The 66,802-nt window shown below is 41.5% G+C and overlaps 1 long non-coding RNA gene across 2 annotated transcripts; it reads right to left on the minus strand.

Annotated features, from left to right (window-relative positions):
* Nucleotides 1-30,090: 30,090 nt before the first annotated feature.
* On the minus strand, nt 30,091-54,872 carry LOC113922822. 2 transcript variants are annotated; one of them, XR_003520078.2, is made up of 4 exons: nt 54,713-54,872; nt 49,959-50,102; nt 31,949-32,170; nt 30,091-30,560 (listed from the first exon to the last, which is right to left on the minus strand). It is a non-coding gene; the product is annotated as an uncharacterized LOC113922822 (long non-coding RNA). The 2 variants fall into 2 exon arrangements; XR_003520079.2 differs by lacking the exons at nt 49,959-50,102; nt 54,713-54,872 and adding an exon at nt 40,484-40,646.
* Between the last annotated feature and the right edge of the window lie 11,930 nt (nt 54,873-66,802).

The raw sequence follows: 66,802 nt of genomic DNA on the forward strand, positions 1-66,802 counted from the left end.
AGGTGAAAAAAATAAGTTGTTCCTTGTTCCAGATAATCTGTAAGGTCTTATCAACTTTTAAAGAGTTACAACCTGCTCCTACAAATTGTTTCCATCTATCCTGTTTCTATGTACTCTTTTCCATGATGATCGCACCTTTTCATATGGTTTCAATGAATGTCCTCTGTATGGTAGATAACTGTCAAATATGGCGCTCTAGCTCTGAAATCCCTTCCTAGCTCCAGGACCTACATTTACAAATGCCCAATCAACATGTTTATGTGGGCATCCCAATGACTTCCAATTCAAACTATCTAATCCAAGTAAATAATTGTTTGTTCTTTCCAAGGAAACAAACAAAATAACCAAAAACTTTTCCTGAAAGTGCCAGTCACTTTTAAGGGCACCACTGTTCTCCTAGGTGCACAAATTGACTCATCTTTTGAGCATCAAGGATGATGCCCAGGCGAAAACCTGATTTAAGAAACTAGATGGTTGGGATTTTAATTCACTGAGAGAAGGAAGAGTGGAAGATAAAATGGATTGTGATGGTGAGGGCAGGTGGAAAAGGAGTAGAGCACACGTGATGAGGTTAGTTTGGGATATACTACATTTAAAGTGTGATGATAATGTTCAAGAGAGGGTGTCTGGGAGACAATTATTCTTGTTGGTCTAGTATGGAGAAGAGAGATCTGGGCTGCAGAGAAAGATGAACTTGGTGATGTTGACGTGGTTGAGCACACCCAGGGGAGCCAGCAGAATGAAAGAAGAAGAAAGGCTAGGCTGGACCATTGAGTGTGGCACTGAAGGGAAGGCAGGGAGAAAAAAATCCCGAAAAGTCAAAAACTAATGATGTAATGTATGGTGATTAACATGACATAAAAAAAAAAAAAGTCAACTGAAAAGAAACAGAGAGGTCTGAAGAAAGCCAGGAAAATGGGATGTTATTGAAGTCAAGAGAAGAGAATGCTCAAGGCAAAGTTGTGGTCTAGAGAGTCAAATCCTGCTGAAATCTGACACAGGATAAGAACTGAGAAGTGTTCTCTGGATTAGTAATGAAGAGCTTGTAGGAGAGCTTCCACACAGCATTTTCAGGAGGTTCGTTGGGTGCAGCAGCCAGAACGTGGTGAGTGGGAAGTGAGGATGTGCATGACTCTTCGAGAAATGGCGTCCAAAAAAGTGACAACCTTTTGGGAAGAAGAATCAACAAATGCTCACTAGGTATCTATTACACGGCCCGACTGTGAAATAAAAACAAACAAGAAATAAGTTCAAGTGCTTGCCCGCAGGGAAAATGTGAGAGAAGGATGCATTTGAAACGCAGCCTGAAGTTCACTGGCATTCTCAGGGGTAGACGTGTGAAGGGAATATCTAAAAGACCGGGAAGGGCACGAAGAGTGGCATAACCACAGCAGATTAGGGGACATCTGAGGAGCTGGAGGAGAGAGTCCAGTGTGCTTTGAGCTGAATTTTAGAAAAATTAGCTGAAATTAACCACAGCAGAGCAAAGAGCGGGAAACCTGGAGTTAGGAACTTTGGTTAGGAAGATCCTTTCCACTGGCCCTTGCTGTTGCAACATCTTCAAGCCCAACCTGTTTGAAAAGCAACCACCACCACCGCAACCATTACCATAAAAACCCCTGCCTTGCAACTGCACATTTTTCTCTAGCTCTAGCCCTATCCCTTTCCTCTTCACAAGAAAACGTTTCCAAATGCTTTCTGCCCACGCATGCTGATCTCCTTAGAGTACGAGTCAGAATTTCAAGGTTCTACTATTTACCTCAAGCCACCGTTTAAGTTTTGTCTCCAGGCTCTTGTCCATGGAGGGAAGAAGGGGTGGATGTGTGCCAGGCAGGCCTCTGTGTTGCTAGTAAGCCGCGCAATTCTCTTCACTCTCCTTGGCTTCTGCAGCTACACTCCACAGCCTTCCTCCCCCTGGTTTATGTGTCACTGGCCTTCCAGCCTCTGTCAATCTTCCAGATATATTTTGGAACTTTTGTTTAATGCTTGTCTACTTTCTGTTCTCTTTGCTGTTATAAATTTATTCCTTTACTATGGGGTCTTGGGAGGACTCAATTTTATTCTTGAAAATAGTCTAAAAGAAGAGATAGAAGAAAAAGACATTTTCCCACCAGATTCCTATTGGCCCAGCTTAAAATGAATTTAATTACAAAGAGAAAATTCATCAAGTTATGAGTTACAGCATGCTAAGCTATCCCCTCCCTAAGGCCTTTGCCTCACCCCTCCCTCTAATTGAAAGCTCTGACCCTCCCTTGCCTTATTCCTTCTTCTTATTCAGGACTCTCCTCATAGGTCACATCTTCAGAGAGCCCTTCCTTAATGATCAGCCTACCTCTGCCCAGTCATTCTTCCATCACCTGTGTTTGTTGTCTTCAAAACCATTGCCACTGGGTGAAGTGATCTTTCAGGGATCTTGCCTCTCTTGGTCATGGTGAAATCCCAGGAGCTTTAGAGTGGTGCCTGACCCCCAGTAAATGTGTAAGAAATCTTATCTCCATAATTTATTTACCAATGAGGTACATTCGCAACGGTTGTAGCTTTTATATCTGAAACAAACACTATCCTTTCCCTCCTTTCTGAAAAAGTAGCATAAAATGTCATTTAAATGGTTAATTTTAGGTCCTAATTATGGTATATAAGGTTTTTGAAAGCTTCTATCATCATGCCACCCTTCAATTCAAGGAATATTTAGTAATCCCCTATTAAGGGTAGGTGTGGTAGAAGACACAGAGAGGTGAGTGACCATCACGGAGTCCTGCTGACCATCTAACATGGTTCTATGTGCCATATAGCATCTGGGTGGAATGTTCTAATTACCTCCAAGAGCCTCCACCCTTCCTCTCTATAACTTGACCACATAGTGCTCTTCTTCAGTCGAGCTCATAAGTCAGCCATGTCTTTGCCTCCGTTGTTTCCATTACAGAATATTCCCTTTCTCCACAATCACATCCTGGCTGTCTTTCCAGCCCCAACTCAAAATTCCTTTCTCCATGTGCCTTTCCCCAGATCCCGTCTCTGTTGTTCTTCATCATCGCCTTTGAATAGAGTATCCAGTCTGTCACAGAGTTTAACCTTTTATTGTGCACTCTTTCCTGTTGTAAATCCTGACTCCTGGCTGGATTATAAACTCCAAGAGGCGCTTATAACGTGTGCTCCCTAAATACTGATTATCTGAGCACCACCTGACTAAGTGCCCTGGAACAGATTTGAAGTTCAGAATCATTTTTTTTTTTTTTGAATCATATTCACACAACAGAATGGAAAGAGATCCTGAGAACTCTTCTAGAAAATCCTATTCTATTCTCCACCTAAGCTAACAAACACTCTTTGCCATAGTCAAAAATATCTCCTACACTATTAGAAACAAACATGTTACGTTTGGGATGATCTGGTGGCTCCATGTGTTCCCCAACTCTCTCCTCTCCCCACCCTCCAACATCCTGGTCTGTAACACCAAGATGATAACCTTTAGAAGGATTAAAGTGACAAGGTGGAGGAAGGGTGAGAAAAAAATGGGATGGATGCGTATTTTTTTAAATTTAAATTCAATTAATTAACATATAGTGTATTATTATTTTCAGAGGTAAAGTTCAGTGTTTCATCAGTCTTATATAATACCCAGTGATCATTACATCATGTGCCCTCCTTAATGCCCATCACCCAGTTACCCCATCCCTCTGCCCCCCTCTCCCCTCCAGCAACCTTCAGTCTGTTTCCTATGATTAAGAGTCTCTTAAGGTTTGCCTCCCTCTCTGATTTCATCTTGTTTTATTTTTCCCTCCGTTCCCCTATGATCCTGTTTTGTTTCTTAAATTCCACATAGGGGTGAGATCATATGATAATTGTCTTTCTCTGATTGACTTATTTTGCTTAGCATAATACCCTCTAGTTTGGATGAATATTTTTTTTATGCAGAGAAATGTGGAAGTGTATTAACTTATCTGCTCTGTGCCTAACTTCTGAAAAAGATTTCAGTGGGAAAAGAAACAGGATTGCAGTACCTCTTGTCTTTCACACTTCAAGCAATGAACTGTGTGTGTGTGTGTGTGTGTGTGTGTGTGTGTGTGTGTGTGTGTTTAGTGGTGGAAAAAAAAGGATTCCAAAGCTGTTGGTGTCATGATGCCAAAATATCCAGATGAAGAATTCAATCAATTGTGCAGATGTTACAAATACATAATGCCAAATATCCCAATCTGTGGAAACATCAAATGATGATTTTTTTTCATTAAAAAAATATTTTGGTGGGGTACAGTTGCAGCCTGATTTGCCAAGCTTAAGAGCCAAAATCACAACATTTTCTATCCAAAGTTATCAGGTTGATACTCTGGAAAGGGTTTTTAGTGTCCCAAAGATTTATCTTTTCTTCTTTAGGGTACTCTTCAAGCAGGAATTATTTTTCTGACTTTTATTACTCATTTAATTTAATCAGAAGGGGAGCATAAAAGATAAACAAAAATAGACAAATCCTCAGAAATTGCTACAGAAATAAACATTGTATTTTTTAAGTGGTATACATCAGGACAAAATTTTTTAAAAGATTTAAACAGTCCTGGGGCGCCTGGGTGGCTCAGTCGCTAAGTGTCTGCCTTCAGCTGAGGTCATGATCCCAGGGTCCTGGGATCGAGCCCCACATCGGGCTCCCTGCTCAGCAGGAAGCCTGCTTCTCCCTCTTCCACTCCCCCTGCTTGTGTTCCCTCTCTCTCTGTCTCTCTCTCTCTCTCTGTCAAATAAGTAAATAAATAAATCTTTAAAAAAAAAAGATTTAAACAGTCCTAAGGAAAAAAATGTACAGGATATCATGAATTAAGTTTTCCTATATAAACATGTTAAGTCTTTGTAACACAACCTCTGTAAACTCTGATCTGGTGCAGGAATGCTCTAATCTGGCCCCAGCTATCCAGGTCCTCAAATATCTGACTCCATGATTCCATAGTCCACCCTTGCTCTCCTACTGAGCGACCTAACACTGGAGTTCCATTTAGAATTTTACATTTAGTTAATTACACCCAGCTCCACACCCCTGCCATGCTGGGTCACTGCCCAGACTACAAGACTTGTGGTCATCTGTCTTCTTCCTTACTCCACCCCAAACTGCTCTTGGTTTTCTCTCTCCCTACCCAACCTCCCCACAGTCTCCTCCTACCTGAATCCGTGATTATTTGGGAAGAGGGGAGGCAAGGAACAAAGGTCCTTCACTTTCACTTTTTAAAAAGTTAAGATCTTCTTCCATCATGCTACCATCTATGTTTATTTTTTATCTAAACTATGTTATATCACTATGACTAAATCGACAATCAAGTGTTATTACTAAGTCACCCGTTACTATCTTAACCACGTTGCCAATTTACTGACATTTTTTAAAATGTTTGTCTTACAAAAATTCAATCCTAGATATTAAAAAAAAATCCTCAAGCTATTTTTCATATCTAAAACTATCTTTAAGATCATCCAGATGGCCTCTGAAAAATTATGAATATTGGTTCTTTCAGCTTAGAAAAAGAGAGGCTCTGGAAACAACTAGGTCTGCTTGAGGAGTTGCATGGGAAGAGTTGTCAAATCAGGAGAGACACTCATTTCCACATTAACTTTGTATAGGGAAAATTTTATTAATATAAATTTATGAGAAATTGCATGCTTTATGGGAAACCCATGGTGATTTTTCAGTATCTTCACCGTCCACAATATATTTCAACCTCCAGGGATAACGCTGATCAAAACTCTAAAAAATAGTTGTGTTGGGTTTTCCTGTATTTTTCAGTCTGACTATTGTTCCTCCTGAATACCTGATGATGCTTGGCAACCACAGTGTTATCAGTCATAATTCTACTTATTGTTTCAAATTTTACTTGGTTGTAACCTTACTCCTTTAATTTGAATGCAGCACCTTCTGGATCAATTGCTCTCATTGGGGATCTGCATCAGACTTAGGTATGGAGTTTTATAACAATATAGCTGTCTATACCTTACTCCAGACTCACTGAATCTCTTTTCTTGGCATCCTTGGTACATTATGAGTCAGGATTATTATATATTATATCTCGAGATTTCCCCGCTTCGTAAAAATTATGTTCATTTGCGTAAATTGATGTGACATTTATTGACTTCATTGAAAATGGGCTTAGTTATTATATTTAAATATTTTATGGGACAAAAAATCTTAATAACTTGATTACCTTTGCCATGTAAGGTCACATAATCGCGGAAGTGAGATCCATCCTTCTCGCAGGTCCTGGCCACGCTCAGGGAGAGGGGATCGTATACGGCATGTACACAATGAGCAGGAATCTTGGGGGCCAACTTGGAATTCCGCCTACTCCATCACTCAATCCATCCTCATCAACATTTAAGTAAGTAACAGAAATTCTTCTTTAGTCCTTACAGTACAACTGGGAGTTTGAATTATTTAGTTGGTGTTTACTTCTTTTGGTAACTTCTTGTAATCAGAAATTGGGAGAGGAATAAAAGTGAGGTCAGGCTTGTCCTCTTTGTCTCCTAGAGTACAGACACTCTCCGCTCTCTGTTGCTCCATCTCAGGCTCATTCACAGGCTCTGCTTTCCATCCTTAAAGTGGATGTGCTCTGGGGTTCCATCTCTACTCTCTTCTCCCTGGATTTACTTTAACAGAATGATTTCATTGGGTGTTACACACAACTGATAAATTATTGAACGCTACATCTGAAACTAATGATGTTCCAAATGTTGCCTATGTTGAATTTAAATAATTTTTTTTAAAAAAGAATGATTTCATCTATTCCCATGGCTTCAACCTCTGTTGAAGTTTTTCTCTCTCCCTACCCAACCTCCCCACAGTCTCCTCCTACCTGAATCCTTGATTATTTGGGAAGAGGGGAGGCAAGGAACAAAGGTCCTCCACTTTTGCTTTTTAAAAAGTTAAGATCCTCTCCCGTCATGCTACCATCTATGTTTATTTTTTTTAAACTATGTTATATCACTATGACTAAATAGTGATATATAAATACTTGTAAATACAGTGAAGTAAATATGTTAGCATGTGATGGACCCACATGCTAACACTGCTTACAATTTACATCACTAGCCCAATTATTTCTCCTGTTTTAAACATAATTATTCTCATTTTCCTTAATTTAAGCCAAATTGGTTACCATGTGTGCATGTCAGAGATAAGAATCTGTACTTTTCCCGACATTTATAAATCTTCGTTTATTTTAAAACCTATTTTATGTTACTATTGATTTTATTAATGAAACTTTACAAAGTTTTAATATGTGTTAACTCAGGAACTGGTAAGTGGGATAATTATCAGCTGAAAGCCGTATTGCTAATTCAATGAGATCCTCACCAATATTTACAAGTATTTATAAGTGGCAGTCAGGAAAGTCCTAATGGTTAGGATAGTTAAGTGCCATTTGCACAGGAAATATTTCATTCCTGGGAGTCTCTGTGCCCTTCTCAATATGGTATGGCAGGTGTTACCTATCGTTAATCAAAAGGTCTGAAATAAAAGGTATTTTACAGCAATTTACTATCAACCATCATTATAACTACCTCGTACACAAGTGCGATACATAAGAAACCATTTCTTCTGTTTTGAGAGAGGAGGTAGATGGGGGAAGAGAGGAGGCAAGAATGGAGGGAAAGAAGTAGAGAAGTGAGGTAGGGCGTTCCAGGCCGCCAGGGGAAGGGGATGCAGGTTCCTTCCCGCTGCAACCCTTTGCCTCAGCCTGTAGGCCTGCCAGTGCCCCTGCAGTACTCAGCTGGCCCAAGGAGTTGCAGGTTAGAAGGGTCTTTAGCAGACAGGTATAAAATGCAGTGTTTGCAGAACTAGAACTTTCGAATTATCTGGAAAGAATGAGCCAATTGAGGTGGTGGGGAAAGACAAGGAGAGGGAGTTAGGAAGAGACACAGAGAGGCAGAGACAGAGAGGAATAAAGACAGAGGGAGACACCCTCCGAAAGAGGATCAGAGAACACTCTCCAGGCGGAGCCTCTAACAGAGTTACACAAGACAGGAATCTGGTTCAACATTAGGATTCCTGGAATTAGAAAACCACAGGCCAATCAGGCCTTGTCGGAATGAGTCAGTATAAAATGAACTGGGGAAAAAAATCGGTCTATCTTCCCAGTTTGCGTTAAGTGCAAGATTTTTGTCACCACATTTTGTCCAACATACTGAAAAAAATGAAATAACTGTTTAATAAAAAGTTTCAGATGCTAAAAATAATATTTCTGTCACACGTGAAACCATTCTGAGCAGACAGACGAGACAGCGACAAGGTGCCACTTCCAGAGGCCAATGAAAGCATCCTTCAGACTCTCAGAGCACCTTCCCCGATGGAAGCTTCCCCCAAGTTTCCTCCATGCAAGTCCCTCTAAGCTTGTCTGTAGTTGTGAAAATAGGCTTGTCAGACCTAACGTGAACTGTTGCATCAGAAACATAAGAAATGAGTTCTCATTTGCACACAAAAAGTCCATTTTTGAGCGACGTTTTTAAGAAATACTGAATTGTTCTACTGAAACTGGTTTTGGAAGTGGAAGTGTTCTGTTTGTCTCCCAGTCGCTAAGCTGGTCAGCACTGACGTTCCTTCCCCAGAATAAGGACAATAATGACAACAGGCAACATTTACTGAGCATTTCCTTTGTGGCAGGGGTTCTAAGCGTTCCACGTGGACGGCGCATTCAATTCTCACAGAAGCCCACGGGCTCGGTTTCCTTATTACCCCGGTTGTACAGACGCGGAAAGCGAGAGGCAGAGAGGCTGCGTTGTGCCTGAAGTTACACAGCTGCTGGCGCACGGCTGAGCTTTGGCTCCTGCCGCTGCGTGTGCCCGCGATGCTCTGTGTCCGCATTTCCGCGCATCGGCGTCCTGCTTCGTTTCAAGGTCTGGTTCAAAACCCAGTATCCTCCACAGAGCTTTTCCCGGCACCCCGCCCTTCCTCCCACGCCCAGGACAATGAGTCAGCTCCTCCTCTGCGACCTTCCTGCACTTGTCCATCGCTGGGCCACAACGGTCTTTATGCTTTTGGTTTCCCCTAGCGCAGCGGCTAGGGGAGCTCACAGATGTTTCCCAAATGCCACCGCAAATCACCGACTAACTCCGTACCTCCGACTAGCTAGACTATTTCTCCTCAACCACCACAGCATTCAGCATGCCTCCTATACAGCTCACTTTAACCCCTTTTCTACCATTTTACTCTCTTGTCTTGAGATCTTTCCGCAGTTTATAAATTCCCTCGTGTTAGGGACTTCTTTGATCCATAAGACACAAGATCTGCGCACAAGGACAGCCCTGGGAAAATAGCTGTTGAAGTGAATGCCTGGCAACCCCATCTACCCTTGTCAGAGCATTCACAGTCCTAAGGAGGTGTGTTTTTAAAAATCAATTCCTTCATTATATCCCCCCAAGTCCGATTCTTAACAGCCCTGTGCTCTGCTTAGCTGGATGATTGCGTGAATGTTATAATTCTGCCCCTTTCCATGTTAGACAAGAGCCACGCTATCAGGTTCTATGGACGTAAGAGTTTTGACATCTGTTAATTATGGAGTAAACAGCTCATCTCAAAGAGGGAAATTGGGAGCCCCAGGAAGTACAAAGTACTGAGCAGCCCAGTCTCCTGATAACAACAGGTTAGTAAGTACAGGAGACCAAGAATGTAGGAAGCCCTGAGGAATGACAAGACAGGACCCCGACAGGGGTAGGTAGAGAGGGGTCCTCAAAGAGTGTGGCATCCAGGGGACTAAGGGTCAGGAACAACTCCCCTCCTAGCTTGGAGCTGTGGAAAACCCCACGATTGGCCATTTGGCCAAAGCAGAATGGACTGGGGGTCTTCAAATTCTAGACCTGTGGAACTGGCCAACAGGGTTTGCCGGAGCCTGGTAAGCGTGTTAGCCCATATGAACGTCTGTGCTCTGCAAGCTGGATATGGTCTGGCCCACAGAATTCCTTATGCTATAGCAGAGTTGATTGTTTACTCTGTCCATATGCTGGGATTTAGGATGAAAGCAGAGGTTGAAAGGATAGAATACAATTGTTAATCTAAGGTGGTCTCAAAGATTTGGTTTAAGAGGAGAATTCTATTGTCCTGTGGATCTTGGCCTTGCAAGGTTCAGAGGAGAAGAATGAGGCCAGTCCTTGTCCTGAGGCCTTGGTATCTTTAACACAGCCCCTGAGTCGATTGCCCGGAAGAGCCCCAGGATACTCTCACTCGATCTTGCTCACCTTTCCACCTGGCAACCCCAGGCTTTGAGATTAGCACGTGAGCACTGTCCTTTCTTTTTTCTTGCCTTCCTTCCAAAGGCGTTGGCTGTTTATGGGAAACCTTTTCCTGGTCATAAAACATATTCAGAGAGTCAGCATTGGGGCAATGCTTATTTCTTGTGGGATGTCTTTCTAGCAAGGTAGAACGACTGTCCTTGGATGCTAAAGAAGTCTGTGAAAGATCTAGACATCCTGTGAGTGAAAAGTGTTTCCCAGAGAGTTGAGAGTGAAAACTTAGACTATTGCACTTTGGTTTTCAGTGTGATGGTGGTCTTCGAAAGAAAAGTAACATGTCTTTTCCCCACCGCTGTCATTAAAAAAAAGTTTTAAAAATAGTTTATTCCAATTAATACATGCACATGGTATGAAAAACCGAGCAGTTTCTCTAGTCAAAATTAGCAGCTGGTTAACCCACCTCTCTTCATAACTCCCTTCCCCTAATAACTTTCAATTTAACTATTTCTTCTGGATTTTTCTCTTTGTGTTTTAAAACTGTAACTTCTCTATTTTGATTTTTTTCAACTCTGGCCAATATTCATCACTGAGATTATTTAAACATCTTGCAAGTCTTAACCCCCTTAGCCACTCCCTACCACTTCTAATACAGCTATGTCACACTTTCTAGAATTACACGATCAGTTCACGATTGCACCATCATAGCTACATAAACATCGACCACTACTGAGTCAAACACTGTTGTTTGATATCTTCTTCCTCATACAAATAGCTCTTTAGTTTTCTTTCCTTTTTTTGTAGCTTCTCATGTATCTATCCAACTGCTCCATGAGATCTGTAAAGTATTTAATGAATTAATGACTACATCAGCTATTCATTGATTTCATTCCTCCCCCCGCCCCCAGGTCTCCATCCCTGAGTCTTCTTCCCTTCTGTTCCAGTTGACACAAATTACTTTCTTTTTTTTTTATTATTTATTTATTTGAGAGAGAAAGAGAGTGAGCGAGAGAGAGAGAGAGTGCACAAGCCAGGGGGGAAGAGGCAGAGGGAGAAGCAGACTCCCCGCTAAGCAGGGAGCCTACCCAACGCGGGGCCCGACCCCAGGGCCCTGAGATCACCGCCTGAGCTGAAGGCAGACGCCCAACAGACTGAGCCACCCAGGCTCCCCGACACGAATTACTTTCTAGTCCTGAGTGGAGCTCTCACCCCAGTCCTTCCCTTTGCTGTGTTCCTGTGCTGGGCCCCCCGGTTCCTGGGTCTTATAACTTCTTTCTTCTTGGTTTATTTCCTCATTTTCCAAAGCATATTCTCTAGTACATTCCTCAGGAAGGATGCATGGGTGGTGATTTTTCTTGGTCCGAGCATATGTGAAAATGTCTTGCTGTCATGATTGATAGTTGGGTTGAGTACAGAACTTTTGACCTAAAGTCTTTTTCTCCCCCTCAGATTTTGAAGACATCGATTCATGTATATGTTCAGGGTATTTAAACCTTCTCTAAGCACACATACACACACACGTATATATGTATATAAAATATATATGTATATAAAATAAAGTATATATTCTGGAGTTCTTAAATTTCAAGATGCCTTGAAATAAGTTTTTCAAAAATCCATTAGTCAGAGTGCTCTATGAAGTTTTGTTTTTTTAAAGGTCTTTTTTATTTATCTGTCAGAGAGAGAGAGAGCACAAGCAGAGAGAGAGGGAGGCAGAGGGAGAAGCAGAATTCCCGCTGAGCAGGGAGCCTGATGAGGAGCTCGATCCCAGGACCCCGGGATCATGACCTGAGCCGAAGGCAGACGCTTAACGACTGAGCCACCCAGGCGCCCTGATTTGTTTTTTGATTTTGTTTTTAAATCTGGAAGCTCATGTCCTTTAGGAATTTTTCTTGCTATCCATATCGTCTGCTCTTTTTGTCTAGAAATCTTATTGTTGACATTGCTGAGTTGCTCTCTAATTTAGTTATTTTATCTCTATCGGGTTACAACTCTTTGTCTTTTGTCTTACTTTCTGGGTTAGTTTCTTTGATTTGGTTGTAATCATATTTGTATTTTCAGGAGCTCTTTATTTCCCCACAGCAGTTTGGTCTGCTATCAAAATAATGGGATGCAAGAGGGGCACCTGGGTGGCTCAGTCAGTTGAGCATCTGACTCTTGATTTTGGCTCAGGTCATGATCTCAGGGTTCTGGGATCGAGCCCTGTGTTGTGCTCTGTGCTCAGCATGGAGTCTGCTTGAGATTCTTTCTCTTCCCCTCCCTCTGCCACTTCCCCCACTTGTCCACTCTCTGTCTTTCTCTAAAATAAATAAATAAAATCTTGAAAAAAATAATGGGATGCAATATTTTCTCTTATCTCTCTGAGGACACTAATAAAAAATATTTTATTTTACCTTTTCTTTTTCTCTTATATTGTGTCTTTTCCCTCCAAGTTCATTTTTTTGTTTGTTTCATTAGTGTCTCTCACGTTGGAGGCTTTCCACAGACGTTTGGTAACCTATGGTTGTCCATTCACATTATTGTAACAGCTTTACTGAGATTTACTTTACACGCCACACAATTCACCCATTTAAAGTGAACACAGCAATGGTTTGCAGTATATTCACAGTTTTGCAACCATCACCACATTAAACTTGAGAACATTTTCATCACCCCAAAAAGAAATCCCATACCCATCAGTAGTCATTTCCTATTTGCCCTCCACCAAACTTCTCTCCCCTGCTTCTCCTAACCCAGCTCTAGGAAACCACTCATTTACTTTCCATTTCTGTATATTTGCCCATTCTGGCCATTTCATATAAATGGAATGATACAATATGTGGTCTTCTGTGACTGACCTCATTCACTTATAAAAAGTTTTCAAGATTCATCCATGTTGTAGCATGTATGGTATTTCATTTTTTTAATTGCCAAATAATATTCCATTTTATGGATATACCATGTTCTCTTCATCCATTCATCTGTTTGTGAACATTTGGGTTGTTTCCACTTTTTGACTATTATGAATAAGGCTGGCATGAACACTCATGTAGAAGTTTTTATGTGGACATATATTTTCATTTCTCTTGGGTTTATGTCTAGGAGTAGAACTGTTGGATCATATGATAACTCTAAGTGTAACTTTTTTTTAAGATTTTATTTATTTTTTTGAGAGAGAGAGAGAGACATTGTGCGAGCAGGGGGAGGGGCAAAGGGAGGAGGAGAGAGAGTTTCAAGCAGACTCTGTGCTGAGTGCGGAGCCCAACTCAGGGCTCAAACTCACTACCCTGAGATCATGACCTCAGCTGAAATCAAGAGCCGACACTTAACTGACTGAGCCACCCAGGTGCCTCTCTAAGTGTAACTTTTTAAGAAACTGCCCAAAACATTTCCAAAGTGCTGCACGATTTTACATTCCTACCAACAATGTAGATGGGTTTCAGTTTCCCTACATCCTTGCCAATAGTTATTATCTGTCCTATTGCTTATAGCCATTCTAGTGAGTACGAAGTGGTAGCTCATGGTTTTGATTTGCATTTCTCTAATTGCTGATGATATTGAGCATCTGTTCATGTACTTACTGCCCATGTGTATATTATTTTTGAAGAAATGTCTCTTCAGATCCTTTGTCCATTTTTAATTGGATAATTTGCCTTTTTATTGTTGAGTTGTAAAATTATTTTTTATGTATCCCAGATGCAAATCCCTTATCAGATACATGACTTGCAAGTTTTTTCTCCCATTCTGTGGGTTATCTTTGCATTTACTTGAAGTACAAAAGTTTTTAATTTTAATGAAGGCCGATGTATCTTTTTTTTTTTCTTTTCTTTTGTGGCTTGTGCTCTTGTTGTCTTTTCTTGGAAGGCTTTGCCAAACCCCTGGTCACAAAGATTTAATCCTATATTTTCTTCTATGAATTTGACAGTTTCACTTCTTATATTTAGGCCTATGATGCATTTTGAGTTATTTTTTATATATGGTGTTTAGAAGAAGCCCAGTTTCATTCTTTTGCATGTAGGCATTCAGTTGTCCCAACACCATTTGCTGAAAAGACTTGTATATCCATCTTTAAGAGTGAAATACTAAAAGACTAATTGGAACTGCTGTGCCTCAGAGGAGCTAATCAACTGGAAGTCTTCCTTCTAGGTTTACTGGCAGTGAGCTGGCCTTTTCCTGGAGTTCTTTAAAAAGGTAGTATTCAAAGATGTGTCACTCTGTTCTCAACCCAATACTTTCCCCAATTGCACCTGCTGCTTTCAGGTCCAGAACATCTCTTGCTTAATTTCTTCTTCTTCAAAAAAAAAATAGCTTATGGTCCCTTGGGAAGAGGTGATGGGTGGGTGGGTAGCAGAAGGTTGACACCTGTCCAATGTGACCTAGAGGAGAAGATCTGCCAGTGTTCAACCACTTCAAAGATTTCCAACTTTTTCCTGGATTTTAACCTTTTGCTATATCCACACCTTGCTGCCTTCAAGTCTTGAGACTTTTTATGAGTTTCAGTGGAGCAAATTGACTCATTCCTCATCAGTGGCCCATTCAGCGGGCATGTGAATTTCAGCTTCTTCCACTCTAAGTCACTTACCATGACTCTTTTTAATGGCATCCTCTGAAAAACTATTGAAAGACTTTGTCTGCTGATGACTCATCTTCCTTTCTTGTTTTGATCATTTATCATTTTAATGGTGTTCAGGAGCAAAAGAAGATAACCATGTGATAACTATGCCATGTTTAACAGGAAATTTCTCTTCAGTTACAACTGTGCACAGCTTTTGAAAGAACTTCATTTCAAATCAGAATAGAGCTAATTTCAATAGGAGTATCCGATTTTGTAAATGTAAATTTACAGTTAAAGAGAGAGAGAGAATAATCTTTGGAAATTAGAGTCTATCATCCATATTAGATGTCATTCCACTGACAAATTTAACCTCCCTTGATGGCAGGCACCTTGTCTCTGTTTCCCCATTAAGTTCTCAGAGGCTAGCACAGTGTTCAATACACAGGGAACTCTCAATAAATGTTTTATAAATGAATGAAAGGACTAATGAGCAGCCATGGGACACTGATCAAAGTTTCCCATTACCATGAGTAGCCTCCTATTATACGGTAATTTTTTCTGCTCTTACAACACCGATTTTGATCAATTTTTACATCCTGACTTGGGGGAGGTAGATGAAGTACATTAATTTCTCAAATATAGCTCCAAAGCAAAGCTATATTATACTCATATGTGAGTCAACACAGACTGATGAGGCATAAGAATTCACTCCTAGTTCAAAGAAATCTGACTTCAAAGCAAGTTAAACATACTCTTAAATCAATCTTCCCACATTCTTCCTCCCATCAACTCCGGAAGACAAAGTGTCATTGTTCACCAATATGACTCAAATCGAAGGAATAAATTCAATCCATTTTGGTGCTTATAAAAGATAATCAAATTTATAACAGGATATTAGTATATTACCTTGCTGTTTTGAAATTATGTATCTTTTTAAGCCTACTGAAATACATGAGATGAAATGACTGTTTTTTTGGGGTGAGCTTTGGTTTCATCTTATTGTGAAAATCCTAAGCTATTCAGATTCATACCACCTAGAAGTATTTGTATATATTAACTTTTCTTGTATGAGGTCACCAAGACACCATGATAGTTGTAAATAAAGTAAGTTATTTGAAGTTGAGGAAGCAAAAGAAAAATCGACAAACAAAACACTATAATACTATGTGGTTATACGTTTATATGGCTCTACTCATCATATTTTATGACACCTTAATTTAATCTATTAGTAAACTGCGGAAATGGAAAATGCAAAATAGGAGGTGTTGGTGATTTGACTTCTCAAAGCACTTAGCTTGCTGAGAAAGTTTCAGATAACTTTAAAAACAGCACATCTAGGGGCACCTGGGTGGCTCAGATGGTTAAGCATCTGCCTTCGGCTCAGGTCATGATCCCAGGGTCCTGGGATCGAGCCCCACATCGGGTTCCCTGCTCAGCGGGAAGCCTGCTTCTCCCTCTCCCTCTCCCTCTCCCTCTCCCACTCTCCCTGTTTGTGTTCCCTCTCTTGCTGTGTCTCTCTCTGTCAAATAAATAAAATCTTTAAAAAACAAAAACAAACAAACAAACAAAAAACAGCACATCTAAACTGTTAAGTTGGTCTCAGCCCATTGACTATGCCTCGGACTGCTGCCTAGCAATTTCCCTAGGATTTCTGGAAGATGTTGTTGCTTGTCCTTTCAAGAATAGTTGAGACATGATCAGGAAGAGAGTATGTTCCCATTATTTTGGGAAAAAAAATGTAGAAACAAGGTGTTTTCCTTTCCAAAATGGGGGAAATTTGTTTGATCTCAATCAAGTTCTCCTTGATAATTACTATCTTGTTTTATTCTTGGGGGTTTTGGTTTGTTTCTTTGTTTTGGCTTAAATCTCTTCATAACTAGTGACACTTACTGGTTTTCTTCATTATTCATTAGAAATTTAAAAATTACATGAACATCACTTTTAAAAATCTCACATAATAATTTGAAATGGCATTTACATTACTTATACTAGGGCTATGTAAATATTTTGCTAGTGGAACGAGATACTTACAGAGAAGTGAAATATATTATTGTCATTTATATTTTTCTAAAGAGAATCTTTTGCAAGCTCCAGCCCAATGAGTTCACTTTTAATTTTGTTTTGGAGACTTTCATTTCTGCATTCATACTCACCTGCTGATGTTTCTTGTATCTCAAGTCCTCCTGTTTCTTGGAACGACTTTGCTATAAATTGAATGTTTATATCCTCCCCAAATTCATATGTTGAAACCTAATCCCCAGTGTGATGGTATTTGGAGTTGGGGCCTTTGTGGAAGGTGATTTGGCCATGAGGGTGGAGCCTGCTTGCATGGGATGAGTGCCCTTATAAAGGGACCTCAGAGAGCCCCCTACCCTCTTCTGCCACATGAGGATGCTGGAAGAAGCTGCTAAGAACCAGGAAGCCTGCTCTCACCAGACACTAAGTCTTCCAGCCCCTTGATCTTGGACTTCTCAGCCTACAGAGCTGTGAGAAATGAGCGTCTGTTGTTTATAAGCCACCCAGCCTATGGAATTCTGTGACAGCCACCCAAACCGACAAAGACACATTTCATATTTTCTTGGTCTGCTTGAATAACAATGAATGCTAGACTTTCTTCATTCTTGTATATCCAACAATGTCTTTATTTTGCCTGCCCACTTCATTAATATTTGCCTGGGTGCAGAATTCTAAATCCAAAACTTCAGAATTTACAAACCATCATTCAATTGCTATATACGTAACATCTGATGTTAACATGATCGAAGTACTCTGTAGCTAGTGATTTTTTTTTCTTCTCTGAAGGCTTTTAAGTTTTTCTCTTTGTCCTGGAGTTCTAAAATTTCACAAGGATGTACCTCAATATGTTAATTTTTAAGTCATTTTTCTTGACACTTACTAGGGCCTTTCAAGTCTTTCTTCAGCTTGGTACATTTTCTACTCTTGTTTCTCAAGTATTTCCTTCCTCTTATTCATCCTGTTTGCTCCTTTTGGAATTCCAATTAGGTGGTTGTTGGACTTCATAAATATATCTTCCATATCTCTAAACTTCTCTCTCATGTTTTAAATAAGAAATGGAGAATGTTTGTTTAAGAGCAAGGTCTCTGGGGTCAGATACCCTGGATTTCGTATTCAGCTCTGCTTCCCCACTAGCTGTGTGACTTTGGGCATGTTACTTAACTTCTCTGTAAATCATAATAGTTCTCAGCTCAGAGCGTTGTTATGAAAATTAAATATGTAACAACTAAAGCACTTAGAACAGTCTGGCACATATTAAGTACTACTACTATTTCCCATTTGATTGGCTCTTTGTTCCTATACTCTAAGAGTTCCTTGAATTTGCCTTCTGTATCATCAATTTTTCTAGGCATCCAATGCATTATTCAGACCATTTATTTTTTTCATCCAAGCAATTATATTTTTAATTGCAATAATATCTTTCCCAATTTCTGATTGTTCCATTTTCATTAGCAGCCTGTTCTCATTCTTGGTGGCAAAAACTTATTTTTTTAAAGTTTTTCTTTAAATTCCAGTTAGTTAACATACAGTGTAGTATTAGTTTCGGGTGTACGATATAGTGATTCAACACTTGCATACAACACCTGATGCTCATCACAAATGCCCTCCTCCATCCCCATCACACACTCCCCCCCACCAACCTCCCCAAAACTTCTTAATTCTAATAGTAATTGCCTTTAAAGTATAAGTTCTTATCTGTTCACCAAGCCATCTCCTCTTCTCTAGGTTTAGTATTTCCTCTGTTCCTCTTGGTTTTTCTCCTTCATGGTGTTGATGTTCTTTAAACGCTCAGTGACTACAGATTTCCTTTTTAGGTTTATGAATACAGGTAAGTCCACATACTGAGCTTGGGTTTCCTTTGTAACTGTGTTCAATTTGGCTCCACATCGGTCAGAGTCCAAACAGGAGAACAAAAACCCCATTAGCTGTTTTAAATATTAATATAGATCAAATTTAATACAGAAATTTTTTATAAGATTGTTGGAAATTCTGAAGGAGCAAAAGACAGTAGCATCAAGTTACTTAAAGATTAGTAACTATAGGAAACTGTGACCATCTCTGAGACAAAACTTTACCCAAAGGCCAGCTCCAATGTATGGCTGAGGGTCCTGCTGTTGGAGCCCAGCTGCCTGATCAGGAACCCAGTTATCTGATCTAAATGATTGGGACTGGGGTCTGCAAACTTAATGCCTCCAGGGGCATGGCAAGCCCTGTAATATATGAAGCCGCTGGGCTAGTGGGCACGGAACAGCAAGAGTGGTAGGGACTGTAGCTGGCTAGAGAATGCACACCCAGCCCAAAGGCATTTGCAGTAAATTTTACAGAATATTATGCTATCTAGTAAAACTAGATTTCAGCTAGATTCTATGTCTGTTGGTTTTCACTCCCCCAAAATATTTACTCTAAAGGAAAACTTATTTTTAGATTTACCAAAGCCCTGATGCATGCCACAGAGAGTGAGTTTACTATTATCTGTGGAGCTGAATGTTAGCAACTTGTATCCTACTACATCATTTTGTTAGAATCCTATATCATAGTGTGATTTGGGTCGTACTGGTCAAAACATTCTGCTGTTTTTTTGTTCAGCTCTTTTGAGGGTATAGGAAAACAATTCTGTTCTTTTTAATATTTTATAATCTGCTTTTTGCAGCCCTGTCTGACAAACATGAGCTGGAGTATCATTATGTTTTGGATGCCTTCCAGATATGAATATCACTTTTCAAACCGTAAAAGGAGTGACAGGACCCTTGGCAAATGGACTAGAACTGACTGAGCCTCAGAAGGACTGACTTTATACCGACTGAAACAGTGGAGAAAAGAAAACAAGGAAAAGAAAAGTGGACCTGCCATACAGTCATTGGAATTTTTTCCATAGATTATTAAGTTTATGGGGGAAAGACTCACACTAAGACCAAGGGATTCTCTCCAACACTAGGAGAAATTAGCATTGTGCCAAATGCGTGCCACGCTCTGTACATTGTCATTTGTTTTTCTCAAATCAACCACACAAGGCAGACGTTTCAGCCCATGTTATGGATGGAAACTTGAGGCTTAGAGAACGTAAGCACTCGACCAAACAGCTATTAGGTGACGGTTCTGCTATTCAAACACAAATCTGTTTTAGTTCAACACTCAGGTTCTTTCCTCTACACCATATTATCTCTTTAGGAAGTCAGATGTTAGCAAGAAATTTCAGAAAACCATGGGGAAGTTCTCAGCAAGGAGCGTTTTTGAAAGCTGTTAGTTTTCTGCTAACAGCGTATTGAAAAAGTGTTACAGATTTTAGACATATTACTGGTTAATTTGCAAGCCAAGCAATAAATGAGTAATCTTATTCCAAATTAATATCCACTTAGATAGCTGTTGAGCCAGGTCAGGCATGGATGATGACCCGGCAATCTTTGCCCCGTTCCACAAATAGAGCAGCGTGACTCATGTGCACAGAGTCGGTAATAAACCCACTGGCTCACACACGCACCCTGGGCTGTGGTCCCCGGGGATTTAATGGGTCTCTGAATGTGGACAGTCAGCCACATCTAAAATCACAGCTAGGAATAGGACTGAGAAATCAGATACTGCTCTCTACTTCCAGAACCCTCGCGGCACATAATGGAAAAACCAGAGTAGGCCTTCAATAGGTAGCTGAAAGATTAAGTTTTGCGGGATGGTGGAATTAACCAACCTGAAATGTAATTGTTCAAGGGGCAGTTGATCCTGTGACTCGCAGTAAATAAGAGGCCCTTGAAAGCCTGGCAGCTCGTGAACACTGGTTGTATTCCCTTTTAAGATCAACATGTTGATATGTTTATGAGCATATAATGGGCACTGCCTAATATAAATAATTGCCACTTAGTGTCAATCTTAGGCTTATTCTTTCCGTGTGCTTTAGGATCCCTTAATTGGTTAATTAGCCCAGCATTGGCTGTGAAGGCAGTAAGTTAGTGGTGCCTTCTGTGTCTACCCATAAGAGACTAGAAGTCAATGACCACTACCCTCCGGAGACCACACCTTGATTTTTCCTGTACCACATCTTGTTTTGGAATTAGATACACCTGGAAAGCCCTTCGTACCTGTTAATATTAACTCAAGAGGGCCTAAGTAGCTTCCCAGCATCCTCTCTTGCCTCTCTCTAATCCAGGGGTCCTCAAACTTTGGCACGCATCAGAATCACCTGCTGGGCTTGTTATGACACAGACTGCTGGGCCCCACCCTGGGGGCTTCCTAGTCACTAAACCTAGGGGGAAACCCCAAATTGTGCAGTTCTAGTAAGTTCCCAGGTGATGCTAATGCTACCAGGTTGGGGGCCATCCTCTGAGCACTACTGCCCTAACCAGACACTTCACAGCTACCCTGGAACACAAAGACCTGGCCTTCCATCCAAAAGTCAATCATGAGACTCAAGTCTTCGTAAAAAGCAACACTGAGGAAAAGCCAAAATCTGTTTTTCCCTTTAAGTGGGGGAAAGCCACAATGACCCTCTAATTCAGTGGTTCTCAAAGTGCAGTTCCCCAGCTGGAAGTGTCAGGACCACCTGGGAACTTGTGAGGAATGCAAATTCTCAGGTCCCACCCCAGACCGCCTATCTCAGAAATTCTGGGGGTGAAGCCCAGCAATCTGTTTGATAAGCCCCCCAGACATTGAAGTGGGACAGCTTCTGCTTCAAATCCATTCTCTACAAGGCAGTCAGAGTGACTTTTTTTTTAATTGAATTTTTTTATTGTGATAACTGTAGATTCCCATGCAGTTGTCAGAAATAATATGGGGAGATGTTTTGTAGGCTTTGTCCAGCTCCCTCGATAGTAACATTTTGCAAAACTATAGGATAATGTCATAACCAGAATTTTAACATTGATCTAATGCACCTATTTTACTCAGATTTCGGCACTTGTACTTGCATTAGTGTGTGTGTGTGGTGTGTGGGCACGCATGTGCATATTAAGCTCCATACAGTTTTATTACCTGTGTCTATTCATGCATCAGCCACCACAGACAAGTTCCAATACCATAAAGACCCTTCGGTTTGTCCTTTCTAACTGCACCCGCTTCCCTCTAGCACAGCCTACACCTTGCTTGTCCCTCACCCTGGGCAACCTCTAATCTGGTCTTTATTCCTAAACCTTTGTCATTTCAAAAATGTTAGATAACTGAAATCATACAGTACGTAACCTTTCGGGATTGGCTTTTTTCACTCAACATAATTAGCTGGAGATTCATCCAAGTTGTGTGTATCAATAGTTTGTTCTTTTTTATTGCTGAGTAGTTTCTAGAGTAAGTATGTACCACAGTCTGTGCAATCATTCCTGTTGAAGGACATCTAGATTGATTCCAGTTTTTTGGCTATGACCAATAAAGTGGCTATGAACATTCACGTAGAGGTTTTTGTATGAGTGTAAGTTTTTATTTCTCTTGGGGTAAATACCCAAGAATATAATTGCTAGGTGGTATGTAGTTTCATGTTTGGTTTTATGAAAAACTCCCAAACTATTTTTCAGAGTGGTTCTACCAGTTATGTTCCCCACAGCAAAGTGTGAATGATCCAGTTTCTCTGCATCCTCACTAGCATTTGGTGTTCTCACTATCTTTTGCTTTAGCTATTCTGTTAGGAGTGTAGTAATAGCTCAGCGGAGTTTTAATATACATTTCCCTAATGGCTCATGATATCGAACCTCTTCCACATGCTTATTTGCTATCTGTATATCCTCCCCAGTAAAATGACTGCTCTTGTCTTTTGTCTGTTTGTTAATTGCATTATTTTTTTGTTGTTGCTGTTTTACCGTCCAGTTTTAAGAAGTCTTTATTTTTTCTAGAATTCTTTATTATTTCTAGATGAGAATCCTGTGTTGGAGGTGTGGCTTGCACACATTTTCCTCCTGCCTATAACTTGTCTTTTCATCCTCTTCACATAGACTTTCACAGAGCAAAAGTGTTTAATTTTGATGAAGTCTAATTTTTTGCTTTTATGGAAAAATTGTCCATAGTGAGTTTTTAAATTTTATTTTATTTAAGATTTTTTAAAAAGTAATCTCTACACCCAACGAGGGGCTCGAACTCATCACCGCAGGACCAAATGTTGCATGCTCCACTGACTGAGCCAGCCAGGCGCCCCATTTTTACCTAGGTAAAATGGTGACCTTTCAGAACACCTTTCTAGAGTGACCTCTTAAAAGACAGATCAGATGATGTTGCTTCCCCATTTAATACCATTTAATGACTGCTTCTAGCCCTTAGGATAAAGTGTAAAATCTCTAATGTGGAGTAAAGCCCTCACAACCTCACCATGAGGCCACTCTTCTCTGCATTTCAGCCAGACAGAAAGAACTACTTTTAGTTCCTCTAAGATCTCTGGCTTCCTCTTTCTTCACTCCTCTGGGACCATACTCTCCTATCTTCTTCTCCCTTTTACAAATTCTTTCAGGTTCTAGGGGCTCTGCGGTGGTTCCCCTTCTACAAATTCTTTCAGGTTCTAGCTGCTCTCCGGTGGTTCCCCTTCTATTCCACAGCACTAGCATCTGTGCTCTCAAAGCACTCGTCACACAGACTTATAGTGCACCTTTCTCTGCTTTCCCCATCTGTGAAACTCCTTGAGAACAAGAACTACTTAGTCATTGCTGTCTTTCCTTGGCTTGTTGAAATGCTTGCCACACTGTGTGGCCAGACCTAAGTCACTAACTCCCCGCGACCTGCAGCGCTGCTCACAGGACCACCCCTCAGGAAAAGAAAACAAAACCTAACCAAAACATTGGCTCCAAAATGAACATCACCCTCGTCATCTCTGATCAACTTTCAAAACATTCTGAAATTACAAAGCAGCCTTTATTATTAAGCACTTGTGTGTGGCATGGTGTTTTGGCGAAGTATTTTATAATTAGCTTATTGATTGTTTCTCAAAACCCTGAAGGGGAAATGTTCACCTCCTGTCAGAGATCAGGGAACTGAGCCCAGAGAGATCAGAAAACTGCATCTAAAATCATATGGCAAATCATTAGCCATATGATAGTGGTTTTGTCTACCTGGCTTTGACCCTGATATGTATTGGGGAAATTACAAAACCCAGGGAACACCCAGAGGGGTTTGTCCAGTACAACTTTCTTTTTTGGACCATTAACAAAAATTGAATGATGATTATTTTAAATGTCTGTTGAATGTATGAATTGCACAAATACAAGCTTACTTTTTAAAATGTAGAGCTAGTATTCCTGTTTAAAGAGGTAGGATTATTATGAGTCCTGCTCATCGCTAGCTTACTGAATATTTTCTGGCTTATGGACTAGGTTCCATAGATTAGTATAACCCTTCCTTATAGCTTCCATCATATTGGAAGTAGAGAAAAATCTTCACAAACGGCAGGAGTTAATTCTCTTTATTTTACACAATTTAATCTGGATATCTTCTCTACTAGTTGAGTGGATTTAAAGATAGCCATCGTAACCCACCCACATTCTTGATGGACTTGAGCCCTCAATACCAGGTCCTCACAAAAAGGAAGAAGGGCCTACTCAAAGGGACTAGTAATCAATAAAGAAAATTCAGGAAGAAGGCTGACTAGCCCATTCCCCATGAGGCCTCCTCTGTAAGTTCTTTAAAGTAATATATTTTGAGAGCCTACATAGTCTCCCTTGAGATGGCTGTGTTTGGGCTGAATGCATTAGGCCTCCTTGTCAGACCAAGGCTTGATGGCCACGGGATCTCCACCCCTGCATTTTTGCCAGAGGGACAAGACATAAAGAACAGGTCTGTCTCAAAGTATCAGCCGACCAGTGAGCTAGGTATACCAGCTGCCCTAGCCTGCCGTGGACTCAGGTCTCAGCCCACATCTATCTGTTGGAGCAAGACCTGCTCCTCTCTGGTTGATCCGCTCCAGGACCATTGCATCAGGAGCGGAAATTTACTTCTGATAGACATCTTTTCTCCTAAATCCACTTAGAAGTATTATAGGCTCAGTGATTTTATCTTGATTATGAAGATAACATTAACTGATGCTGAGATTCCAAACATTTTTGTAGTCTGGTTTTACTGACCGATATAAAACTGTTGTTCACATATTTACTCCACATATACTTAACTGAGTACTTCCTCTGTGCCAGGCACTGTGGTTAGCACTGAGGATGGAGTAGCATAAGCACAGCCTCTGCCCTCTCGAAGCTTACAGTCTAGCAGGGAAGAGCCTAATATTAAACAGCCATACAAGAATACACATACATCCTTTAAAGCCAGCCTATGTATGCAGCATTTATTTGTTGTAACACCATTTATATCTGAAACACTCTCCTTCAAAGGTACGCACACACAGCACATTTTATATAAAACACTCTATAGCAATGCATTGTGGCTGTGTGTATTTCCCCCACGCTCAACCATTGGAGCATCCCCCACCATGCTCTAAAGACCCTCAGCCTGTATGAGTTTCTGAGCAGAAACACTGGGCTGCCTACATCCACATGGAGCTGAATTCTGCCAAGAACTTGAATGAGCTTGAAAGTGGATTCCTCCCCAGAGCTTCCAGACACCTTTGTAGTTCCCAGATCAGAAAACCAGCCAAACCTATTGGATTGCTATGGAACTGTGAGATAATAATTAGTGTTGTCTTAAGATGCTGAGTTTGTGATCATTTGTTACAGCAACAGAAAGCTAATAAAGGAGTAAGGGCATGGACACTAATCAAGAAATTATTGCAGAATTATAACTATATGTTGGTGGCATGGACCACACAACAGTATGAAACTGATAAGAAATGGTCAGTTTCTACATATTTTGAAAGTGGAGCCTGAGTGATATGTTGACGTGGTGTATAATTGGGAGCAGCCTAGGGTGACTCTGGGGGCTTTGTCTGAGCAAAGGCTGAGGAAGGCTGAAGTTTCCACCTAGAGGCAACTGTGAATGGAGCAGTTTGTAAAGGTGAATTTAGAGAGGTAGATAGGAACGACATTATACAGAGCTTTCGGAGTTACGTTAAGATTTTTGAAAAGAGAGTAGATCTCAAAGTTCTCATCACAAGGGAAAAAAAATTTTGTAACTGTATGAGTTGATGGGTGTTAACTAAACTTACTGTGGTAATCATTTTGCAATATATGTATGTCAAGTCATTATGTTGTGTATTTACATTTATACAGTGTATATACACTGATACAGTTAAACAGTCAATTATATTTCAATAAAACTAAAGAAAAGAATTTTTAACATTATCTTAAAAATAAAGTTATTGAATACTTTTTAAAAATTTTTATTATGTTATGTTAATCACCGTACACTACATAATTAGTTTTTGGTGTAGTGTTCCATGATTCATTGATTGCATATGACACCCAGTGCTCCATTCAATATGTGCCCTCTTCAATACTTTTAAGTAGACACAGGCTAAATCAGATCTGCATTTTAAAAAGAGCACTCAGGAGCCCTCACAGTGGAGAAACAGATGTGGTCAGGTACGTCCACCCAATGTAAGTAGGTAATTTACACATTTAGGAAGACCAGCAAAGCCAGGGTCCTCCACAGTGAGACCAAGGAGAGTCTTCTAGCTCATTAGAACAGAATTTGTCCAATGTAAGTAATGAAATGAGAGACAATTTTAACCAGGCAACCAGGATTGACTTAAACTATTTTAATTACAATGTTACTAAAATATATAATAAAACTAAACATAAACACTGTATAATCATTGTTCTTATACCACTATAAAACCAAATAAATTTACAAATTAAACACTGAGAAAAATATATCTCAAATTTAGAACATTAATATACTATTGTGGAAGATACTGTTTTGCAGAAACTAAATTGCCAGGGCTTGACTTAATAGTTGAAAGATGCAGTCTGTGTCCTTTTTTTTTTTTTTTTTTAGCAACAATACAAATGCAAATGCCTGCCCTCTAATCTGTTGTAAAAAATGATGTTACTAACATCAAAGTTTTGCTTGCTAGTTCAAGATTATCAAATGTCGTGGTGGTCAACATTTGCCGATGAACAATCTTCAAATGGCATTTTTAATGAGGCACAATTGGATAGTTCTGTGAAGTTTACAGACTGGCATCAAGATGAGATAACATTGTAATATCTGTAACATCTTAGAAATTTTCATTAACATGACATTTAATAGTTTTGTTGAACATTCATCATTATTTGCTTACCCCTCCACTTACTAACAATGAACTATTGCAAATAAACACATGTAAAGGTGGAATTTGTGTAACACATCTGCTTACAACACCACATAGTTCCTTCAGTGTAGCATGCCTATATGCAAAGGAGACAAGGAGAAGAAAGTGAAACTGCAAAGCTTAGAAAGGAAGAAAAAAAATTGAGACTACTAGCAAATGATGTGATTTTGTGCAGAAACACTGCAAAAATGCTTCAGAAAATTAGTAGAACTAACAAGAGAATTTATTCAGCAAAGTTGTTGGAAATGAAATCAAATAAATCTTGGCATGCCAGCAGTAGCTGAAAAATAATATTAAAGGTACTATTTAAAGTAATAGAAAAAGAAGTACATAACAATAAAAATGACAAGATTTATCAAGATTTAACAGGATTTATCCAGAAAGCAAAAACTTTCTGGATAAATGTATAAAACTTTACTGAATAATGTTTGAGGAGGCCTAAGTAAATGGGAAGATAGACCATGTTCATTGACTGGAAAACACAATATTTAAAAAAGTCGACTCTCTCTAAGTTGATTCAGTGAAATACTAATTATGTACCCAACAGGTTTTTCTTTTTTGGAAAAATAATAAGCTGGTTATAAATTTTGCATATTGCAAAGAGTCAAGAATAATTAAGACACCTTTGAAGAAAAAAATAGGTGATGTTGCAGGTAGACATCGTTTACATAAGGTATTACCAAGCTAAAGTAATTAAAGCCATGAGTTGTTGGTGCAGGCAGAGAAAAATAGACCAGTAGAACAGATTAGACTTCCCAAACAGATGCATTAATAAATGGGCTGCTGAAATAAGATTGGGGTAGAACTGCAGGTCAATAGGGAGATGATTTTTTTCAATAAATCATCCTGGGAAGTTAACCATCCTTTCAGACAAAAACAAGGTCGAACGCCTTTCTCACGCCATAAATAAAATAAAAAATAATCAGGTGGACCAAATATCTAAGTGAGAAAGCCAAAAATTACTAAACATTATGAAGATAATATAATAGACTATCTTTAGGACTTCAAGGTCATAAATTATGAATATTAGTCCTAAGTAAATAAAGGTAAACTGTAGATTGTAAATAAAAATCGTGTTGCAAATATTATATAAAGTTCATTAACTATAAAAGATTGATGGATTTAGTTACATTAAAGTTAAGAGCTTGTGTCCCTCAAAAGACACTGCGAAGAGTGGGATGACAATGCACACACTGGGAGATGATATCGATGACACATCAAGAAGACGGGAGAGGCTAGAGTTTCCTCTTGAGAAGGACCTACATAAAAGGAGATGTAATCATTAGTAGCTCAAGGTCTATGGGAAGATGAGACGTGAGCACTCAAGGAGATACGTGTCTTGGATAACTATGGCAACACTTGTCCACGACACTTTCTGTTAATGCAGAAAGGACACTGGCGAGCACAAAAAGAAACAGCCCCCAGGTGAAAAGGCTGCAGGAGATATAATGTCACCTGGGGGTGATTTCAGTGATGTCAAGGAAGTGGAGCCAATGTCCAGGAAAGAAGTCGAAGGTAAGGAAGATTAATGATTACGGTGCAGGAATTCCAGAGGTCACAGGAGTTGGGTAGGAGGATGGGGAGAGGCTCAGGGTTCGGTTTAACAGATAGGACAGAGAAAACAGTAACATGGGGAGGAGCCCTCAGTAGATGGTAGGTGACCAGAGATGCCTGCCAACCTTTCATGCGACCCACATAAACTCAATTAGGAAGTGTAGAGGAAGAGGGGAGCACCAAGATTTTGTAGGACGTGGCTGTGTCCTTGAAGTAAGCCCAGGGACTGTAGTGGGAGCCACATGTGCCCTCGCTGGTGGCAGCCCCTGTGACCAGAGAGTGCTTGGAAAAGACGCACCGCAAGGGGTGAAGCTGGAGTCTCTCAGTGGCAGAAGGGGCGTGTCACTGGTGACCCGGTTTATTCTTCCCAGGAATAGGTTTGTGTTGTGTGTAATTCAAGGGTCCCCCATGTACAAGCTGATAACTACTGTCTTTTCCTTTTCCTCCTTCCCAGGGGGAGATAAACTTAACTTTCAAAATATCTTATTCAGATATCGGCAGTTGAGCCCTTTAATGTTGAATCTGAACAATTAAAAGTATATGCAAGCTAATGATTTCCTCTGGGTTAATAGCCCGGGGCTAACTAAGTAGAAACATTTGCTAGTGCTGTTGTTTGGGGGGGATATAATAGGTCCTGTGGTAATGCCAGATAATATAACTGTATGTCTTCATAAAAGAATTCTCTATTTTCAGAAGTGCATAATACTATGTAAAGGCTGATGGACATAACTGGACAAGTGTGGTGACCTTATTATACCAGCAGGGGTTTGTCATTGTCAGCCACAAGGCAAACTTTGGTGGCTTCCGACAGAACAGAAACTTAGGAAAAGGAGCACAGATAGCTTGGAGACCCACCGAAGGACCGGAGCAGAACCACCCTCTACAGACTGGCAGAGACCCGCACCTGCCAGGAGGGGGCAGCTCTTTCTTCTGCACAGAAAGGCCCCCACAAGCTCGCTGAGGCCTTGGGTGGAGAAGTCAGGGTAGGGTGACAGATCTGGAAAATGCCCCCATTCCACCAGAGGGCTGCCACCTCGTGGAGCACTGCAGCCTGTGGGGTGACCAGGCAAGCATGGGCTCTGTCCTCACCACCCGCCCGCCTGCAGCTGCGGCCCGAGACCATGTCCTCGGAGTCTCCCCGGACCCCGGGTGGGGGCGAGGGGGGTGTCGGAGACTCCTGAGTTACTTTCAGGCCCCCACTGCAAAGGAGGTGAGGAAAGCCAGTCACTGATATATTCAGCTTAAGAATAAGCAGTGTCGGAGCCGCCCGACCCAGACGCCAAGGTGAGGACTTCCCCAGAAGCTGGAAGGGGGTCTGACACTGGGCAGTGGAGAGGAACGCCCCAGCACTTGCTTGTTACTGTTTCCTTTATTTGGACTTCACCCTGGTGTTCTAAAACACAGGGGACTGGTGCCTAAATGCAGTAGGAGGCTCTGGAGATCAGTGCCAAGTTGAAAGACCATAAGCCCGCGGATAACTGAGGCCTTAACTGAAAGGGGAAAGCCCTTCTGCAGCCATTGTCCTGTGCTTCGGGGCTACTGACGTGCCTTTCCTTCCCAGGGAGGACCCTGGATGTGAGGAGCCGTGGAAAACGACGTGTTAGTTTAAAATGAAAGAAGTAGGTACGATGGAGTTTAACTCAACTTCTTATTTATTCAAATTTGACCGTGTCATGTTATCATTGCTACACACGTGAAGAGACTGCTACGTATAAGCACGTATGTGTAACGGCATGGATACATACACGCATACACACATATTTAACCGTACCTATAACGGGTATATATGTACCAGTCTCCATCTTCCTAATCGTGCTCTGTTCACTTTGCTTCTGTGTCCTCACTTTGTTTCAGATGTCACCACCTTCCATTCTCTCCGTCCCCACCCAACCCCAGTACTATTGATTCAACGGCATACCATAGCAACACGCATTTCAACCCTAAGCCACACGTCCTCGATCCCGGTTCCATTTAAGTCAGTTTAACAAACATTATTATTTGCCTATTATGTGAAACATATGCAGATTTTTTAAAAAATTCAGCAGCAGATCTTGTGTCTCCTTGTGTCCCTCCTCACAGCTCATAACAGATGGAGCGGCCCCAGATAGGTATCTCCTGTAAAAGCAAATAAAATGAATGGAGGGATTTAGGCAAGATATGCACAAAACAAATGAATCCATTATCTAGAAAATGTTAGTGAAACCCTTCTCTTTGTCACAGCCTCTTGTTTTGTTATTCTTTAATATCTGAAGACACCCGGACTTTAGTACAGAACTCAATAGCAAACTCTAAATACATTTGGAAATTCACTACACGGAAGATAAAACCCGGGGATCAATGAAATAAAGCACTGCTTTCTGCAAGAGGAGAAATGTTAGGAGATGCCTGCCTTTTTTAAAATTCTCTTTTCCAGTATTCCAGAAATATATGCTCATAAAATAGTGAATGATATTAAGAAATGTGTATGTAAGAGTAACAAAAAGTTCCTAGGCACTTAAAATTTACAAGACTGTGACTAGGGTGTTATTGTTCAAATACGCTAGATAAAACTCAAGTCATTTTATTGGTAATACACCCTTGAAGCTTAACCAGGGCTATGGTGCCAATGCCCTGGGAAGGCAATGGTTCTGAGCTTGCCAAAGCCCAGGGGAGGAGGGCTGAGTGACTCTTTAGAGTAGCACATGAAACTCAATTAATTAAGAACCTAATAAGGACATAGTGTATTGCTTTTACTCTAAAGATCTATCCTGTCACTTAACAGTCCTGAAGACACGGACTGGCTATTACCAGTACAAGCCCTGTGAATTGAAGATAGTTCAGCCAAAGGAGATCCTTGCCGGCAACGTTAAAAGGAGAATGGTGATTAACAGAGTCTCAAGAAAAGGGATTTACGTGACACGTGTGGCCAGCTCAAGATCGCGCTCGGGGGACTTGAGTTTGGAGACCTTCGAGCAAAAAGTACGCATAGCTCTGTTCTTGTTTACATGCTGTCTCCTTTCCTGCAACTCTTCTTCCTAATCGTTGTCCTGGCTTTCAAGGCCCCTACCCAGCTCCAGCCCCTTTCTGAGCAATGACCTTGCCTCCTACCTTTCAGTGACAGCAGAACTCTCCCAGAGCCCCAACTTCTGCACTGACCTAAATAAGTGCGTAAGTATTTGCTTAATGTCTGTGCATCTCTCCTGCATAGTGGAAAGCTCCCCGAGATGGGGGATGGAGCCTGTTCACCAGTGTCCCCAGCACCTGGCACGTGGTGTCCCCGGGGCTCCCTAAGCACCCGTTGAATGAATGCATGAACACACTTCCTTCCCCTCACTGATAAGTTTTTGCTTTAAAAACAAAAGTTTTGTGTTTTTAACAGAATATCTTGTCATGGAAAAAAAAACAAAAAACAAAAAACACGGAATAGTACAGAATCAGATTGAAGAGAACTGTTCAAGTCACCCTCCCCGGGAGATCGCACTGGCTCTCCTCTACCTCGCCTTCTTGCCGGCCTCCCAGCTCACCTTCCCCCCTGCACCCAGATTCCATCCTCTTGCTGGGAGCTCCTCCTGGAAGCACTTCTCCTCCGCGTGGATGAGTCAGGGAGGAGGGGCTTGGCAGGGCCTTTGCTCAGGGTGGCCAAGAGTTGCAACAGCTGAGGGTGAAGGCAGAGAGCAGCCAAGGGGAACGGTGGCTGTGTGCCTGACAAGCTAACTCCGTCATCAGATCCTCAGGGTGAGAGCAGGCTAAAGAAAATAAGAGGGAGAGTAAAAGGTCTGGGGAATCTAGCAGGAGGTCAAGCATACACATGCAAGCCCAGACCAAGAGAGAGGATCCAGGGCCATATGGAATGGAGAAGGGATATTGAGAATGCAATTTTTTTTTAAATTTGGGGGTGTTCCAGGGGCTGATGAGGGCTGGACTGGCCCTCTGATGCCTCCTCAGAACTTCCAGCTATTAATTATCCTCTCTTTCCCCAGCACACGAATTCCAGTTCCTTTCTCAGACTATAAATATGCTAAGCCTCTTCACCTAAAAACTAACCCAACAAAAAACCTCTCTCTCAACCCCATCTCCCCTTCAGCGTACCCCACCCAGTCTCTCTGCTGCCAATCCCAGACACACTTCTTGAAAGATGAATCCAAGCTCCCTGTCTGTATTCCTCGCCCCCTACTCACTGACTGGCTCAGTTGATTCTGCCTTCCGCCCCACCACTTTGCTGAAAATGGTGTTTACCAAAGTCATCCTCAACCTCCATATTGGTCATTAGATCCAGAGGACATGGTTTTGTTTCCATCTGAGCTGACTCTTTGGAGCTCTGACTACTGCCTCCTCATTTGGCCTCTCCAACATACCCACCCCTCTGCTGGCTCTGCCCCTCTGTCTGTGGCTCATCGTTTCCTTTCCTTTGTGAGGTCCCATGTCTCCACTCATTGTTACCTACAGCTGCCTAGGGACCTCACGTACCGGTAGGCAACCGGCTGGAGGTGTCTTCCCATTCTTGAGCAGTTAACACAGTGAAGCTGCCCAGGCACCATGCGTGGACACAAAGCCTGCTCTGGATTACTGTCCAGGATTGCTCTCCACTGACTTTCAATCTTTTATTACCACACCAGCTCACTGCTTCCTTTTCCTTACAAGAAAGCATTCCTTCCCGTCATTTTATAATATTACTACAGTTACAATCCATGGAGCATTTGCTATTTGGGTGTTTCTCTTTCACTCATTTATGCGTTCAGTTATTTCTTTAGGCTGCAAATATTTACCCACCCTTACTATGGTACAGTGCTGTGGATGTATAATTTTTAGTTATTACAACTCACTTAGAAGATAGCATATTGTCACTTTAGAGGCTGAAACTGAGGCTGACACTCTAAGAACACTTAAGAGGTACACCAAGAATTTGGATTCACAGCTCTTCACATTTCCCTAAGATACCAAAAAATAAGTCTAAAGTCTATCTTTCATCAAACATCTTACGCCAGGAGCTTTCCGCTCCCTTACCTTATTACACAAGTGGTATCATTAGCTTATGGCCTGGTGTTATTTTTCAAACAGAGGAGGGAGAGATCATAGCAATGGAAACCCCAAATGCCATGACTTTGTTATCGGCACTACCCCACTTGTTTCCACATGATCCATGTGAGGCTCCCTATAAACCGTGTAGCTTGAGATTCACTTATTTATTCATGGTCTCCTAGATCTTACAATATATTCATAAGGGATGAGGAGGTGGGAAGACCAATTTTAATCAAATAAATAAAAGAGTATATTATTACACTTGAGAAAAGTCCCGGGACAAAAAAAGAGTACAGTTGAATATAAACTGATAGTAAAGAAACCTGACCCAAATTGCGGGGTCAGGAAAGCTTCCCCAAAGAAATAACATGGGAGTTGAGATCTAAGTGATGAATAGAAGTGAAGCCCATAAATGGGTGTGTACTTCATAAGGAGGTAAGAGCACACGCAAAGGCTGTGGCTAGAAGAAGAGGCATATTGCTTTCGAAACCTAGCAGTTGGGGCATACAGTGAGGGTGACAGAAGGGTCCAAGAGGAGTAGCCTGGGCCCAACGATGCTGACCATGCACCACTCTTTTTTATCTTACGAATCAGAGTCCAGCAGGATGGAGTCTTATCAGATTTGTGTTCTGAAAATCTACTACCATGTAGAGAACCTGCTGGAGGGCCCCAGGAATAATAGAGAAGAGTCAGGAAGCTATTGCTATCATGAGAGCAGGTGCTGGTGCCTTGGACTAGTGTGGTGGTCACAGAGGAAGACAGAAGTCAATCAGTTTGATACCTATTTGAGGAGGTAGAATTAGTAGGACATGCTGACAGATTTAAAGAAGTACTACAGTCTCAGGGGTCGAAGATGCCTAACTGCATGAATGATGGTGCCATTTGCCAAGATAGGGAAAAGCGGTTGGAGGAAATTATGGGTTTGGTGGGTTATGTTAAGATGGAAGGGCTCGTGGCACAACAAGGTGATCTCTGGCTGTACCAGTCTAGAATTCCAAAGAGAGACCTGTGTTGATAGGAACTAAGGAGTCATCAGCAGAGTAGGAATCAAGCCATGGGCATGAATGAGACAAGTCTGGAAGAACTGGATAGTGAGAAGAGGCCTAGGATAGAGACATCCAGAAAGCCATCATTGAAAGGACTCACTTTCCAATCATTTAAAAGAAAAACATTTTCTGAAGAAATTTAGCAACTTCTTAAAATAAAATTTCTCTCGACCAAATTTTGAAATATTAACATCAGTAAGAAGGTTAAAAAACAGAACAAAAACCCCTGCACCTCTCTGGCCCCAAATGAATCTGTGATGTTTTACTTATTTTTTTTAAAAAATTCCAAAGCGTGCAAGGTATTGACATTTATTTAAGCCTAGGGGTGGATACATAGGTGCTTGTTATATGTCTCTGTAATTTCTGGATGAATGAAATATTTCATAATTGAACAAACAGTAACAATAAATGTTCTAGGAAATAAAGACTAAGTCAATAAAAATTCAGGCCAGAGAATCAAATACCAGAAGACGTTAAGGGAAAAATAAATGATTAGAGATATGGCCAAGGAGTCGCTTGGTCCCAAAAGGAAAGGTTTCGGCCCAACCTAGGAAGATGTGCCCTGAAAGATTCTGCTGATATGTTTGCAGGAATTTCCAACATTATAGAGACTGTAACAAACAAAATCTTGGCTCTATTTATATTTCAGGATAATGAGAAGCAAGAAGTTGGCCAATATTATTTGTTTTGGCTGCGCATAAAAGTCATTTGTCTGGTTTAATGAATAGATGAATAGCCCTCTATACGCAAGAATATACTTAAAATTTGGAAGCAAACTGTGTCTGAAACAAGACTAGTGATCTACAAGTGATGTCTACTCGGAAATGACTTTGGTAGTGTAACAGGACAATGAAACCACTGTCTGCCTCCCCAGTACCACCTCCTACCACCACCACCACTGTCCCTTCCTCTCCACTACCCCCAAGAATGGGTAAGGGAGGACTGTAGAAGAGTATCACCTCTAAAAACCTACTCTGGCCCTTATATTAAGGGATGTATGGCCCAATGATGGACCTTTTCCCACAGTACCTAGAAGAATACAAACTCCATTGCTTTGAGAAACTATGCCGGAGAGATGTGGAGACAATTAGAAAAGGAAAGGGGCATAGTTGTAGCTCACAAGGGTGCTGTATGGAGTGCTACACCCAGCCCTGATTTTCCTACCAAACTGCAGGGTTGCCAGCCCCACCTTGGACCATTCTGTTGGACTCATCCCTATGGTGTTCCTCTAGTAGTAAATAACTCCGACTTAGGGAAATGGTTAATGATGACCGGGTCCCCTGGATTATGTGTTGGGGAAAGGGAAGGGCTCTAGGGTGAGGGCAATCCCTGGAGGACTGAAAGGACAGCTGTACCGTGAAGGCTTGAAGAAGGGAGCCCTCCTCCATGGTTCATGGGCCTGAGCTAGAAGGTCTGTTATTCATGGCATGATGGCTATGAAAGGTTTAATTTCTTGAGGAATCTTTTATTGGGTTCCAAAAACATCATGGTTGGATTATAGTTGTTTTTCCCTTATAGGCTAATAGTTCCTTTTTATCTTTGCCAAATTTCAGCAAAATCTGATGAACCCCCGTAACTGTGTGTAATGATATTATAGACAGGGAAAAAGGAAAAGCCCAATGGGAGGATTCCTTCACTTTTTAGAGTGGGTTGAATAGTGTCCTCCAATAATTCATGCCCCACCTGGAACTTCAGAATGTGATCTCATTTGGAATAAACCTTTGCAGACATAATTAAGGCAGAGATCTCTAGATTAGATTATCCTGGATAGGGTGTGCCCTAAATCCAGTGACTAGTGTCCTTTCTAAAATGCAGAAAGGAAGCAAGCCTAGAGATGAAAAGACCATGTGAAGACTGAGCGAGAGACCCATTGGCCGAGGAACATTAAGGACTGCCTGCAGTCGTCAGAAGCTAGGAGAGGGGCATGGAATTCATTCCAGAAGGAACCAACCCTGCCAAAACCTTGATGTCAGACCTCCAGCTTCCGGAACTGTGAAAGAATGGATTTCTGTTTTTTTAAGCTGCCCGGTTTGAGATAATTTGTTACAACAGCCCCAGCAAACTAACACATCTCCACAAACGCCCTTGTGAGGTTGGCAACATTTCTTTGAGAGTGACTGGAATCCTTGAATTTGGGGCTGAGAAGAGCGGTAGAGTAGACAGTGACCTGCTACCGAGAGCTGAGGAACAGAGTAGACCGTGAGCAGGTCAAGTAGACTGCTTAGAAATCCACATAGGCTGGGGCGCCTGAGTGGCTCAGTTGGTTGAGCATCCGCCTCTTGATTTTGGCTCAGGTCATGATGTCAGGGTCATGGGGTCAAGCCCCATGTCTGGCTCCAGGCTCAGCAGGGAATCTGCTTAGGATTCTCTCTCTCTCTGCCCCTCCCCTCCCATGCCCTTTGAAGAGAGGAATAAAATTTTTTAAAAACAAAAGAAATTGACATAAGTTTAGTCCTCCCACTTCCCCCAGTAATGCTAGAGGAGGTAATCCAAAGGAAGAAGGGAAAACGGATGCTTGAGTTCCATTAGAATTCCCCTTCAGGTACAGGAGTGTCCCCGATGTCCACGTCCCCTTCTCTTCTGGTCTTCTTCTAACGACCTTCACACTTCAGAGCAGCAGAGCCATACATCTCACCTGTGTCCACATTCATGCTGTTCTGAAGATTGTACATAACTTGGGATAAAGCAAGCTTAAATTTCAATAAAGGTCAGACAAAACTTCTTGGGTATTGGCAGAGAATGAGCTATCAGGTAAAGCGCTGTTTTCCTCACTTATAACCATAAAACAGCTTTATTGAGATATAATTCACATACCATGCAATTCACTTCAAGTGTACCATTTAATGGTTTTTATGTATACTCACACTTGTACAGCAATTACCACAATCAACTGGAGAACATTTTCATCACCCTAAAAAGACACCTTATACCCATTAGCAGTGACTCACTTTCCCCTACATCCTTAACCCCCACCCCCATCCACAACTCTTCCCTCACTTTCTCTCTTTTCTGGATGTGGATGTCAGGCACCTAGCCCCGAGAGTACTTGGCAGCCACCTCTAAGAAGGCAGCTTTAGTATAAAACTCATCCTGCAGGAGGCAAGATGGAGACATAGAGAGAAAACCATGATATCACTAAGCTGCTGAATCACACCAGCCCTGAAGTCGACCCTACCCTCTAGATTTTTGAATCCTATGAGCCAATAGGAGCCAATATTATTTAAGCCAACCTGAGTGGCATTTTCTCTTAATTGTAGCTAAAAGCATCTTCACTGATACAACGACTCATGACACAAAGGGACAAAACAGTAAAAAAGACCTACGATTTGGATTTTGGTTTCTTGTTTGGCAGCTCTTTCTGATTGTCTGCCAAGGGCCATGCACTCCCATGGGTATACACCGGCCACTTACTATCAGTGGGATGTTAGGTAAGTCTTACCCCCTTGTACCTCCGCTTCCTCATCTCTAAAGGAAGGGATAATGGGAATAGAGGGAATCGACTGAGTTATTTCTAAGCCTCTTCCTGCTCTGATGTGTAGACTTTATTTTTAAAATGAGTAATATCATCCCTCTAGCATTGTTAATTCAGTCGTCCATTCATTAACTGAAAAAAATTGGAAATCTGCAATGGACTGAGATCAAAAGGATAAATAAAAGCATTCTCCCTGATCCTAATGAGCCCAGAGTTATTAGGGAGTTAGATATGTAAGCAACTAACTGTAACAAGTGCCATGAGTGATACCGAAGATGTATGTCACAAAGTGTAGTGGTGACTCCAAAGGGAGTGCGGGTCAGGAAGGGTTTCAAAGGGGAAAATCCACATGAGCTGAGGACTACAGATGAGTAACAAGTTTAGAGGCGGATGGTGGGAAAGAGAGCAAGTTATTTTTATATGAGTAAATAATATACATAATATGAATATATTACATGAACATATCTCATATAATTACAGGTAAGAGAATAGATTTAGAGAGTATTAGTTGCAAATGTGAGAAAGTAATGGTAATCAATGACAGCAGTAAGAACAATAATATTAAAATCTAGTGTTTACTGAGTATTTACTACATCTGGCACTATTTTATTCCCTTTTAGGTACGGTCTTTCCACCCTCACACAGCCTCATGAGGTACAGCATTGCTCTCCCAATTTTGCTAAGGGCCGCACAGAGAAGTAAAATGGCTCGTTCCAGTAGTAAGCAGTGGAACCAGGCTACCAGCCCAGGTGAGCTCCCCAGAGCCACGGCAATAGACAGCTGCTCATGCTTCTGAGAATTCTATGATTCTCAGAATCCAGTGAGACACTGTACTGGAAGAATCTTTTTAAACCAAGTAAGGTGTACCTGATCTACCAACCAATGAAGGAAGAGTCGGTATATAAAATATTTAAAAATAGTTGGAATGTGATAGGATGCGTAATATTACAAGGATAGTATCAAAAGCATAGTCATGGGATGAGAGAGGCAGTGAGGAGTCCTGGTGGAGTCTGCCGTGTGAGTTTTGTAATATAGGACAGTAGAGTTCTCATCTCACGGGGCAGCATCAATAAGGCAAACAGCATGCGAAGTGCCGGTCCTGGGGCCCAGCTCATAGTAAACAGCCGATAAACAACTATAAGTATACGTTAAGTTCTTGTTTCGGGAAGCTATTCAGTAAAATCAGCAGATTTAATGAAAAGATGTACAGGAAAAGCACTTTGGGGAAGGACACAGTGCTCTCCAGAGACAGCTTCTTAACTACAACTGATTATGCGGCATTTACAAACTAGAAAACTTGTTTCCCACAGGTGTTCATTCACGTTATTCATCAACAGAACCAAGTCTCCCTCTCTTTTTTTTTTTAAGAGCTTATTCCATTTTATTTTGAGAGGGAGAGACAGAGAGCGGGAGAGCATGAGTGGGGAGGGGCAGAGGGAAAGAGAATTCCAAGCAGACTCCATGTTAAGTGTGACCATGACCTGAGTCAAAACCAAGAGTCGGACACTAACCAACTGAGCCACCCAGGCACCCCCAAGTCTCTTTTTTTGCCGTCATATTATCTTTCACATTCTAACTTGGCAGTCACTAATTGTAGTGACAAAGTTTTCTCAGAAGTAATTCCATTGCCAAATCACTAAGAAACCAACTAATTACACCTGAACTACTTTAAATAAATTGGCCCAACGAAGACACGTTTGGTAAGTGCCCCTCAAGAAGTAAGGAAAAAGTATTCCTCTGAATTGAAACCCAAACTCTATGTTTTTGCAGAGAAGTATTCATTCTGTAGAACTCTGGTCTAACGGGAGCGCTTCCTCTGGATTCCATATCTACCTTCCTCTGTCAGCAAGACCATGCTGCTCTTAGTCCCCATCCTTCATGATTCTTTGAGACTCAGGTGTTATAGACTGAAAGTGTCTCCCCAGAATTCATCTGTTGAAGTCCTAACCCACGATGTGAAGATAATTACCTTTGGGAGGTGATTAGGTTATGATAGCGGAGACCTCATAAATGGGATGAGTGCCCTTATAAAGGGAACCCCAGAGAGTTCACCAGCCCTCTTTCTGCCATAAGAGATGTTAGCATCTGCAACTGGAAGAGGGATCTCCCCAGAACCCCACCACACTGGCACCTTGATCTCAGACTATCAATCGCAGAAATAAATCTCCGTTGTTAACAAGCCACCCGGTCTGTGGCACTTCCATAGAGAAGCCCTCATTAAGACACCAGGTTAGGACGCCTCTTCTCCCAGGTTAGGACTCCCTCCGCCCCCAGGTGCCAAGTTCAATGTCTGGCTCTGGGTGGGCACCTTATGCTTAGCACACCTCTGTCCCTCCACTACCATCTTGAAAACCCGCTTCTGTCTGTCACCCCCATGAAATTGTGAGCTTCTTCCTCATGTTTGTACTGTGTCATAGTAGAGAGAAGACAGACGTTGAAAGAATAGTCATTGAGTGAATAAAAAACTTCAACTTTTCCCTTTGCAAAAAAAAAAAAAAAAAGATGAAGTCAAAGGGAACTACCTCATTGAGTTGAGTTGCCCAGATTCTTCCTTTCCCCGCACATGTGTTAGTGTCAACATTACTATCTCCATGAATGCAGTTATGCAGGAATTTGAGGTGACTGCTTGGAAATTCCATCCCAGCATTTTTGAAGCATTGTTCACCCCAAGGGCCAGGCACTTGGGTGAAGATGTTACTGAGAGAGCTGATTTCCAAATTTCTTGTCAGAGGCTGCATGAGAAGAATGGAGAAATGGGAGAAATCGTGTAAACCATGGGATTCTGGTGTGTTTTGTCAGGAGAGCCTAGAGTGCTCTGTTTTCAATGTCAGACGGGACTATATTCACATCACTCTTTTCCAGTGGTCATGAATCTTATCTTTTTTTCACTTCCGGGCACAGCTGTGCCTTACCTTTAGTGCGGGAGGATAGGTTCCTAGGTGTGGAGAACAGTGAATATTCCTGGAGATGCAGCAGGAGGTCTGTCCCTGATCGGCACAGAACCAGAAAGTGAGGTCTCAGGTACTAGGTGGCCAAGGAGACCCCAAAGTCACCCAGCGTGAGGCCAGGAGAGTGGAACCAGCTCCTCCCATCCTCCCTCCTTGGTCTTACCCCCGAGGCACCCCTGGCCCAGCCTCTAATACTGGGGTCCCAGAGAGGAAGGGAGGGCAACTCTCTCTCCCAGACACAGGACCTGGGGGCCTCAGCTTCCTAAAGTGAAGGCCTTTCTCTCTCAACTTGAAACACATCATAGCCCCACAAGTGTCCCAATTACTTTGTCATTTATTCGTTACTGTACTTATGTGTGAGGTGGTAATATGCAGGATGGGAAGCCACATTTCCTATGACTTTAAATGAAATTTTAATATCGGGTCTTTGTATGTGTTTTCCACAGCAGTAAAAACAGATGATTGGCCAAAAGGACAAATTTAGTGAACAAAATATTAGCATTATAAGCACTTCCAATATACTTCCCTCTTTTCCTATCTCATGTAGAGGAAAAACAATACTTGCCTACAAGCAATTTTTGCCTCAAAGACCATAGGAATGAGAGGCAATGCTCTTTGCTGGTTGTCCAAAAAGCTTATTAAAAACATGACATGATTATTTTCTCCAGTGCTAAAGTATACTCCAAGCGTGGGTTCAGCAGTTGATAAAGTCACACTTTGGGCTTGGTTGCTATCACTCTAGAAGCTGCCAGGTCCCAGGTCCCTCTCCCCCCCGCCCACCCCCAGCCCCCTCTACTCATTTCCTGCCATTAACATGTGTGGAGAAGGCTTTTATGGCTGGAGGGCTAGAGGCTGAGCTAGAGAAGGGGCTGATGCATGGGCATTCTGGAGACCACACTGTGAGTGTGGGCCAGGATGTCATCTGAGCTTTTCCAAGTGGCTGCCTGGACAGCTGTGGTAGAATGGGTGCCAGAGGAGGAAAGGAGGAACAGGGTGTTGACTACAGCAGACCACAGTGATCGGTCTGTGGAAATGTGTGAGGGGTCCCCTTTGGAAATACTTGGAAGTAACTGGGGCACTTTGAAAGGAGAAGAACCAGCTCCTTCTGTTACTTTGATTGGAGATTTCATATATATGTATATATTATATACATGTATACATGCATTTAATATGTAATAATATAAATGTATATGTGTATGCATATGTATATATGTAATATATCATGTAGTTAGCATAACATATATCATGTAACAAGTGTTATAACATGTTATATCACATTTTACATATTGTACATTGTATGTAATATAGTATTATTTAACCACTATTAAACTTAGGTTTATATGGTGGTACATACAACATTGTATCTTAAGATAAATAGGCAATAAATGTCTATGAATGAAAAAGCATAATTTTTAGGATGCTAAGGTTCTGTCTAATGCCTTTATACATTAGACATGCAGAAAGAGATAATGGATGAGTTTATCCTTTTGCTTAATTTCACATTTAAAAAATTTGTTATTTACTCTAATTCTCATAACACAAATTACTGATAAAATAATTTTTTTAAAAAGCACCTCCAGGGTGCCTGGGTGGCTCAGTTGGTTAAGTGTCTGCCTTCGGCTCAGGTCAAGACCCCAGGGTCCTGGGATCGAGCCCCGCATCGGGCTCCCTGCTCAGGGGGAGCCTGCTTCTCCCTCTCCCTCTGCCTTTACCCCCTGCTCATGCTGTCTCTCACTCTGTCACTCACTCTCAAATAAATAAATAAAATCTTTAATTTTATTTTAAAAAATAAAGGTGCTTTAAAAAAGCACCTCCAGAATTCGCATTGTTTTAACTAAAATCTACTTGTGTATTTAGTTACGCATGGTCCTTTATACTCTTTTGTTCATTCCTTTTTGTTATTAAAATGGACAAAAGTTTTGCAAGTTAATGTTATTGGCTATATAAAGTAGCTGCTGTTCATAAGTGAAAATAGAAATGACAGGTTTTTTACAACTACTCAGGGTTCTGTTTTCTTACAATCATTTTCTGTAGGACTGGACCATGAAAAGATGGTACTCTAGAATGATCACCCCAGAATTCAGGGACATGACTTTCTTCCGGCAGTTAGGATGCTGTGGGCATCCTCCTCTGCATCTCAGCCTCCCCAGCAATGCCGGGCTGTCGAGCGCTGCCCTTCCTCGGCCTTACGTCTCCCTTTATTCATGGTGGCCCTTTGACTTCCACCTGCAGAAGCCATTTCAACTCCGTTCAGAGGAATCTTATATTCAGAGACTCCACCTGGAGTCACGGCTGTACCCAGAATTCACATCAAGTTGCTACATTTTTCTTCCATCTAATTCTTCTTTAGGAATCAGCCTTGGGCCCTGGTCTTCTTGGAGAGACTGGTGCCCTGCTCCCAATTCCCAGGGCTGTAACCAGCGTCCTTCTGCTGAGAGAATCCATGACCAAAGTATTTCCTGAATCTCCTACGTCAGGGCCCCCCCCCCACCCTCCCCACAACACCACCTGGAATTTCCTCCTCAGCTACTCCCCTTGCATGGACCCCTCACTCCTCCACACTGTGGTGAGTTATCACCAGACCCTGTAGGTACTGTATTTGGCCCGCTGAACCTGTCACCTTCCTGACACAGCCCTTCAATCTGTCTCCTCAGTGGGTGAGCCTGGTCTAGATGTTCTCAGTAGGAGCAAGAACCACTTGCGGAATCTGTTAAATACGGACTGAACTTGTTAAAATTAGATTCCTGCTCATTCCTGAGATTCTGATTCAACAGGCCTGGGGTAGGATTAGGGAATTTTTCACAAGTACCCTACCTTATTCTGGTAGCCATCCAGGGACCCTGCTTTGCAAACTATTGATCTGGTCCCAGGCCCCATCCTGCTGAAGTTCATGGACCAGGATGCTGGAGCAAGCAGCATATAACACATATGGACACTGAAGCACAACGAACCCCATGTGTTTGGGGCTTAAGTCACTCTCGGACACTAAGCTATGGTCCCAGGAAAGGGCGGGAGCTGGCCTTCCAAATAGACATGCCCCGACCTGGTATAATTTCAGGCATTTCAGGACATGCAATTTTCAAACTTGGCCATATATTAAAGTGACCTGGGGTATGTGATTAAACTATAGAGGCTAAGGCCACAGCCCAACATTACTGAATCAGCTTCTCCAGAATGGAGTCTGAGAGTTTCTGTTTTACCCTATGCTCTAGATAAATCTGGTACAAACCTCTGCACAGACCTGTCAGTGATTTGGGATTATAGGGATGCAGCATGTTCCTTCCTGGTATCTGAAATTCCAATTTAGAGGTTCTAGGCCCTTTGGCTTAAAGATTGTTTTATTATTCTGTTAATATTAAACATCATTAAGAAGGAAGCCTGCTTTGCGTGCCGGAGAAAATAATTAACATTAAACACTACCATGCTGCTTTTGGGAAGGTACAGAGATGTGTTCCTACCATGTCCCAACTGGAACCACGAGGCTGCTTACTTCCGCATTCCTCCAGATGTGCTTCTGAGCACTGTTCTCCACCCTGTGGCAAGAATGACTCTATTTTACAATAATTATTTTTGCGTGCATGGCCCCCTCCACTAGATTGCACATTTTCAAAAATTGAGAATGTCTAATTTGTCTCTCTGTATCTTAGGCATTATCCAGCATAAAAGTGTTCAGTAAATGGTTGCTTACTACACAGAAGATAGTACTTTAAATCCTCACACCTCAAAGCTAGGGGGTTTATCAGGCCTGTCCTCTGAGCAGGCTTTTTTTTTTTTTATGTTATATTAATCACCATACATTACATCATTAGTTTTTGATGCAGTGTTCCATGATTCATTGTTTGCATATAACACCCAGTGCTCCATGCAGAACACGCCCTCTTAAATACCCATCAGCAGGCTAACCCATCCTCCCATGCCCCTCCCCTCTAGAACCGTCAGTTTGTTTCTCAGAGTCCATCGTCTATCATGGTTCATCTCCCCCTCCGATTCCGCCCCCTTCATTCTTCCCCTCCTGCTATCTTCTTCTTCTTCTTTTTTTTTTCTTTAACATATAATGTATTATTTGTTTCAGAGGTACAGGTCTGTGATTCAACAGTCTCGCACAACTCACAGCGCTCGCCATAGCACATACCCTCCCCAGTGTCTATCACCCAGCCACCCCATCCCTCCCACCCCCCACCACTCCAGCAACCCTCAGTTTGTTTCCTGAGATTAAGAATTCCTCATATCAGTGAGGTCATATGATACATGTCTTTCTCTGATTGACTTATTTCACTCAGCAGAACACCCTCCAGTTCCATCCATGTTGTTGCAAATGGCAAGATTTCATTCCTTTTGATGGCTGCATAATATTCCATTGTGTGTGTGTGTGTGTGTGTGTGTGTGTGTGTGTGTGTGTGTGTGTGTATCTCACATCTTCTTTATCCATTCATCTGTTGATGGACATCTTGGCTCTTTCCACAGTTTGGCTATTGTGGACATTGCTGCTATAAACATTGGGGTGCATGTACCCCTTCGGATCCCTACATTTGTATTTGTATCTTTGGGGTAAATACCCAGTAGTTGAGCAGGCTTTGATATGGAGAAGGATGAAAATGTGAGGGCACTGCCCTCTCACCCCCCCACCCCCCCACAGACACACACCACACTCCAAGGGGCAAGAGAAAGTGGAAGATACATTAGACGCCAAACATTCGTCTTTGGAGCCAAGGTCAGTTCCAGAAAGGGTGATGCCTCTCGCATATCAGGATCCCTCTTAGGCTGCCCTAACAGCTCTTTCCAGGGCTTGCTTTGCAAGCAAGCAGAGGGGGCTACTCTGTAGTTTTGGTTTGGGTGGTACCTAAAGGCCTACTTGCCCTAAACATTCAGTTGCTGATATTTAAATAAGAACAGGCTTATGAGCAGAAGATTTGGTTTGATGAGGATATTTGGGATTTATATTTGGAAAGCAAATGTCAGGATCACAGTGACAGACTTACATAGTAGCTCATTCCTTTGGTAGGATTCTCCCTTTATGTTATAAGTTAAATTGTTAGCATAAAAATTGGTTGCATTAAAAAAACACAAAACTCATATGAATCTAGAAGTTGATCATAAGAGAAAATCAGGAAAGACCATAAATACATGGAGGTTAAATAACAAGCTACTAAACAATGAGTGGGTCAACCAGGAAATAAAAGAAGAAATAAAAAAAAATACATAGAAACAAATGAAAATGAAAACACAGTGGTCTAAAACCTCTGGGATGCAGTAAAAGGGGTTCTAAGAGGGAAGCTCACAGAAATGCAGGCCTACCTCAAGAAGCAAGAAAAATCTAAAATGAACAACCTAACCTTGCACCTAAAAGAGCTAGAAAAAGAACAAACAAAATGTAAAACCAGCAGAAGGAAGGAAATGATAAAGATTAGAGCAGAAAGAAATAATACAGAAACTAAAAAAAACAATAGAACAGATCAATGAAACCAGGAGGTGGTTCTTTGAAAAAAAAGAAAAAAGAATCAAAACAATTGATAAACCTCTAACCAGGCCTGTCAAGAAAAAAAAGAGAAAGGATTCAAATAAATAAAGTTACAAACGTTGGCAAGGATACAGAGAAATGGGAACCCTCTTACACTATTCATGGGAATGCAAACTGGTGCAGTCACTCTGGACAACAGTATGGAGGCTCCTAAAAAAGTTAAAAATAGAAGTATCCTACAATCCAGTAATTGCACCACTGGATATTTGCCCAATGAATATAAGAACATTAATTCAAAGGGATACATGTACTCCTATGTTTATAGCAGCATTGTTTATAATAGCCAAGATATGGAAGCAGCCCAGGTGTCCATCAGTTGATGAATGGATAAAGAAGTGGGGTGTGTGTGTTTGTGTGTGTATGCGTGTAATGGAATATTAGTCATCCATAAAAAAGAATGAAATCTTGCCATTTTCAATAATACAGATGGAGCTAGAGAGTATAATACTAAGCAAAATAAGTCAGAGAAAGACAAATACCATATGATTTCACTAATATGTAGAATTGAAGAAAAAGCAAATAAGCAAAGGGGAAAAAATAAGAGACAGAAAGACAGGTCAAGAAACAGACCCTTAATTATAGAGAATAAACTGATGGTTACCCGAGGGGAGGTAGGTAGGAGGATGAGTTAAACAGGGGGTGGGGATTAAGGAGTAAAAAACAAAACAAAACAAAACAAGCCCCACAAAACTCAGAACATGGGATTGAGGTGTGACTTTGTCCTTTACACATTAAACATTGCAGAATATTGCAACACATCTTTCCTAATGTACTACATGCTGCAATATGTCAACATAAGTTTAAGAGAAAATGCAGGGACTGACTGTAAATCTCACTTCCAAACTGACTCTACCATTTTTGTTTTTAAGGTTTAAAGGGACCTCTGTTTCATGTACCATATCTTTCTCTAAATGGAGGTACTCAATGTCCCTTATTTGAGGCTAATTCCTTACTGACTCACTCAGACACCCCCTCCAGTTTACAGTTAGGTTTTTTTTACAAGAACCAGAACCTTTTTTTTGCTCCTGAACTCTCTATGGCAAGTTGAACTAAAGGATTCCTCCCTCTCCCACCTCGATCATTAGCAGAGGATCCAGGATCAAAAAGATTCCATTAAGCTGGATCATTCCTTCCAGACAGCAAAGGGGGCAGCTGCTGACAACTAAGATGCTATGACATTTACTGCAATGTGGCCGGTCTAAGGCAGGACAGAAAATGAATCAAAAGCACAGTATTAGGGTGGGATGAGAAGCTCTATTATTCTTAAAGAATCAAGCAAAAGCAAAAGTAACTCCAGTTATCTCTAGGTGAGTAAAGCACGTCTCTGTGAGATGTGTTGATTCACAGGGGACCAAGTAACAGACCAGCCAGCCCATGGCTCTTACTGGCAGGGAGACAGACCTAGAATCACAATCCCACATTTATCTCATTTTGGACATAGGAGCTTGTCCTCCTCAGGAGAGGAGTCCTTCTTGCTACCTGAGACAGATCTGCCCTTCCACTGTCTCAGGAGCACCAACTCAAACACTGGCATGGGCTGCCTGTGGGCATAGGAACATGCTAAAGCCACTACCGTCTTCAGAAACAAAAACTTTCCTCACGTTCATCCTCAAGAGTCATTTTCTCAAGGAAGTCCTTCCCTGGGCCCAGTACATCCTTCTTTTACTGTAGTCTTTGTCATTTTCTATTTATTTGTGTCATACGTTGATTAAAATATTTTCTCTTACCAAATTATAAACTCCACAAGAACAGGGATTATGTCTGTTTCTCACAGGTCTGTCCTTAGCACCTAGCACTAAGGGGGTACCCAACAAGTGGATTATTAGATAAGATAAGGAGCTATAGGAAAGGACAGGGTTTTTCTGAGGGAGGAGATGGGGTCACCAGATTTGAATGGAGGGCTACCTATGGGTAAGCGGAGTCCAGAGCAGAGGAATGTCTCAAGTGAAGGCAGAGTTCAAGAGGTTTTGTGTCAGAGCCTTCCTTTGTACAATCAAATTAGTCATAGTTTCAACCTTCAACCTTCCACTTTGGAATATCCCTCTGAGATGTGCCTCACTCTTCAGAATTTAACATCTCTATAGAGTCCTGTGTTTGTGGGTTGTTGAGGGCTGACCAGGAAGGATTGCTACAGAAGAGAAGGGCCCAGACCTCCTACTTTGCTGAGAGTCTCATCAGAGAAGGGGCTGGAAGAATACTTCCCCACTGGCAAGGGTAGAAGGTGGACTCCGCCTTGATCAGTAGATGGAATGACACAGAAGATGATCTCAGTAAGACTCAATTTCTCCAATGTCCCACAGAGGTTAGGAATATCCCCCCTTCCAGAATGAAGTAAGATAGGCCACCCGTAACACCAGGTTATAATTTTAAGACCAATAAGTGCCAAAGTTATCTTCACAGTAGGACTTTAATCTGAAATGCTTTTGTTTGATAAAAGTCCATTTTTTATTATTCAACTTTTCAACTTCTTGAAAAACAGAGAAGCATCAGTTGATTTACCCATCCATCCATCTATTTATTCAGCAAATACACCTTGACAAAATAGCAACAGAACTTACAGTCTCAAGGGGAACCATGCAAACAAGCTATTATACAATGAGAACGAATGAAGCAATACTACAGCATTGGGCCAGCCAGATGCTAGAGGACAATGCAGAAGTGAGCATGTATTTCTGTCCATCTCTCTCCTACATTTGCAGACTAAAAGTTAAGTGCTTTCATGGAACTTGGCAAGTCTTGGTTTGTTTTATTTCAGATTTAGTCTTCTGAAAATTAGGAAGTGGATTAATAATCGTTTCCTGTCTTCCATCTCCTCACAAGGCAAATAGGAAACTGGGGTTTTGTTGTGGTAGCAAGGGAATAAAAGAACACCCAGAAGCTACTCATTCGTAAGTGTAGATCGCATAGGACGCAAGGATCAAATAGTCTGCCCTCTTGTACTAGGGATGAGGAAACAGGCCCAGGGGACCTGGATAAAGTTCTGGGGTAATTATAAGAATTTTTCACTAACAAATGATGCGACTATTATCAGCATTTTCCATTTGAAAAGAGGATGTGGTGTAAATGACTTAATTAAACTTTTAAAAACAACTCTATGAATAGGTACAACTGTTATCCCCAAATAACAGATGAGGAAACTGAAGCATAGAGAGGCTAATCATTTGCCTAATTACTGTATAACTAATGTGTCAGAGCTGGAATTCAAACCTAGGATATCTGGTTCTAGAAATCAGAAACCAAGTGTTTCTGATTTCTCACTTCACATGTCTGTCTCTTGTACATTTGGAGTTCATGCATGTATTGTTGTACATATAGTTGTACCTATAAGTGTATTTAATGTAGTAATTCTCATTGAACATGTCTGGTTTGGGGTGACAAGTCTTTTCATTTGATTTTTCCAGATAAAGGAAATATGAAGTTAAGACTGACATGAATAAGTTTCTAATTCTCGGAGCAATGTCACAAGGGGTAACATTTGCTTTTAGAGTACCTTGATACCATTTTCCGAAAGCTGTCATGCTATTGTGTTACCTGGCCATGTCAAATTAATGTCAGTCCCTGTTCAAACACCAGTTGTGCAAAGCACGTCAGAGTGGCTGGTAGCCTGGCAGATTTCATCATTTTCTCTCTGGGCACCGAAACTAGAGCTGGACACCTGATCATGGTGACTCTTGACTGAAGAGGGAAAAAAATAGAGAAAAGATACAAATTATCATTAGGGATAAATCACAGGTAATTTTATTTAATAACTCAGAAGTAGATAGCCTTTGTTGCAATATGCAAATCATAGGGCAGTCTTCATTCAGTCACTCACTCGTTGGATATAGATGTACTCAGTACCTAGTGTCAGATGCTATGGCAAATGCCGGGGAACACAGATAAGAATAACAGAGACTGACCGCTGAGGGGCCCGAAGTCTCATGGGGGCCAAATTGTGTAGTATGATATATTTCTGGAACCCAAACAAGGGCAAGTTTAATCATGGGACAGAGTGAGGAGAGCTTTGGAATCCTGTCCAGCTGAGTCTCAATTCAAATTCTCCCTCTTGCAAGCCCCCTAACTCAGTCTCTGTTTTCTCATCTGAAAAGCGGGGACAAAAGCATCCACCTCACGGGGTGATTATAAGTACTAAGTTCCGCGTCCAAAACATGCCGATTCTCTTCTTCCAGCCTTCTTTGAACTCCCCCCACCCACCCCACCCCATGTCCCCAACCTACCAAGAAAAAAGGTAACTGGAGTCGGGAAAGGTTTCATTCACTTAAGTGGTGATATGTGAGCTGGGTCTTGAAAGATGAGTAAAAGGTGAAGTTGACAGGCAGCGTCAGTGGCAAGGGCTTCCAGAAAGTGGACAGAATACATTCAAAATCACTAAGGCACGGAAGACCATGGTGTTGGGAAGCTGGGGGGAAGTGAGCAGTTTAGAATATGGGTTGTATAGATGGTTATAGTTGATTGGTGCCGTGAAGGTCAAGTTGGAAAAGGAAGGTGATGTGTTTGGTGACTATGACTGGGTAGGTACCTGCATGTAAATGCCATTTCCAGACCAGAAAGACAGAAATTGACATCCTTGGGGCTGGTGTTGAATGCGGACCACACAATGCACATTCTCCTCTCTGAGGTATCTGTGTGTGACACGTGGGCTCTGCTTTCCCTTTCACCTCCTAGAGGGGACCCCAGAGTCTGGCTCCTGGCACCCCAATATTGGACATGAGACTTGGGTCTTCTGAGGTCCTAGATCTAGTTTGATATTTTGTTTTGTGATCCAGTTGCTAGTTGTTTCATCATGTGTGAAACTGAGATGGTGAGTGATCTATTCAGCTATCTCTTTCCTAGTACCAGTAAGAAATAGTAGCCCATTTAGAGAACATAACACTAAAACTCAACCATAAATACAGTTCCTGGTATTACTCAGTTTCTCACATGAATCAAGTTCAAATTCATATAAAATAAAGTCATTATACTGACATTAGAATTCATGCAATTATGATAAAGAGATAATTGCTTTTATAGTTATTATTTTAAAAAATCATAATTTTAAGGCTAAGCATGCCCGTTAGGGTTGGCTACATTGTAGGCAGGAAAACCGTTATCAGTCTTAGAAAAGAAAACGCTCAGAAGAAAAGGGAGGTGAGCTGTGGGAGATACTGAACTTGAAGCCAGTGGTTCATGCTCCAGTCTGCCAATTATTGGTTCTGTGTCTTTGGACAAATCACCTAACCTCCCTGAACCTCAGTTTCCTTTCTCACTGAATGGGGAAAATAATAGTATTATGGTTAGCTTATTTTAGTATCAAGTGCCAAAATATATGTTAAGGTGCTTTGTATCCTAAAGCCATTTTACTAATTATAATAATTGTAAATTGGAAAAATAATCCATGTTAAAAGTCTACTATCAAAGAAAAATATTTATACAAAGTCTGCTAAAATCACTGCCATCAAACTTCTTAACAATAGTCCGTAAGCCAAGGAACTTTATAGCACTGTCCTATGTCATTAAATAATAATTGTGTTCTATTTCCTTCATCAAGCATTCATTTATGCTAAAATTTGGTAATGGGTATACTGTGGATCATCAGCCCTGGGAGATGTTCTTCCAAAAAGGGCTCACAGTCATGGAGAAATACTGCATGCTCCTTAGAGAGATTGATTAAAACTTCTGAGGAATCCCACAATAACTTTCAACACAGTGTTTTCCAAACTTATTGGAGCACAGAATTCTGTTTTCAAGTATTAGGTTTGGTTCAAAAGACTATATTTGGGGATTATTTTTCCATACAGAATTTTCTTGAAAAGAAAAGTATTAATGACAAAACTAATAACCATTCCTAGGTTAATATGATTTTAGTGCAGAGACTTTTGATGTGTTAATATAATTTTGTGTTAATATATGTGTTAATGTGTTAATATAATTTTAGAGCAGAGAGCTTTGCTCAAGCCAGCTTTGTCAAGATGGTAGTAAATGCTATCTGCTCTGTAAGCTTTTTTCTCAACTGCAAACATTTCATTTTCCTCCATCACTAGGTGAGTTTTTAGTACTGTCTGAAAATAACTTAAGTCAGGAAAACAACGTATCAAGAAATGTGCTCCGTTTTTCAGAAGGAGAAAATGAGTCACTAAGAACTTAGTGATTTGGCCAAGGTCCCATAGCTTATAGGTGGTAGCTCTGCGATTCAAATAAGCTAACTTCTCCAGAGCCAGTGAATGATCTGATGATAAATCAAATGTGTTTTACACTGTGGTCCTGCAGGTGTATTCATGTTGCTGGTTAGGGCTGCTTCTCATCGTTTCAAAGACTGGTTTAGAACAGACCTTTGAAGATTGTTGGGTAGGTTCAACAGAGCTGTCAATGGCTCAAGGTTTGGGTTGTAGCAGGGAAGATAAAGGGCTGTCAGTTGTCTCATACCATCCAGACATGGCTTTGAGCTCTTCTTAAACTCTAATGGACAGTAGCTACAAAAGATGATACACTTGAACTTTGTCCAGCTCTTCACTGATTCACAGATGAATGCATCTCATTTTACCTCAACACACACCTGATATTAACAGTTTATATAGATGGCTAAGCCATTGGACTCCAGCAAATTAGACAATGAAACACTATTTTTTATCTTTTCTATACTAAGATATAGATGCCAAGAATTGATTAAACAGTTCATTAAAAAGTTGAGCAGTTGCACAGTTAACAAGTATCTGTCTTGAATTGCATGACGTCATCTTCATTTGGTTTTCTCTAGAATGACTTTTCATTTTAGAAATCTGGGTTTTTGTCTTTAATGTTAGGTTAGGCAGAGAGAAATACACATCTGCCTTGATCTGTCACTAATCCTCCCTCAATCCTACCAATTTTGACACTTTAGTAGCTTTATAAAATACGCTTATGTTTATCAAATAAGAATCAATGGGAGGTGTGATAGTGTAAACATAATCTAGTTTCAGCAAGTTTAAAGGGACCTGAAAATTATTCTGATATATTCTGATTTCTCGGAATGGAAACTTCTTGTTATGACAAACTAAGGAGGTAAACCATAATTGGTCAGGAGGGGGATAATCAGCTTTCATAAAACGAGTGTTTATTTTTTATGTTTTTTAAGGATTCATGTATTTTAAAGAGAGAGAGAGCAAGAGCACAGGTGCACAAGCAGGGGAAGTGGCAGAGAGAGAATTCTCAAGCAGACTCCCCGCTGAGCAGGGAGCCCTATGTGGGGCTCATCCCAGGACCTGAGCTGAAACCAAGGGCCAGCTGCTCAACTGGCTGAGCCACCCAGGTGCCCCAAAACAAGTACTTTTCGGATAGTGATTTTTATTTATATTTAGGCTCCAAAATGGTAACTCCAGCGAAGGTATTTATTGCATCATCCTTCTGTTGAATTTGCATTGTTGGATGGTTTTAGCACAATTTGATGAGTATGTATGTGCACATGCATGTGTGTGTATTAATGTTGTTTTTTAAGTGTTCCTGATCATTATACATTATCTGGGTAATTTTTGTTGTTATCCTGTTTTTTGACGTGCTAAGGTGCTGCTGGTGTTTTAGTCAATGGAAACTCTAAGTAAGAGAAGATGGTTCTAGGCTTTCATGGTATGATCAAACAGTGAGACTTACCATTCTGAATACAGTGATATTGGCCATGCCAGAGTTCAGAAAGCAATTTGTGTTGCCTGGTAATTTTGCTGAACTGTGGCGTCAGTTCTCCATTGGAGATTATTTTTTCCCCAAAGAATGACAAATGAGTACTAAAATAAACAGAGGGTTGTGAACATATTTGTTACACAGACCTTCTTTGAAACAAGAATTTTGCTTAACATCAGAAAATAGTTTTAATGTAAACAGTTTTCCTTAAAGTGGTAGGTTAATGCTTTTAATAAACAGAATTAAAATTGCAGTGTTATTTATTATATCCTAATTCTTTCTCCATATATACTGGGAATTATGTTTAAATTGAAGTCCCAGAAAAAAAATTACCGGAGATCCCCCACTCATGGTTAAATTCTACCAAGTTAGTCCCAACTTCACTCATCCTAAAGTGACTTTTAACTGTGAATCACAGGTTTTTCATTTGTACCCCTTCCTCATTTTTTTCCTTTATGTCAAATTCGTGTTTGATAACCCTAAACCTGGAGGCAGTTTGGAGTCACCTACCTGAAAGGCTTTTTTACTGACTTCAAAGTGAAGATCAACACCTATTCCTGCGTGTAGGGCAGATTCAACAAATGGAACCTTGACTGATGAAGAGACTTAATTATAAAACCACAACCAACCAAACAACAACAAAAACCCCAACTCACACCAAGATCTTCTCTGTTGTCGGGGACCCAGAAAAGAGGAAGCAGGGCTGGTGGCTCCCAGGCTTCACTCTGGCGGGACAGCTGGACAACTCAGCCCACCTGCGAGGATGCTTTTGTTTACATCTCAGGTTGCCGCCTGACGATTGGTGGCTGGGCTGGAAGGGAGGGTCCGCAGGAAACGCAACACTGGGGATGCTGCCCCCTATCACATGATGGAAATTTCCACTCTTTGGGAAGGCGAAAAGAAAAGAAAGGAGGGTCTCTCAATCCACCCTTTTCCGATACTTCCCCTGGATCCCAATCGGCAGAGGTAGAAAAAGACACAGGTGAGTGAAACTTTTCTATTTTCTGCTAGGCTTACAGACTTGTCAGTGTGCAAACTTGTGGCTGGATCCCAGCCCGGATTGGTGTTTGTGCGCGTGTGTGCGTGCGTGCGCACACAGGGACACGCACACGTGTGCAGTCTGGTCTCCCAACCGTCTGGGGCTTAGGTTAGGCATTGTGGTTCTTTGTAACTTGTTTGTTGATTGACCCTAATTCTCCTTATGATTTTCCTAAGGATCAGGCTTTGGGTGGGTTACTGCAGGCTAATGACCCGATTGACTAGAAATTAAGTAAACCAGAGCATACAGAGTTAAGGGGACTGACTGGGAAGTCTCTCGTGTGACTTCCTTTGCAAGAGGTGGCTATGCCAAGGTAGCGCATTCCCGGGAGGGCAACCCCCGTCCCCGGCCCCAGATTCCCTTGGCACTTGGATTTTCAGTTCGGTGTCCTGGGACTGCCTTCCACAGCCGTGACCGCGTCACCAGCCTAGCTCGAGTAAGCTTGGGATCAGGGTTGGCAAGTGCTACCCAAGTTGCGGGCCCATGTCCTCAGGGCAGGGACATTGGGTGCTGGACCTAAAATAGACCCGCTGTCCCTGACAGCTGGGCTGCCTGGGCCCGGACAGCACGGTACCCCGGGTGGGGGGCTGCGGCTCTGGGAGTCCCCAGAGAGTCTCCTTCAGGAGAGTAGGAAGGCGAGAGCTGTGCTAGATCTGGGGGCTGTGGCGGGGGGGGGGGGGTGCGGTTGGAACACTGAGTCCGAAGTTCCAACGGAGGAAGCGTCCAGCGCCGTGGGACTGGGAAGCCCGGGGCGCGCTGGAGAGAAGGCAGGGGAAGCGCAGAAACGCCGAGCGGGAAAGGCAAGTGGAGTTGAGGGGGCGGGGATGGGACATGGAGAGAGGGAAGAAGCCCAGGGAGTAGGGAAGAAGGAGAGAAGGGGTAAGAGGCCAGAGCCAGAGAGTGGAGAGTGTGAGGGTTGGAGGGAAATGGAGATAGGAGAATGAATGAAGGGAAGAGAGAAGGGAGCCCGGACACAGGGAGCCCTTGGGGGTGAGCTGGGAGCACGCCGGGGTCTGGTGAGAGGTGAGCGCGGGAACCAGCCCGCAGGGCGCTGGGAGCTGCACAGGGAGTGGCTCTTCACAGGCCGTGGCAAGGGTGGGTGGGCGCTGCGCCCCGGCCACGGGCTGGGATGGAGGCGCCGGGCCTGGGGTGGTGGCGCCGGGGCGCGGAGTGCGCCCCGCGGGCTCCCATCCTCTCTTAGCGATCCAGCAGGGAGAGTGGGGGAGTGCCTCGCCTGTGCGGTGTGCGCCGGGACAGCCCAGGAGATGCGCCCCCGCCTTCTGACTTGGTTAGAGGAAAGGGATGAATTAAACTGGGAAGCCCAACCTGGGAGGCTTGGTCACTGGTGTGCCAGGGTGTGTGCCCCGCAGTGAGGGCGCAGTAGTTGGGACCTTGAGAGGCTTGGTGAGGACCTGGAGATCCTGAGCCACAGTTCTAAGCACAGGTGTTTAGGTACCTGAGCCTGGTTGCACTGGAGGATGGGGTGGCTCTTGATGTCAATTTCTCAGTACAAAAGTGAATCTCTATCGGTCTCAGGAGCATCTTAGATCCTGAGAAAAGAGGCGTAGGGGTAGCTGCGGCCCTGGAGGTGTAAGCGGACCCCCTCCTGGCGCAGGTCCTACAGACACCTTTTCGCTCCCCCCACCCCTTACCGCCCGTCCCGCCCCCCCCCCCGCCCCCAGGCTTCAGGACCTGCTTTCTTTGTTATGCACTTCAAACTGGTGCAGCTTCTCACCCTTGGGTGGGGGGGGTAGGGAGTCTTGAGGGCCTTCTCCCAACTTCCTGGTTTCTTATATTCATATTTATTTGCTTCCAGGCAGCGCAGACAAGAGTCCTTATGCTGACTTGTCTTACGTTGTAAAAAGAACTTGCTACACCTTGATCACGATTGCCAGGGCCTGGGTTTGGGTTTGTTTGGTTAGAGCCTTTTATGGACCTTAACTTTTGGTAGAGGTGGGGTGGGGAAATTAGCCTTACTGCAAATGAGTCCCTCAAGAGTCATGGAGATCGGTGGACTCTCTCACATGGAACGCAAGAAGTGTGCGCATGCACATGTGTGTAATATAGCTTCTCAAATGTTAACAAATGAATCTACAGAACATCTATGGTCTGGGTAGAAGTTTGTAAGGACGGAAAAACTGAAGAGGATATGTGAACTTTCCAAATTATTGAATACCACATGTTCAGAGACAGAAAGCTTTTACTGGGCTGATTCTATCACAAAACATTAAAAAGCAGGGAGATTGGTGTAAGGGGATAGATAATTTTCAAGGCTGCAGGGATGGATGAGTTCTTCTGCCAGAGTATGTAGTGCGAGGTACTCCAAGGAGGCTAGTCTGTTCTAGATTAATGAGAACAATGGCTCACACATATATATCAATTATTATATTTCTTCTGTGTTAAATCCTCATGACAACCTTATGATATAGATTCTATTATTATATTCATTTTACAGAGCAGGACAGAGACATATACAGTGGGGGAAACATAGACCCTCTTTGGAAATCCTATGCGGTCATTAATTATTCTTAAATCTAAATGAACAATTCTCTTTCACTTTGTACTTTATCAGGGACAGAACTGGACAGGTGACTTTTAGGGACCCAAAGCTAACCATTTGGCCTGTTACAGACTAATCCTAGACTAAGAAAGCCAAGACATGATCATATAGTTATAGACTGAATCCTTGCAGCCCCAGAACTAGAATTTTTCAACGAGTGACATTTGAGAAATGCATAATATGGTATGGTTACCTCTCAGTTTGTCCAATGCTGAGGCCAAGCATAATAAATATAGCAGCTGTGGACTTCTGTGTTAAATGTTTTTCTTCTCTCATGTCATTGTCATTATCTATTTCCTCAGTGTTTCTCAGGTGTCAATTCCTCTTTCTTTCCCCTTCTCCTTTGTACTGACTTGCTGATGTTTTCTATTTTTTTTAAACTTAATCCCTTCTTTGTTTTTTTTTTAAACTTTACATATCCAAAGCAATGATTTTTATGGAAAAAAAAAAAACAAAGGTTAATGGGATTTATGGCCACTTAGATATTTTTGATATTTATCAAAATAATATAGGTTTTTAAGATGTGCTTCATGTATCCCCTGAAGTTATCTTGCAAGCCACATCTCGTAGGAAGGGTAAGGGGTGGGATTTGGGGAGAGACAAAAGAAAAGAAAGGAGAACTCTCCAAGAGCCAGACTTTTAGCCAAGCCCTTTACAAATGTGAATTCCATTCAATCTTCACACAATCCTCCAGGTTATAGGTGTTTGCTATCTCAATTTTACAAAGGAGGAAATTGAAGCCCGTAGAAATTAAGGAAAGAACCAAGGGTCAACCAGCTAGTAAATGACAGTGCTGGCATCGGAACCAAGTCCCTTCTATGCCAGAGTTCCTGCTTCCAATGGAGCCAGCAGAAAGAAAGTCGACCAGGGAAACAAAAACTTAAGGAGAAAAGAGGCTTACAGAGATGTTACCCTACAGGGTAGGATGTGCACGATGGGAGAAATGGAACTGCCAAATGTCTTTCGTGTGACTGCTAATCTTCCTCTGGTCTTCCTTCTACTATTTTTGTAATGACCTAATTCCATTCATTCATTCCACAAACAATCACCGAGTATCATTAGCTTCCAGGAACCCTGTTAGGGAGTTTCTTTTAACCCTGTTTCCCTAACACCTACCACAGTCTTGGGCAAATACTAGGTGCCCAAGAAATGTTTGTTGAATAAATGAATTAGTCTAGGGGGAGGAAAGGATAAGCAAGCAAACAGTTGCACTAACAGCATGTTGAGGGCCAGGAAAAATTCAGATTTGAGCATGCAGCCACTGAAGTTGGCTTAGGAAAAGGGTCAGAGAACATTGCAAGACTAGGTAATGAGGTAGAAATAAAAGGAAGTAGGAGAAAATTCCCAACAGAGACAGGCCTAAAGGGAGAAAGGAGAAAGTGGGAGCCATTCTGGAAACTTAGGAGTTCAGTATTGGGAAGTGGAACTCACCAGGGAGGAGGTTGGGAGGGAGGTGTGGTCTGTGAGGTCCTCGCTCATCCTCTTTGCAAGGGTCCCAAAGCTCAGCCCCGCCCTTGAATTTCTGAAGTGAACTGTGCTAACAAGGGACAAAATGACTGAATACAGAAATTAGCAACACATTTTATTATTTTATCATTCTATTATGCTCCTATAATAGAGAACTATGGTTTTTCTAGACTCCTTATAATGTTAGGGTTTTAAACCCTGCACTCAAATGCAAAGACTAGACTTTGTTGTCCTCCGTATGGGAAAAATCAAATAATTTTTCTGGTTCTCAAGGGGATATTCTATTTTAACAAAGATACAATTTACACAATCATAAAAAATATTACCCAAAAATGCTTTTTTTGGTGGGGGAGGGGGAGCTGGGGAGGATTTCTCTCTTTATTTTAGTTTTTAATGGCTTGATTTATTTTAGTGTGCTACAGAAGATTCTGGAAGGAAAAAATGTATTAAAAAAATAAAGTGAGATAGGGCATGGAGTGACAGTAATGATGTCAACCTCCAACCTCCAAAGTAGATGTTTATGCCAGTTAAGATTCTGGCTTTTGATAGCAGACTTGGAAAACACAATTCCCAGGGTCTCTTGTTTCTTTAGGGATCTTTTATACCAATCTTTCATCCCAGGCTCAGAGGTCTGCATAGCTCTTCACCATCTCCACGCTTGTGAAATACTCACAGTCAAACTGTTATTTGGAAGGGAATTCAAAGGGTGAATGGAATCCACAAATAATCCAAAACCTAATTTCAGTTAATATATTAAATCCTCCACTTTTTAGCATTATATCCTTGGGCAAGATTTTTAATCTTTGTAAGCCTCCATCTCTTCAGCTACAAAATTGAGATCATAATAGCACCTACCTCATGGGATTGTTATGAGGATTAAATGAGTTAACACATGTCAAATGCTTAAACTAATGCCTGATTCATAGTGAGCTGTCAAATATGGGACAGCCATTACTGTTAATGGTGTTACTCTGCCACCCAAAGCATTGTTTGAAATGTTAACAAATGTCTATACTAGATGTTCTTTGACAGTGTGTTTTCCTCTGTCATAACTAAAATGAAGGAAACGGAAGAGAGGAAATGAAAAAAGGGATAAATAATACTCATGCAGGACAGTCCAGCCCAGAATAACGTCATGCCCTGTGTAATAAGATTGAAATGTTCCCTTATTTCCTGTTGGCTATTCGCCCCTATTTCTCCTGATAAATCTAGTGTGTATCTATCATTAAAATGAACATCATCTCCAGTTCCCTTGTTTTCTCTCCTTTTTGCCTCTTTTGGTCACTCTTGTCTCCATGGTGCCCCACACAGTGCCTGGCACAAACAGATACTCATGCATGTTTGCTGAAGGAAGGAAGGAAGGAAGGAAGGAAGGAAGGAAGGAGAACATCTTGTGTTTTTTACAATAGTATGTATTCTTCAAGGAAGCATGTTTTCACTGAAATCTGAAAGGCCTTTGCAAAGTGAATTTATGCATTACTGACAGCCAATGTAAATATTTTAATTAAATTGTTTATTTAATTAAATTGTGTGCATTATTGCAGACAATTAAGCATGCAGGCTGGGGAATCCGGGTGTGTGGATATGAATGCCTGTGCCATCATACAGTTGGGCTTCCTGGATTCAGATCTTGGCTACCTCCTATTCTGGTTCTCCCACTTTCTACCTGAGTGACCCCGATAGAGCTAGTTACTTAACCTGCTTCCTTCTCTTCATCTATAAAATGAGGGAAATATTTCCTACTTCATAAGGATTTTATGAGGGTAAAACAGAATTATGTATGGCACATGGTGAGGGTTAGAAACCCTTCCAAGTAGATGTAATACTAATACCTACCTTATAGAATTAGTGTGATGGTACTGCATGGCACATAATAAACCCTCAAAATTGTTCCTATTCCTATTCCAACTCCTTACTTCTGTTTTTCTGCAGAGGAGTTGGGGCCCTGACTTGGCATTTCCATTTTTTTGGTCCATTGAAAGTCTTATTGATTCTACCTTACATTTCAGTGTAACTTCCTCCCTACCCACCTTCTGTTTGTCCTGTCATTTTGCCTTGCGTCATTCGCGCCTTTTTACACCGCATACTCCTCAGGACAAGGACTTTGCTCTTTGTTTTGGCATAATTTTATAACACTGGGTACACCCACGGTACTATAAAAATGTTAAAGAAGAAAAAAAAAAAAGATGTAATCCCCCAAGAGGCAACTTTGGCCAACAGCTGGTCGGGCCGCGGCTGTGTTTGCAGTGTCGGTACTCCCCGCGCCAGCCTTCCAGCAGCATCTCTGGCGGTGGCTGGGGCCTCACCCGGGGGCGCCGCGCATCCTGCTCCGCCGCCCTGTGTGCGCCCGGCGCTGGGAACTGGAGCTGGGTCGCCGCGCCAGGGAGGACCGTGGGCGGCCGCCGCCTTGGGGACAGGTACCGCTCCCAAGTTTGCCTGCTTTTTTCTGCGACTTCGCTAGAGAAACCAGGCAAGTGAGTGAGATGAACTCGGAAAGAGAAGTAGAGAGGAACCGAAAAAGGAGGGGAGAGGGAGGGCAGCCCGTTCTGTTTGAGGAAGGGTTTCCTGCATTCGACGCGGGGCTACACATGCTATGGTCTTATTTTCTGGAATTTCTCCAAATGGAAAGGAATGTGGTCCATAGATACAGAATGTTCTTATAAACTGTATGATCCGGCTGATCTTGATTGTTAAAGTGATCTAACTAAAAGCATTTGTGTTTCCAACCTGGCTTTGTGAATGCCTGAAAAGCAATCAAATGGTTCACAGCACTACATAAATGGAGGGATTTTATTATAGTCCTGAGAATACATTTCATCCCTATATTATTCCTTTTGGTTTCTGAGGCAATTTTTTAGAAACAGCACACTTTAAAAAAAAAATACCTGACACTTTTTTGGCACGTGTCACTATGCTATATCTAATTATACTTGCCGTACAGAGGGGTCCATGCTATGGTGGACTTACATGTATTTAAACTTTTTATTTTGAAGTAATTATAGAGTCACAGGAAGTTGTAAAGGTAGTACAGAGAGGCCCCATACATTTGACCCAGTTGCCTCCAATGGTTACATCGGACGCAGTTTTCGTACAACATCAAAACCAGGAAACTGATGTTGGTACAATATGTGTGTACAAAATGGATGTATAGTTTCCATGTCATTTTATCACAAACATAGATTTGTGCAGCCACCACCATAACTGAGATACCAAACTTCCATCACCCAGAAGTTCCCCCTTGTGTGATTCCCTTAGAGCCACACTCGCCTCCTTCTCCCTTCCATGGACAACGAGATATTTTCCGTCTCTATATTTTAATTGTTTTGTGAATGTTACATAAGCAGAATCATACTATCTGTGATCTTTTTGAGGTTGATTTTTTTTTTCATTTGGCATAACATTCTTGAGATCCATTCAAGTGGTTGAATCAAGAGTTGGGTCCTTTTTATTGCTGCATAGTATTCCCGTTGTTTCACCATATTTAGTGGTGGGATTTTTTTCTCAATTGATATATTTGTCTAGAACTTCAGTTGGATACGAAGGATACTCGGTAAAAGTGTGAGGACAAAATTTGAATATTTTCAACTTCAAAATGGCATTTGTGTCTGATAGGTCAAAAGGGATGTATAAACTACATTTTAATTTAAAACGGAGACCGCTGGAGGAGTGAAACGGAGAAAAAGAAGGTGGCAGAGAAAAGTATGTAGTTAGACAGTTAAGATATAAAACCTGGCACTTTTTAAGATTTCCACACCAATAGGATAATCTATTCTGTGGTTTTTAGCTCTAGTTAGGACAACTCAGATTTCTTGAAGCTAATTTTACAAAACGCTTCTGCAAGAGGGAATTCCCTGCCAGTCTGTGCTCAGTCACATAGCTGATAACTCATGGGCACGATTGGAAATGACCATGAGTGGCTCTCCAGTTTGACAAGGGATCACCAGAGTCAAAATGGCATCTTTAGTCTCAGGGCAACTATCAAGGGTCCTGAGACTGTCAGTGTTCTACTATTCTGGCCATTTGCCCCACACACTAGTGGGAGGAGCATCTCCCAGAGTTCACTTAAGTCAGGTTTTAAAAGGAGGATGGGACTCTTCACCTGTACACCCACAAGCAAGGGGGACCTGGACTCTCCAAAGGCTGTAACTAGCTAAGGGAAATACCACGCTTCTGAATAGTACCTGGAAGGATTTGGCTCAATCCCTCCCTTCAGCCAGTACCTATGGGAGAGTTCTTGCCCTGACTTGACTCTGTCCTCCCCAGACAGAGGAGAGAACAAAATAGCCACTACTATCTGAAAGTATAAACACCCCTTTGCGTTTTTAGAATTCCACACTTCGGGCTTTCAGAGACATATTATCAATTCACAAAATAACAGAATTATCAGTCTAGAGCCCTGACTAGATCCGAGACTAACTGAAGGCATTGTGCTTAAGTCATTTTAATGATTTCTGTTATCAGAAAAATATTTCTTTTTCCAAACCCTGCCAGTAGATGGAGGGTAGGGAGGGATGCTGGTTGCAAAGCTTAAAAATATATAGAACTGTCATAACTGAAATCATTTATAACTCTTTTTTATAGGCAAATCTGCTTTCCTCAATCTTTCGAAATGGAAGACAATCTTTGTACTGTCTGTGTAATTTATTTTATTTTGTGTAAATGTTAGATACCTCACATAGTTTTGCAGGCTATTCTTGTGGATTATATTCCCTGTATGTGGGCCCTAAGGTCCCACAGCATGTGGTAGGACAGATAATGCAATCTGAGGGAGTGAACACCTTGCTGTAGGTCAGGAGACTGAACAAAAGACCTGTTGAATTCTGTTTACCTCTCTCATATTATGTTATTTACTTATTTAACTAATGATGACTGCCATTCCAAGGGTGTGATGTGAACTGCAGACACAGGTTCCCAACATCACAGGCTTTGTATTTTTTTAAGGGGTGACTGGGGGGAGTTGTTTGTTTCTTAAACTTTTTCTTTTTTTTTTTTTAAGATTTTATTTATTTTATTTGAGAGATAGAGTATGAGTCATGGGCAGAGGCAGAGGGAGAGGGGGAAGCAGACTCCCCGCTGAGCAGGGAGCCTGATGAAGGCTTGATCCCAGGATCCTGAGATCATGACCTGAGCTGAAGGCAGACACTTAAGTAACTGAGCCATCCAGGTGCCCCTTAAACTTTTTCTTTAAAAAGAAAAAAATAGAGTTTTTCTGAAAGAAAAATAAAATAGAAATGCTTCGTGTACTCTATCAATGTAGACAAAAACCAAACAGCTGTACAATTACTTTCAAACAATTTTGTAATACTGTGGCAGCATCTGTACTTTGAAGAATGACACCAAATATAATGCCTTACATTATTCTTTATACCAGAATCCCATAAAGTTCAAACTCCCTAACCTGGCAGTCAAGGTCAACCTTAGCCAGACTCTACACAAACATCCTGTGTGAGCTAAAGTAGACTCTAGTTGTTTTGGTAATCCTGGGGCCAAACTTCTGATCCCATTTCTCTTGCCTGGAACCGCCCTCCTCTCTGGAGTCATACCATTCTTCCTCCATGAAACCTGTTCTGTTTGCCCCAGCTCCCACACTGAGCTCTCCAGCTCAGTTCCATGTCTTGAAGACAGGGATCCTGTTATGAATGGTGTCCAATGAAAAGTAGGTACCCAGTGGTGATGGAATGTTGTTAGGAGCTGGGCTCTGTAGTTAAATGTGGGGCTGTGAGTCCTGGCTCACTAACTTGTTCACCAGCTTTGATCTTTGGGTAAATTACTCAATCCTCTTGAGCATCAGTTGCCTCACTTGTAAAATGGGGATAATAATATTACTTACCCCAAAGGTGAGGGGATTACTGATTTGATACATGTGATGTGCTTAGCATAGGGCTGGCTGTCATGAATATGATTATTACTAATGAAAACATAAAAAATGAGATTTCAGACTTTACAAAAATTAACAGGCTATGATCTGAGTGGAGGAGGTAGACTAGAAAACTTGACTGTTCAAGCTTCTCTGTGTCTCTCAACCATAACTGCTGTCATAAGAAGGGACAGGGTCCCTCTATGCCTATCAACCCAGGAGACAATCTCTAATCCTACCCACTAAGATGGGACACAAACAGATTGAAGCAGAAGGATTCTTTCCTTCTTAGATCTAACAAAAATATGTGTGGCTTGGCACATATTTTATTTGTGGTAAGAAGTAATCAAATGATGAATAAATTTCTATGAAGAGGGGAACAAATCCTAGATATTGGCTTCAAAGAGTAATTAAAATAGTCTCATGATGAGTCATCTATCCTTGAAGCTATTACCAATACAATCTGTAGCCTCAGAAAAGTGAAAAGTTCAATAAATTAACTGGTTGTTTGATCTGTGTCATACCAAATTAGTAGATTTTCTGATATTCCCCTACAAATTGGTCGATATTTCACTGAAGCGTAGCTTCAATCCAATCAAGGGCATAACCATAAGTACCCTCTTGCTTATACTGATGTCTAAACAACCCCTTTTTGTGTTTTGAATTACAGATCTAAAAATGATATGTTTAGGCCATAGCATGCGATTACAAACAGAACAGCAGTGCTTTAAATAAATTAAAAAGTAGATTGGAATTGGGTTGGAGGGAGCCAGGCAGTCACATATAGATTCTGATTTTATCCTGTTCCTGGGGCCATACCTTAAATAATTTGTCAAGTGATTGGAACTCTATGTGTATAAGTATTACAAAATAGCAGCCCCCCCCAACCTCGAAGAGGTCCTCAAAAATTCACTGAGGTACACATGTACACATGGATATTCATAAATTTTATAGACACAGAAGAGAAAAATTCTGCTCAAAAGTCTCATTTGTCTAGCTAAGGATATAGAAAAACTCTGTTACATAGAGAGTGCAGTGTTCTGGCTAAGAGGAACTTATACCTGCCATGGATTGTCAATTTTCAAAGAACTAGAATACAGAAAGATCCATTTTAAAATCAGAATTTTACTGAACATGATACAATGTTTTAACATGCCTTAGGCTTACCCTATTGTTAACTTCATCTATCATGGCAACACTCAAAAATGCTAGGTAATAGAAATTTCTGATTGGTTGAAAGAATTTATAGTATCTTCCTTCTGCTTTCAAACTTTTGGGAGGGATATCAAGAAAAATATATGTAGAGGTTCTAAACTAGGAAGCTTAAACCTTCTTAATATGGAAAATTTCTAAAGTATTCCAAAGTTGCATATAGTACAATGACACTCTGTCTTCACAAAACTTCAACAACTATTGATACCTGTCTGTTATATTTCATCCATATCCATACCTTTCTTCCTTGCTACCCTTACCCCAACCATTACCTCATTATTTCCAAGCAAATCCAAGTCATTTCATTTGATTCATACATGATTCAATATGTATCTCACAAAGATAAGTCTTTAAGAATAACCAAATTATCACACCTTAAATGAACCATTTTCTTAATATTATCAGGTATCCAGGTAGTGTTCAAATGTGTCAGATTGTCTCTCTTTATTTTACCCCTAGTTTGTTTGAATCAGAATCCAAACAGGCTTCACATACTCACTGGTGGATATGGATTCAAAGAGACTTAAGAGACATAAGTTCAGCCAAGCCTCATCTCTCTTTTTCTCTCTTGCAATTCATTGGATGGTGAAACCAAGTCATTTGTCCTATAA

This window comes from Zalophus californianus, chromosome 9 (assembly GCF_009762305.2).
Source record: "Zalophus californianus isolate mZalCal1 chromosome 9, mZalCal1.pri.v2, whole genome shotgun sequence".
NCBI classification, from domain to species: domain Eukaryota; kingdom Metazoa; phylum Chordata; class Mammalia; order Carnivora; family Otariidae; genus Zalophus; species Zalophus californianus.